Source organism: Theropithecus gelada, chromosome 8, assembly GCF_003255815.1.
Source record: "Theropithecus gelada isolate Dixy chromosome 8, Tgel_1.0, whole genome shotgun sequence".
NCBI classification, from domain to species: Eukaryota; Metazoa; Chordata; class Mammalia; order Primates; family Cercopithecidae; genus Theropithecus; species Theropithecus gelada.
The window spans coordinates 16,593,357-16,665,445 of record NC_037676.1 but is presented as its reverse complement, the minus strand read 5'-3'; the positions used below and the strand labels follow the sequence as shown (position 1 = coordinate 16,665,445).

The following is a 72,089-nucleotide window of genomic DNA, read 5'->3' as shown; positions in this document are numbered from 1 at the left end:
GAGGGCCCTAGTGGGAGGTAACTGAATCATGGGGACAGGTCTTTTCCGTGCTATTCTCGTAATAGTGAATAAGTCTCATGAGATCTGATGGTTTTATAAAGAAGAGTTCCCCTGCACATACTCTCTTGCTTGCCACCATGTAGGATGTGACTTGCTCCTCTTTGCCTTCTGCCATTATTGTGAGACCTCCCCAGCCATGTGGAACTGTGAGTCAAATAAACCTGTTTCCTTTATTTGGAAATAGTAAAGGTATTTCTTTATTAGCAGCATGAAAATGGACTAATACAGGTACAAAGTGTTGTCCATACAAGATAAATAAGTCCTAGAGATCTACTGTACAGCATAGTGCGTATAGAAACAATACTATATTGTATGCTTAAAATTTTGCTAAAATGGTAGATCTCATATGAAGTCTTATCACAAAAATAATAATACTAATTAAGAGGTCAGAAGGAAACTTTTTGAGGTGACGGGCTTATGGCATAGATTATAGTGATTGTGCCATGGATATATGTTAATCTCTGAACTCACCAAGTTGTATACATTAATTATGTAAAGATTTTCACATGTCCAAAATAATTTTTTAATGATTATTTTTTAAATGACATGAGGAAGCAATGAAAATACAAGCTGCATTCTGGGAGAAGATATTGGCAATACATTTAACTGATAAAGAATTAGTGTTTACAATACATAAAGAGCAACTGTGCATGAGTTACAAAGAAAAAAGTAGCTTAATTTTAAAAAATAGGCCAAAACCAACAGGTATTTTAACAAGAGAAAACATGAAAGGCCATAAAGATATGAGTAAATATTCAGCCTTTTCAACAGCTGTGGACTGGTAATATTTAACAACTGGTCCTCCAGTGTGAGGAAGTCCTGACTTGTAGTATTTGGGTATTTCTGTGTGGTAAATATCATAGACTATTCAAGTTACCAGTGTTAAGAGCCAACTTCAACACCCAATGCTTTAACAACTAGGGAACTGCAAAATAAAGCTTCAATGAGATAGCATTTGCAGTCACCAAACTGGTAAAAATTTAAAAGTCAGTTAAAACCAGAGTTGGCAAGAATAGGAAACAATGGGAACTCTCATCCATTGTTTGTCATAGTAAGTGGGATTCATCACTTTGGTTGATTATCTGCATATTCCACAACTCATAGATTCCACTTTTTTGAACCTTTGCATTTAAGTTATGGACTCAATGTTGGTGTCCAAGAATAGATTTTATCTTTCCTACACAATTCTGATAAAAGAAAATAAAGGGTTGTGGTTGGCTTAGCTGTGCTTCTGATTCTTTACTAGAGAAAAAACAAAAATCCAGAAACGTTAGAGCCTGGAGAATAGAGAAAAAAACCTATCTCAGACATGAGATAAAAACCTAATCCCCAGGTATTTCACCCTTAGGTCTTTGACCTAACCCTTCTTCCAGAACCCACGCTTTTTCCAATGCCCATCACATTAGAGACTTTTTACATATAGGTCGGAGAATGAGAGCACCATTTCTATGTATATAAAGAGAGCAAGAGAGAGAAAAAAAGAAATTAAAGAAGTGTGGTTGAGGAAAGAAAAGTCGTGTTAGAATGTGAATGCATTTTTCCACAAAGTACTGTTATTTAGAGAGGCTAGTTCCTCAGCTCTAAAAATAGTCAATAAATCAATCATCAACATATTTATTATGCACCTAAGCTATGTCAGGCATTGTGCTAGATATTGCAAATATGCTGATAAATGACATAGACATGATTTCTGTCTTGATAGAGTTTACAGATTCTTAAGGAAGTTAGACAATTCATAAATGACCAATCAAATAATTGTAAGTGTACAAAGTACTGACAAGGAAAATTACAGGATATTTGAGAATTGATTGATAGGGTGAACAAAGTTGGTTTGGAGAAATGTAGGTCAGGGAAGGCTTCACTAAGGAGGGCAGGAATTAAGCTCAACTCTGAGGGATGAGTAGGAGTTACAAGTACGAAGACTCACATAGGAGAAAATATTCTGTGCATTGGAATCCCGTGAGCAGGAACACTGAGATAGGAGACAGCAGGGTGTCTTGGAGGAACTGCTTTTTGGCTGGAAGGGAATGAATGAAGAAGAGTGATAAAAAAGCCAGAGAGGAAGTCGGACCCAATCTGGCTTCTGAGCAGAGCCTTTGGAGCCGTGTTGAGAATTCTGACTATGGTCATCAGAGTAAGGGGATATCACTAAAAGGCATTAAGCAGGGAAGTGATATTGTCAGATTTGCATTTCTAGAAGATCATTCTGGTTGCAGTTTAGAGGATGTTTTGAAGAGTGAGGGAGTCCATGTAGGAATTCACTGCAGTGGTAGGGAAAGAAACGATGGTAGCCTAGACCAGGATGTCGGCAGGGAGGGTGGAAAGAAGATGACAGATTTGAGAATTGTTTAAAACAATTAACTGTCTTAATGATTAGAATTAAATGTAGGTGATAAAGGAAAGATGGAAGTCAAGGCAACTTCTAAATTTCAGGCTTGAGCATGAAAGTAGATGATAATGCTGTCTACTGAGTTGGAGGATGAACAGATTTGAAAGGAGGGAAAACTGATGAACTCAGTTTCTGACTCATCTCAGGTCACTTATCAAATGTCACATAAAGAAATCAGACACAGAATCTAGACACAGAAGCTTTGGGAGGGAATGAAATCACCCTGGGAGACAAGGTAGACTAATACAAGTTAGATAGGACAGAGACCAAGGATTTCCAGCACTAGTGTGATTTAGTAGAGGAGGAGGCGGTGAAAGACTATGGAAATGAAGTCAAGGAAAGGTGCAGAAAACCAGTAGATGGAGTATAATGGAAGCCATAAAAGGTAAACTTTTTATGGAAGAGGAAGTGGTCAATTTTATCCAATGTACCGAAGGATCTAATAAAATGAAAATTATCTTTTGCTTTACAGAGCTCACCAGGTACCTCAGTAACAGCATTTTTGGCAGAGTTGTTGGCGCAATATCCAGATGGAGAAGTATTGGTGGGTGAGTTAGAGGTGAGGAAATAAATATAATAAAGTCAGTCCAACACTTTTAAACTTAAAGCAACAGTAAATAAATGCAAAATATTTTTGTATTATGTAGACAGGGTAAGTTTTTATTTTGCCAAGCAGAAATGTTTTTAGTTCTACCTACTACTGTCATTATTTTATTAAAAAGCATTGAATTTCAGAAAACTGGGAAGGATATAAAAGAATAATGAACAGTCTTCAGGAGAAAATAGTAACCTTAATCTGACTCATATCTATAACTTGCTATATGAGTAAATATGGACAACATTAGCTCATTTCCTTTTTATTTTGCTACGGACACCTAAAAATATCTCCTGATGGTCTTATAGTCCATGAATCAGTATTTGGGAATTTCCAGTGTAGTTTTCTTTTGAGGACTTTGGCTACGAATGAGGGAGAGTGAGGTTAGTAACAGATCCAGAGAAGACTTTTTCTTAACATAGAAGATACTTGAGTATGTGTAAATGGTAATATCAAGAAGCCAGTAGAAAGGAAGAGGCTGAAGATGCAAGAAAGATAAGTCATAATTTATGGCATGGTATTCCATAAAAGGAAGAAGAGATTGACCTTAAACAGAAGGGGCAACCTCTACATTGTAGCAGGAGAGAAGTAGAAAAGGATAGAGACAGATGTAGACCGTATGTAGACTTGATGGCAGAAAATTGAGGCAATTCCATTCTGAAATCTATATTTTCTCCATGAAGAAGAAGACATTGTAATCTAAGAGCAATAGAAGAAATAATAGACAAAGTTTTGAGAAGGTTTCAAAGAGTTAAGAGAGATAACATGCGTGAGAATCACAGATTTGCTGCATAGTATTGAGGGCTCAGTAGATTGTCTGCCATAAATTTATAATGACACCTAATCTGCTGAATAGAAGTCAATAGTCCAGGTGTAGGTATATAGAAGGTATAGATAGTTGTATTCATCCAGGGTTGGGGTTTTACAGAATAGGCAATGAAAGGACAAAAAGGGAGAAAGTTTAATATACTGGCAAGTAAGTGGTTAAAATGGTGACCCATGGAACCTAAGCTGCAGAGAAGAGGAAGAAAGCAGATAGGTTGATGAAAACAGAAAAACCTATTGGAGGAGAATATTTCACTGACCCCTTTGCAGGACTGGCGACAGGGGTGCCTCATTTACTCTGCCTGCCATTCTCAAGTTCTCACGGGAGGGAGCGCACAAGCAAACAAGGCAGGAACTGGGGTGAACAAGCACTGGAACCGACCAGCCACTTTGGCACCAGCGAGATCAAACTCCACTCACTCAGACCACTGTGTTCCACCCGACAGGAGCGAACACACAGGTGAGTAGGTACAGGAGCTACAGTGAGCGCTTTTGGGCACCCCAGGAGCAAACTCCATGCAGACCCCAGGTGGCAATGAACCGGCAGGGGTGCCTGCAACTCCCAAAGCCCCAGAGGGTATGTTACGGTGCTCTTTCAGCTCTGCCACCCGTGGACAGCTTGAGTGTTAAAAGCTCAGTGGGCCCTCTGCCCTTTTGCATGAGGTGGCTGCCCTCCTCTGGTGAGGGCAAAGGGCCAGTGTAACAGCCTTTTATATCAGCGCTGATGGTTCCTGAGCTCTTGTCTGGCATCCAGGAGAAATGAGGTCGTACAAACAAATCGAAGGATGGTAAATGCAGTGAATTTGATTGCCGATGAAAGTGGCTCTCAGCAGGAAGGGGAGCTGAAAAGAGGATGGTACTCTTTCCCCGGAGTCCACCCATCTCTGGCTGGATTCTTCTCCAAAGTTATGTCATCAAGCTGTCCCTCTGAAGTCCAGCTGCTTCTCTCTGACGTCCAGCTGTTTCTCCTCCCTGCTGGCTGAGTCTGGGGTCTTTATAGGCATAGGATGGGGTGGGGCAGGCCATCGTAGTTTAGGAAAAGACAACATTCAAGCAGGAAAACAGGGATGTAAGTTCTCACTTTAGGCAGTGGTTTCAAGTTTTTCAGCTTGAGGGTGATGCTTCACCAGGGATCTGCCTGTCTGCCTAGAATTTCTCTGCCTCCTGCCTCTATCATTGTATCACTATCAAAGAACAGATATAATTGGGTGAAACATCTAGAAAGCTAAGAAGCCTATACTCTAGGCCGGGCGCGGTGGCTCAAGCCTGTAATCCCAGCACTTTGGGAGGCCGAGACGGGCGGATCACGAGGTCAGGAGATCGAGACCATCCTGGCTAACATGGTGAAACCCCGTCTCTACTAAAAAATACAAAAAACTAGCCGGGCGCGGTGGTGGGCGCCTGTAGTCCCAGCTACTCGGGAGGCTGAGGCAGGAGAATGGCGTGAACCCGGGAGGCGGAGCTTGCAGTGAGCAGAGATCCGGCCACTGCACTCCAGCCTGGGCGGCAGAGCGAGACTCCGTCTCAAAAAAAAAAAAAAAAAAAAAAAGAAGCCTATACTCTAGATATAGCTGTTTGTGTGTAAGATAGGTATCTTCCATTCTAGTCCTTCCTTTTTATAGACTACTTTATATCTGAATTTTATGGCTTACGTAAAGTTTTATGATCTGACCTGGAAATTTAGTAGAAGTGGTGAGGTACACACCTCAAAATCAGAAAACAGGCACAGTAGCATAAGCTGAGTCTCAGATTTCTCATCCATAAGATGGGGATAATAACAGAACTTACTTTATATTTGTATGAAAAATGCATATTGACTTTCCAACACCCAACTTAAAGACATCTGGAAAATAATTCATTTGCAGTCTAGTCATTTATTACATTATTTTAGACACTAGTTGGGTTAGGATGTCAATGCAGTTATTTTAGGTAGCTCATTTATTCAGTGAATATTCACTGACTGCTACTACATGCCAAACATTGCTCTAGCTGCTGACAATATGGCAGTAAACAAAACAAAAATCTCTGTCCTCATGGAGCTTGCATTCTAGTCAGAGAGAGACAGATGCTAAACAAATAAAAAATATGTACTACATCAGGGGGTGATAGTGTTTGGAGTCAGGTAAAGTAGAGTAAGGAGGATAGGGAGTATGTTCTGAGTCCCACCTTATACCCGTCATCTACAATGCTATAGGAAGGCCTCACTAATAAGGGGCCACTCGAGCATTTGGGTGTGCCACATGAGCATCTGGGAAAGTACATTCCAAACAAAGGCAGCAGTAGGTGCGTCAAGGAGAGTATATTTGGCACATTTGAAGTCCAGAAAGAAGGCCAACGTGATTGGAGTACTGTGAGAAAACGAGAAAGTGGTAGAATATAAGATAGGCTGGTTGGATCAAAGCAGCCTTGTGGGCCATGGTAAGATAATTGACTTTAGGCTGGGCATGATGGCTCACACCTGTAATCCCAGTACTTTGTGAGGCCAAGGTGGGTGGATCACCTGAGGTTAGGAGTTCGAGACCAGCCTGGCCAACATGGTAAAACCCTATTCTCAACTAAAAACATAAAAATTAACCAGGCGTGATGTGCACCTGTAGTCCCAGCCACTCAGGAGGCTGAGGCAGGAGAATCGCTTGAATCCAGGAGGTGGAGGTTGCAGTGAGCTGAGATAGCACCACTGCACTCCAGCCTAGGAGACAGAGCACGACTCTATCTCGAAAAAAAAAAAAAAGATCTGCGTGGGGTGGGATGGAGTCGTTGAGGGGACCTTGGGGTCAGGAGTGACATGCTCTGATTTTTGTGGAGATTAGATGGGGGATGGGAGAAAGCGGGGATACCGGTTACAAGGTGGCTGCAATAATCCAGATAAGAGTAACCTGGAAGAAAAGCAGAAGTAGAAAGTGGTGAGAAGTGGTCGGATTCTGGGTATCATATATTTTGAAGGTAAAGCTAATAGGATTTGCTGGTGCATTGAGTATGTGGTAAGAAAGGGAAAAATGAAAGTGACTGTAAGATTTTTTGGCCTAAACAAACTAGAAAGATGAACGTGCCATTTACTGAGATAGGGAAGATTTGGGAAAGAGACAGTGTATAAGAAAATAGGTTCTTTTTTATTTTTATTTATTTATTTATTTAGAGACCGAGTTTCATTCTTGTTGCCTTAGCTGGAGTGCAATGGCGCAGTCTCGGCTCACTGCAGCCTCCACGTACCGGGTTCAAGCGATTCTCTTCCCTCAACCTCCCGAGTAGCTGGGATTACAGGCACATGCCAATCTTCCAGCTAATTTTTGTATTTTTAGTAGAGACAGGGTTTTGCCACATTGGCCAGGCTGGTCTCGAACTCCTAACCTCAGGTGATCCACCTGCCTCAGCCTCCCAACATGGTAGGGTTACAGGCATGAGTCACTGTGCCTGGCCCATAAGTTCTTTTTTAGACAGGACACATTTAAGATGCCTATTAGATATCCAAAGTAGATGAGGCTGAGAAGCAGCTACACATAAGAATCTGAATTCAGAGGACAGGTCTGAGCTAGTGATATAAATTTGGAAATCACTGTCTTCGTCCATTTGTGCTGCTGTAACAGAGTACCTGACATTGGGCAATTTATAAAGAACAGATAATTATTTTCTCAGTTTTGGAGGTTAAGTCCAAGATCAAGACCACAGCCTCTGGTGCAGCCTTCTTACTGTGTTCTCATCTGGTAGAAGGAAGAAGAGCAAAAGATGCCAAATGCTTGGTGAAGCCTTTTTATTTTTTATTTTTATTTTTGAGGTGAAATACATTTTTATTTGTTAATTAACCATTTATATTTTCTTTTTTGTAAATTTTACTTTAAGTTCCAGGATACACATGCAGAATGAGCAGGTTTGTTACATAGGTAAACATATGCCACAGTGGGGTTGCTGCACCTGTCAGCCCATCACCTAGGTATTAAGCCCCACATGCATTATCTATTTTTCCTGATGCTCTCCGTCCCCTCACCCTACCCTGACAGGCCCCAGTGTGTGATGTTCCCCTCCCTATGTCCATGTGTTCTCATTGTTCAGCTCCCATTTATGAGTAAGAACATGCAGTGTTTGGTTTTCTTTTCCTGTGTTAGTTTGCTGAGGATGATGGCTGAGAAGCCTTTTTAATAAAGGCCTTAATTCCATTCATAAGGGAGAAACCTTCATGACTTAATCACCTCTTCAAGAAGCCACCTCTTATTATCAGCACACTGGCAACACCTGAATTTTGGAGGGGACGTATTTAAACCATAGTTGTCATCAGTATTCAGATGCGACTAAAGTCATGAGAGTGAATGAGGTCACATTAAGTGGTGAGCACAGACAAAGAAAAAACGATGTCTGATGACCAGGCCCTAGGGTGTTCCTGCATATAGAGGTCAGTTGATGAGGAGAAACCAACAGACTATTCAAAATGTGGCCAATGAGTAAGGGAAGAATCAAAAGAGTGGTACCCCAGAAGCAAAATGATGTAAATATTCCAGTGTCTGAGATATAACCATGGAACTGGGTATTTGAGGTAAAATGGCATCCAAGAACATTTTCAGAAGTCAAGAAACAAGAATACTGGAAAGGTTGTCTTTGTGGATGTTGAAATCACCAAGAATGTTGCCAAGAGTCACATTTAAAAGAGCGACAGTGAGTCAGGAGTCAAAACCTTCAAGGAGTGAGGAGAAGCAGGGGACCCCAGAGGTCTACAGGTAATTACAGCGTGATGGCAAGTCAAGTAATTGTGAATGTTCTGGAATGCTGAAGTTTCCAAGTCAAGTAATTGTGAATGTTCTGGAATTTGAAGTTTCCAAGTTGAGTAATTGTTAATGTTCTGGAATGTTGAAGTTTCCAAGTCGAGTAATTGTGAATGCTCTACAATGTTGAAGTTTCCAAGTCAAGTAACTGTGAATGTTCTGGAATGTTGAAGTTTCCAAGTCAAGTAACTGTGAATATTTTGGGTGATGGTAACAATTAGATTGGCTATATGAAAGTGTTAATATTCAAATACATTTTACCTACAAAAATGGTAATTTTATATCTTCAACCACATATAACAGAACATGTATAAAATATGTTTCAGTTGAAGTTGCCTTTATAAGTCTATATATATAAGGGGACTTCAAAAAGTCCATGGAAAATGCATGCTACAAAAAAAACTATGCATGATTTCAAAATTTGTTTGCACCAAAATAAACTCATACTATCTTGCTGTAATATGTCTCAAAGGATCTAGCTGGAGGTACTAAGAAGAAGAAGTCGTCAGTTAGAAAACAGTCTCTATCTGAGCAACACAAATTCTGTAAAATTGAAGCAAGAATATCAAATTTACAGTAAAGCTTTGGTGGAAGAACAGTGAAATCACAAATGCTTTACAAAAAGTTTATGGTGACAATGCCCCCAAAGAAAGCAGCAGTTTACAAACAAATAACTCAATTTAAAAAGGGATGAGACAGTCTTGAAGAGGAAACCCCCAGTGCCGGATCATTACATCCATTTGTGAGACAAAAATTCATCACCTTCATGCCCTAATTGAAGAGGACTAACAATTAACAGCACAAATAACAGCCAACAGCATAGACATCTCACTGGTTCAGCTTACACAATTACAAATGAAAAATTAAAGTTGAGCAAACCTTCCACTCAGTGGATGCCAAAACCATTACACCCAGATCAGCTGCAGTCAACAGCAGACCTTTTAAATGAACTTATTTTTTAGGAGTTTCACTCTTGTTGTCCTGGCTGGAGTGCAATGGCATGATCTTGGCTCACTGCAACCTCCGCCTCCCAGGTTCAAGCAATCCCACCTAGTAGCTGGGATTATAGGCATGTGCCACCACACCTGGCTAATTTTATATTTTTAGTAGAGACGGGGTTTCTCCATGTTGGTCAGGCTGGTCTCGAACTCCCGACCTCAGGTGATTCGCCTGCCTTGGCCTCCCAAAGTGCTGGGATTACAGGCGTGAGCCACTGCGCCCGGCCTTAAATGAACATTTTAAACAAGTGAGATCAAGATGCTGAAGCATTTATTTGAAGAACTATAACAGGATGGCTTTACCAGAAGGATCCTGAATACAAGGCACGATCAAAGCAGTGGCTTCCAAGAATTGCAAATGGTGCAGTCAAAGCAAAAGCAGACCAGGCCAGGCGCGGTGGCTTACACCTGTAATCCCAGCACTTTGGGAGGCCGAGACAGGTGGATCACTTCAGGCCAGGAGTTTGAGACCAGCCTGGCCAACATGGTGAAGCCTCGTCTCTCCTAAAAATACAAAAATTAAGCCAGGTGCAGTGACTCACACCTGTAATCTCAGCACTTTGGGAGGCCGAGGCAGGTGGATCATTTGACGTCAGGAGTTTGAGACCCTGCTCGTCAACACGGTGAGAGCCTGTCTCTACTAAAAATACAAAAATTAGCCAGGTGTGGCGGCACGCACCTGTAATCCCAGCTGCTCCGCAGGCTGAGGCATGAGAATTGCTTGAGCGTGGGAGGCAGAGGTTGCGGTGAGCCGAGATGGCGCCACTGCACTCCCGCCTGGGTGACAGAGCGATACTCCATCTCCAAAAAATAACAGTAAAATAAAAATATAAATATAAAAATACAAAATTAGGAGTGCTGGTGCATGTCTTTAATCCCAGCTACTTGGGAGGCTGAGGCAGGTGAATGGTGTGAACCTGGGAGGTGCAGAGTGCAGGTGCAGTGAGCCAAGATTGCGCCACTGCACTCCAGCCTGGGTGACAGAACAAGACTCTCTCTCCAAAAACAAACAAAGCAGTCAAGAGCAAAGATCATGGCAACAGTTCTTTGTGATGCTCAAGGCATTTCGCTTGTTGATTTTCTAAAGGGCCAAAAAATGACAACATCTCCTTATTATTAGAGTATTTTGAGAAAGCAAAGCTTTAGCAGAAAAATGCCCAGGAGATTCACCAGAGAGTCCTTCTTCACCATGACAATGCTCCTGCCCATTCCTCTCATCAAACGAGGGCAATTTTGCAAGAGCTTCCACGGGAAATCATTCTGACTTCTTTTTGTTTCCTAATCTTAAAAAATCTGTAAAGGGCACCCATTTTTCTTCAGTTAATAAAGACTGTATTGACATGGTTAAATTCCCGGGACCCTCATTTTTTTTAAGGATGGACTAAATGGCTGGTATCGATGACAATAGTGTCTTGACCTTGATGGTGCTTATGTTAAGAAATAAAGTTTATACTTTTTATCCTTTAATTTCATTTTCCATGAACTTTTTGAAGTCCCCTTGTATATATATATTAGTGTGATATTCTTTTTCACTTGCAAACTCCCTGAGATCTGGAACTTGTATTTCCCTGCATATGTATCTTCCATAACATCTAGTAATCTGCTCTTCATTTAATGGTCGTTTAGTACTTTCTGTACACACGTTATTACTATAATTGTTATTGTTGGCTTCTCTTGTCATTTCAGGGTGACTGTCATACTCCTCACCTTTCTGAGCCGGGAAACAGTTGAGAAATATACGCAGGCATTAGAAATATACACAGATTAGATTCTGCTTTCTTGTTCTTTAAGCTGAAACAGAGAAAACAATTTTGACCTCAGGCCAAAATGGAATTCCAACACCTTCTACTTTGGAATGAACTTGTGTACTCAGTCATTAGACAAATGCAAATGACTTTTCAGGGGCACAGTCAATTTCTAACAGGAGGGGAGTGAGCTGAGGGCAGGGTGAGGATGGAGGCGTAGGGACCGGATGTGCACCCTGCTGGCAGGAAGTGCTTATAGGCGCCATTCCTTGACTGCCTTCTCTCTAGGTCTCCCAGAGCTCTCATTTTAGAGTGCTTTCTTCCAAATCTTCACAGCCATTATGTTATAACGTCATGATTTTAAAGTGTGTTGGTGATGTGTCACTTTGGGAAGATGTGGTCAAAGGCAGCAACTACTTTCACGTCCACTCTTGTCATCCAAGGCTTCACTCATTGGATGACGTTCACTCTTGTCATCCAAGGCTTCACTCATTGGATGACGTCCACTCTTGTCATCCAAGGCTTGCTGCAGTGGGATTACCACTGTGGGCAGGCAGATCTACTACTGTGGGTAGGCAGATCTGAATGAGAGCGCCAGAAGAGAGGCCAGGCCATGCATGTTCGGTGATCTTTTCAACTAATTACCAATTAGATACATCTCTCCTTCCCTAGGGAGACATGAATGGAGGAGATGGCAGAGAAAGGTGGACGTTTTTTTCTGAAAACATCTGATGCTAGATCCAGGTTTTGTGACACCTGAATCTTATGCAATTTGAGTGGTCCTCCTTAAGGAAAAGAATACAAAATTACAAGTATAAAATTTGGTAAAAGGCTGGGAAGGGGCATGAGCCAGTGAAGGTACTAAAACTTAAGCTTCATAGATTTACTGCATATCCGCTTCTCAACAAGGGAGAAATGTCTATTTTTATGTATCAGTTAGGATGCTCTCAGATACAGTAATTTAACTTGCAAGCAAACCAACTTGTCCAAGCTTCAATAACAGAGTAGTGGCTGATGTAAATGAAGAGTCCAGTTGCTGGACAGGATCTGGGGTTGGTTGATCTAGCATCTTGACAATGTCATCAATGACCCAGTTTCTTTGCATCTTTCCACTGTGCACTCCATAGTATCAATTTCATCTTAGGCGGCTCCCTTCAGGTTTATAGCACGCATGCCAGCAGCAATGGGGATTCCTAGCTTCCTCTTTCATATTAGAAGAGAGAAGGCAAGGCCGAGCACGGTGGCTCACACCTGTAACCCCAGTACTTTGGGAGGCCTAGGCAAGTGGATCACCTGAGGTCAGGAATTTGGGACCAGCCTGGCCAACATGGTGAAGCCCCATCTCTACTAAAAATACAAAAAATTAGCCAGGCGGGGTGGCGGGTGCCTGTAATCCCAGCTACTCAGGATGCTGAGGCGGGAGAATTGCTTGAACCTGGGAGGCAGAGTTTGCAGTGAGCCAAGACTGTGCCACTGCACTCCAGCCTGGGCAACAAGAACAAAACTCCATCTCAAAAAAACAAAAAAAGAAAAAAAAAAAAAAAAGAGAGAGAGATGACAATTGCCTCAATTATAGAGCAAACGTCCTGAGCTTCAAACCATGGCCTGTTTGATTTAAGTGCCTGAGTGACTAAGGCCTAAGCCAAGCACGTGGCAAGAGGTATAAGGAGACTTTAAATGTCGTAAGCCAATTGAGGCTCGCCCCGAGAGGTAAGGGTAAGAATGTGTCTCATCTAAGTCACATACGGGCCACATAATGAACAGTGGAATTGAGGCTGGTGAAACATTCCCAATGTACAATATGCAACCAGATGGTAGAGCCTGGAAGAATGAGTGAAATGTATTGAAGTTTCAAGCTACTTGTTGGATTTACACGTTCTCCTCCATCTTTATTTTTCTCTACCACTAGACTGAAAGTCCAGGAGGGCAGGAATCATTTGATCACTGTTACCCAGCACCTACATTAAGAGATCAATATGTGTGACAGACTAAATGAATTTAGCATGAACTTATTACTATAATTATTTTTGTAAAATGGAACTATGAAAAATGAAACTATGTGGAAATATGAAGTCCAAATGGCAAAAACATTGAGAGATGATCACATTTGAGTTAAACTGAAAATAATTTTGGGGTCAGAACCCCAGGTCTCATCAAGAAAAGTGGAAATAGAACAAAGTATTTTTTTAAGTGGCTCTTCAAATTCCAACATGTTTCGGGTGTCAGGTTCAATGAGACATGAAAAATGTTTCAATAGAAACAGAAAGGTAAGTGCAAAGTAAAGAATAATGAATATGGGGGGGAAGGGAGGGAGAGCATTAGGACAAATGCCTAATGTATGTAGGGCTTAAAACCTAGATGATAAGTTGACAGGTGCAGCAGACCACATGGCACATGTATACCTGTGTAACATGCATGTTCTGCACATGTATCGCAGTATTTAAATTTTTTAAAAAAAGAATAATATAACTATTTTATTTTGATATCATATGGAGGAACAATTACATTAAATGTGAGCACTAAATTTATAGTTCTGTAGAGGAATAAAATACAGTATCAATATACCTCAAGCTGAAGGTGATGATTTAACATTTTTTATCATCTAAAAATAAAACAAGCTGGGCACAGTGGCTCATGCCTGTAATCCCAGCACTTTGGGAGGCCAAGGTGGGAGGATCACTTGAGCCCAGGAGTTCGAGACCAGCCTGGGCACCACAGGGAGACCCTGTCTGCAAATGAAAAAAATCAGCTGGGCATGGTGGCTTGTGCCTGTAGTCTCAACTACTCAGGAGGCTAAGGCAGGAGGATAGCTTGAGCCCAGGAGGTTGAAGCTCAAGCTATTCTCCTGTACCACTGTACTCCAGCCCCGGTGACAAAGTGAGAGAGACCCTGTCTCAAGAAAATAAAAGAGAACTAAAAATAAAACATCTTTTTTGGTGTGATAAAGCTGCTACAGAAAAAGAAACAATAATTTTGTATGGTTTCTGATTTTCCATTTTTAAACATCTTTTATTATCTAGATCCCTTCCTGAAGAGTTGAACAAAAACCTGTTTGAAACTCAGAATACATTTTAAATATATTAAGCCTTGAAAAAAATTAAGTAACCCATTGTTGGTGTGGGGAAAAGAAAGATCAGACTGTTACTGTGTCTATATAGAAAGAAGTAGACATAAGAGACTCCATTTTGTTCTGTATTTGAGATGCTGTTAATCTGTGAGCCTACCCCCAACCCTGTCCTTGCAAGAGACACCTGCTGTGGTGACTCAAGGTTTAATGGATTTGGGCTGTGCAGGGTGTGCTTTGTTAAACAAGTGCCTGAAGGCAGCTTGCTGGTTAAAAGTCATCACCATTCTCTTAATCTCAAGTACCCAGGGACACATACACTGCGGAAGGTTACAGGGACCTCTGCCTAGGAAAGCTAGGTATTATCCAAGGTTTCTCCCCATGTGATAGTCTGAAATATGGCCTTGTGGGAAGGGAAAGACCTGATTGTCTCCCAGCCTGACACCTGTGAAGGGTCTGTGCTGAGGAGGACTGGTGTAAGAGGAAAGAAGGCCTCTTGGCAGTTGAGATAGAGAAAAGCATCTGTCTCCTGCCCGTCCCTGGGCAATGGAACATCTCAGTGTAAAACTCAATTGTGTGTTCTGTTTACTGAGATGGGAGAAAACCGCCTTAGGGCTGAAGTTGGGACATGCTGGCGGCAATGCTGCTCTTTATGCACTAAAAAGGTTTATGGAGATGTTTGCATATGCGTATCAAGGCACGGCACTTTTCCTTAAACTTATTCATGTCACAGAGATCTTTATTCATATGTCTTACTGCTGACCTTCTCCCTGGGATGATCCTATTATCCTGCCACTTCCCTTTTCCAAGATGGTAAAGATAATGATCAATACATACTGAGGGAACTCAGAGACCGGTGCTGGCGCGGGTCCCCTGGGCCCACTTTTTCTTTCTCCATACTTTGTCTCTGTGTCTCATTTCTTTTCTCAAGATTCTCGTTCCACCTAATGAGGAACGCCCACAGGTGTGGGGGGGGCAGGCCACCCATTCGTATTGGTGAATACTTCTGTTAAAATGTTTATTTCTTGGCCCTCTCGTGCAGCCTAAGGCAGCGGCAGCATGTTGGGCCAGAGCACGTCGGTGGCGCTCTCCGGCTTTGTGCTCAGCGCACTCCCCTTCCAGCACCTCAGTATGGACTCAGAGACGGTATTCTTGGGGAAGTAAAAGTTGAAGCCAAAAATAGCATTACTGGGGCCGGGCACGGTGGCTCACTCTTGTAATCGCAGCACTTTGGGAGGCCGAGGTGGGCGTATCACAAGGTCAGGAGTGCGAGACCAGCCTGGCCAACACAGTGAAACCTCGTCTCTACTAAGAATACAAAAATTAGCTGGGCGTGGTGGCAGGCACCTGTAATCTCTACTAAGAATACAAAAATTAGCCGGGTGTGGTGGCGGGCACCTGTAATCCCAGCTACTCAGGAGGCTGAGGCAGGAAAATTGCTTGAATCCGAAAAAAAAAAAAAAAAAAATAGCATTACTGATTCCCAAATGGATGATGTTGAAGTTGTTTATGCAATTGACATTGAGAAATATATTCCATGCTATCAGCTTTTCAGCTTTGATAATTCTTCAGGTGAAGTAAATGAGCAAGCACTGAAGAAAATATTATCAAATGTCACAAAGAATGTGGTGGGTTGGTACAAATTCCATAGTCATTCAGATCAGATCATGACATTTAGAGAGAGACTGCTTCACAAAAACTTGCAGGAGCATTTTTCAAACCAAGACCTTGTTTTTCTGCTATGAACACCAAGTATCATAACAGAAAGCTGCTCTACTCATCGACTGGAACATGCCTTATATAAACCTCAAAAAGGACTTTTTCACAGGGTACCTTCAGTGGTTGCCAATCTGGGCATGTCTGAACAACTAGGTTATAAAACTGTATCAGGTTCTCGTATGTCCGCTGGTTTTAGCCAAGCAGTACAAACACACAGCTCTAAATTTTTTGAAGATGGATCCTTACGGGAGGTACATAAGATAAATGAAATGTATGCTTCATTACAAGAGGAATTAAGAGTATATGCAAAAAAGTGGAAGACAGTGAACAAGCAGTAGATAAACTAGTAAAGGATGTAAACAGATTAAAAAGAGAAATTGAAAAAAGGAGATGAGCCCAGAGTCAGGCAGCATGAGAGAAGAGAATCCAAAAACACTCAGGAGAACATTTTTCTTTGTCAAGCATTACGGACCTTTTTACCAGAATCTAAATTTCTTCATTCATGTGTTATGTCTTTAAAAAATAGATATGTTTCTAAAGGTAGCTGTAACAACAACCACTATCTCGATGTAGTAGACAATCTGAACTTAATGGTAGAACACACTGACATTCCTGAAGCTAGTCCAGCTAGTACACCACAAATGATTAAGTATAAAGCCTTAGACTTAGCTGGCAATTCAAGAGATCATGGCGGGCGGATCACGAGGTCAGGAGATCAAGACCATCCTGGCTAACACGGTGAAACCCCGTCTTTACTAAAAATAAAAAAATTAGCCAGGCGCGGTGGCGGGCGCCTGTACTCCCAGCTACTCGGGAGGCTGAGGCAGGAGAATGGTGTGAACCCAGAAGATGGAGCTGACAGTGAGCCGAGATCGCGCCACTGCACTCCAGCCTGGACTACAGAGCAAGACTCCGTGTCAAAAAAAGAGATCATGGCTGTTAGACACAGAAGACAAACCATCTAAAACAGATACTGATAGTAGTAACCAAAAAAAAAAAAAAAAAAAAAACATCCAAAATGAGCAGCCCAGAAACAGCTGAAGAGACTGAAAAAGATGAAGGTTTTGGTGAACATTCACCGTCTCCCACGTTTTGATCCTTTTAACCTTAAAAGGAGATTTTTTAATTTGGCTGATGGGTAAAGCCAAACATTTTTATTGTTTTTACTAGGTTGAGCTACTTGCTTACCTAGTAAAGGTAAGTTCATTTGTTTTTACTATGTTCACCTGTTTGCAGTAATCCACAGATAAGTCTTAGTGCATTTATTTTACAAAGTACTTTTTCGAACATCAGATGCTTTTATTTCCAAACCTTTTTTCACCTTTCAATAAGTTGTTGAGGGGAAGGCTTACACAGACACATTCTTTAGAATTGGAAAAGTGAGGCCAGGCACAGTGGCTCACAGCTATAATCCCAGCACTTCGGGAAGACAAGGCAGGAGGACTGATTGAGGTCAGGATTTAGAAACCAGCCTGGGCAACACAGAACCATCTCATTAAAAAAGAAAAGTATCAGAAAAGCAAGAATAGCCTCATTTTCACAATGTGGGAAGAAATTTATATGAAAATTTATCTGAGTCATTAAAATTCTCCTTAAGTGATAATTTTTTAGAAGTACACTATGGCTAGAGTTGCCAGATATAATGCTGTATATCACGCAATAAATTTGCAAAACATGATCTAAAATTTAAATTTGTCCTACATTTGTACTTGCTAAATCTGGCAGCCTTAATTATTATGCAACTATAACCCAATGCAAACAGTAATGTCTCCCCTACTTTAGAGTCCTTTGCCTGAAATTTAGCAAATCCATAATTTTGAGTACAGCATAAGCCTGGTAATCCAGTGTGTTTGGGACAGGTCAGTGGAACTCAGAACTGATACATATATACATACATGTTTATCACCTTCAGTGTCTATTAGATATAAGTCATCTTTTTATGTAAAAGACACTACTGGTTTCAGGATAGACTTGTCTAGGAATATTTTGTCCTCTTGTTGACAGCACCACTATACATCCCAATGTAACATTTCTACAAAGGGAGGATCTCTTAACCAGGCATACTTACATTTGCTAGTTAGAAAATCACTCTGAGCAGTTTTAACTCCCTTCAATTGAATGGTGTATTACATTATATGAGCTATCTGGGGACCAGATATAATGACAGTCATACAGAACCACTTTTATTCAACATATGTAAAATGTGATAACATTTTAAATAAGCGATTTGCTTAATGAACCTTGATTGATATGAAGGGGAAGTGTCATTCTTTACGTCACTCCTGAAACACTTTTCTATCCAAAGGTTGGTTTGAGTCAGTATTGGCATCATACAAGCACTTACTATAAAAAAAGTTTATTAGTGGCAATGTGATAGAATTTATTCCCGATATCTGATGTTATAAACTTTAGGGTCCCTAAAATATGCAGGATCCTTGTATGTAACTGGCATAAACCCCGTGAAGAGATAATTAAAGTTCTTGACAAAGCATAATAAGCACAATTTCAGCTAGCTCAATTCAGTTGTTGAGGTACTCTTACCCATTATTTGAGCTCTCTTAATTACTTTTGTGATTTCTTTGTTTCTTCCCACAAAGACCTGTAAAATAAAAAGCTTCCTTATTCATAAAAAATGTCAATAAAGTTAAAAAAATTTCTCTAACTGAAACATTATTTCCATATCTCTTGACCTTTTAGTACACATTTTTGTATATTCAGTTTTACTAAATCAAGTCAAACCTGTTCCAAGTAATGTGGTGTTATATGCGATAGGCTTCATTTAGGGTGGGGTGGCTAGGTTGCAATGCTTTTAAATCAAGGCTCCACCTCAGGAACCTAGGAATGTTAGGTGGGAGATTAGGAAGTCCACGGCTTGCCAAGAACTTCAGCTATTCCATAAACAATCTGATTACATATCCTGACTCTTGCACGCTAAACAGGTTATCCAAGTCTTAAACTTGATGCTTCTTTGCAGTATTGAGCCACCCTTTCCATGGACACAATCATGCATTTGTACATTTAAATACCATTTTCTATGAACAGATGAGTATGCCAAAAACCACTGCAAAGTCTCCTACACACACCTTGCCTTGACTTTCTGTACATTTCTAGTATTAAAGAATGGTGTAGGCAAAAAAAAAACATACATGTGTAAGGAAAAAAAGACATGCCGGGCGCGGTGGCTCACGCCTGTAATCTCCACATTTTGGGAGGCCGAGGCGGGCGTATCACGAGGTCAGAGGATTGGGACCGTCCTGGCTAACACAGTGAAACCCATCTCTACTAAAAATACAAAAAAATTAGCCAGGCATGGTGGTGGGCGCCTGTAGTCCCAGCTACTCGGGAGGCAGGAGAATGGCGTGAACCTGGGGGGCAGAGCTTGCAGTGAGCCGAGATCACACCACTGCACTCCAGCCTGGGCGACAAAGTGAGACTCCGTCTCAAAAAAAAAGACATGCATAAAATGGTTTAATTTTAGGGAAGTAGATTTACATTTTATCTGAAAAGAATATCAGTATATAATAGGCCTTTGAAAGTTAGATGCATAGTTCTACAAAAGTGTTGCCTAAGAATAGTATGTCAATCGACAAATTTTTTCCATAAAGAAACTGACTTTGCTAGACTAATCACCAATTAACATCCTCTTGCACGGAAAAAATATGCTTGGTGACATGTTTAAATCACGCTTAAGAGTACTGAAGAGGAATGATCTTCAAATCAAATAGCTATTTGATTTAGTAATAACAACTAAAAGATGGGAATCCTTTTCTTCTTGGCACACTTATTTTAAGCTCCAAGGTAATTCAATAGATTCAACATTTAACACGTGTATTCAACATTACACAATTTTTTTCTGGAGTGAAATGGCTCTGAATGCCTTACAGAATTTGCCCTGCTCTCCTTAACTCTCTTACTTGATCTATTAATACTTTTCTTCTTTTCCCCTTACTCCTTCTGTGCCAGACCCACACACGTCTGCTGTAACTGAACATGCCAGGCACATTCTCCCTTTTAAGCCTTTTAACAGCTGCTGTCTCTGCCTAGAATACTCTTTCTTGGGCACACACAAAACTAGCTTCCTGGCCTCCCTCAAACTTCTGCTCAAACTTCACCTCCTTAATCATGTCTATCTGTCCCTCTTATTTAAAACTGTGACTCTACCACTTCTGATCTCCACATTTGATGCTCCTGGCCCCCCCTTTTTCTCCACAGCATTTATCACTAACATCCCATGTAATTTTCTTACCTATTATGTTTATTGCCCATTTCTCACCTAGAATATAAGCCTCAGGGTGGAAGAACTTGGTCTTTTTGTTGTTCACTGCTTATCCTCAGAGTCAGGAGACATGCTTGGCACATTGTAAGTCCGCAGTAAATATTTTTTGAATTAATAACGAATATTTCTACCATCTGCTAGCTTACTGTTCATGCAGGAACTCAAGTGTGTTTTAAGCATGTGGTATGTTTCAAAAGTTAAACTTCCTCCTTAAGGAGAACACTGTCATCTACTCCCCCTTTAAAAAAAAATAGGAAAAAAAGTAAAACAAAACATCCAACAAAAATATTGTTGAGTTTTCTAAAGAAAAAATACAAATGGATAATGGAGATTTCGGTAGCGTGCTGAGCTTCATCAAAGCACTAAAACAATGCTGCTTGAGACTTCAGAGGCTCAACCAGGAAGTGCAACCCAGAGGGCAGGATTTCCTGCAGGACTTTGAAATCCAACCCGGTCACCTACCCTCGCGACTGCGTCCACGGACGGCACGAAAGCCAAGCGAGTCTCCCTGCCGAGCTACTCGCTTCGGCCTCCTCCCAGACTGAGCTTTGCCCCGCCCACCTGAGTCCTTCGCCAGTTAGGAGGAAACGCAGCCGCTTAATGAACGGCAGAGTTTGGCTGGGAGATAAGGCTCGCGGGTCCCACCTGGCCTCCTCCCCAAGTCTAAGCGCGCTTTTCACCGAGGCCTCAATTCTGGGATTTGGCAGCTCTGCTGTGAAAGCCCAAGTGGGTAACCAACAGCCTGGAGGACCCGAGTGGATTCGTTTCTCTCTTCCTCCTCGGCCACTCAACTGCTTCTTGTCCCTGACCCCGCGGTGGGGATGAATAACTCATTTCGGGCCCGCTTTCCTCAGAGGGCAAAGATGGGTCAGGGTGGGATGTTATATTGGTGTTGAGACTCTTTGGATCCGTTTGGTGGGTATCGAGGACACTTGAATACCCGAGACAGGTTGCACCCGCCTGCCGCAGGCGTCCCGGCGAAGCTGCGCGGGTGATGCTCCCGGCCCCACCCACCTCCGGCTCGGTCCGACCAGTGCCCGCGGTGGGGGAGGGCGATGGATCAGGCCACGCGCCAGGGGCGGGCGCGACTCTTCTTCTGCTGCTCCCTTCCCAGCCTGGAAGGCGCCCTCTCTCTCTATGCCACCCTTTTCACGGCACTGAAAAGCCCCGTCCTCTCCGTCCAGTCCCGCCTCCTCCGAGTGCTCCCCCACTGCCTGGGATGGTGCGGTCCCAGGTCGCGGGTCACGCGGCGGAGGGGGGCGTGGCCTACCCCCGGCCCAGGCGGCTCTTCTGTTTGCCTCTGCTGGCGTCCGAGGAGTGGCGTTGGTCCCCGGAGCGATGCTGGGCCGGAGTCGCCTCGCCTTAGTGCTCCTGGCTGCCGCCGTCAGCTGTGCTGTCGCGCAACACGCGCCGCCGGTGAGTGAGCTTGAGCCGAGGCGCGGAGAGGAGCGTGCAGGTGCGGGCGCGGATGGAGGCGCAGGTGTGGCGGGGCGGGCGGGGGACGACGAACAGCTGGTGCTGGGCAGCGTCTTTTCGGGGGTCTGTGGTTTCGTGTACAGGGATATTGGTGCAAAGCGGGCTGGTGAACCCCGTCCTCGGTTGATTCGGTGCTACCTGGATGGAACTAGAACACCTTTAAAGGAAATCCTGATCTCTGCAGGATACCTGGAAGTGATTCGCATATTCGCAAATTTGAGTGAGTGTACTTGAATAACCAGTTCCAGGCCCTTGCATTTTGAACTGTTTAAATAAAATGTTCTGGTAGACCTGTGTGGGTTAATCAAGGACAGACTGCCTGATGGCCAGGTGCTTTCTTCCGAAGAAGTTCAGGAGCTCAGCTCAGGATACTGCAGGGCCCTGGGAAACGCTGAGTGGTCCCAAGCCTAGGCGGTGCTAGCAGCCCAGGGCATGCCCCAGAGGGCCCCCTGTGGCCTTTTGCACCCAAGTCATGGGATCGCCTGTCCCGTGGCTCTTTCCCAAGAGCAAGTCACAGGGCCACGGATTTCCTAACTGCAAGAGACAGTGAGGGGCTAGCGTGACCCTTTTATTTTACAGAAGAGGAAGTAGACCGAGAGTGAGAAAATCTTTAGCCAGAGGTTACACTGTTGTTTACTGAACATGCCTAACGCCCGAGTACTCTTGACGCTAGTACTCTTTCATAATTCATTTCTTTATAAAGCAGGCAGACTGCGTTTGTCTTTGCCAACAGACCGGATAAGTAGGAACCTGGCGCATCTGGCCTGAGGCTGAATATGAGATGGTCTTGAATAGCTTAGGTCGGTTATTGAAAGTGGAGGCAAGATGTACTTTCTTTTATACCTGTAAGGAGAAATTCTTTAAAATCATGTTGGCATATGACTTAGCCATTAAAACTGATATAATGTTTAGCAGATAAAAGTAGAATCCAGAATAGTATATACAGTTTTTCTTGTAATAGAAAAATGCACAGAACATATATGCGGACTCGATTGAAAGGCCATAAAATAAAATTGCTCTACCGTGGGTAGGGAATTAATTTGCTTGAGGGTAGTTGGTATTACCGGAATTTTGAAAGGGTTTGATGCTTTGCTACTGTCAGGGCCCTTCATTCAAAGTCCACCAGGAACACACTATGAGTTGAACAAATTGGGTTTAGTGTTCTTTGAGGCAAATAAGAACACACACCATGAGCGACGGTGGGTTATAGAAAAAAACCCATTACAGAATTTGAACTTTGGTTGCATGATTTCGGGTAAGACTAAGGAACCGGGCTTTGCTGTAGATAGAATGCTCTTAAACGAGTTGATGGGTGCAGCACACCAACATGGCGCATGTATACATATGTAACAAACCTGCACGTTGTGCACATGTACCCTAGAACTTAAAGTATAATTTAAAAAAAAAAAAAAGAAAGGGGCAATTCTATGACTAAGGAAGCAACAGCCATTCTACTTAGCAAGAGAAGGGGATGCTTGGTGTTTTGCGTTGCAGGTGACCTTGTTTTTGTCTGTGCTTGGACAAAATCCTCAAGTGGCATTGCTTTGTCTTTCTTTGTCACGTCTCCAAATAATCTTATCCGAGGTAGCTATCTGTGAGATTGTTTATGTCCAGGAGGAAAACAGAGCTTACCGGGCTGTGAGTGTCAGATGGGCTTGTAATAATATTGAGATATAGCTGTGGGACTCAGAGCAGTTTCAGGTGTTGGAGGCTGTTTTTTCTTCTTTCTCAATAGCTTTATTTATTCTAGCAAAAGTATTTTGATAGCTATTTTCAGAAGAAGAATCAACAACCTCTCAATGGATGTAATAGTTCTTACCTAGAACAGCGATTAGCAAAGTCTAGTCTGGCCACTGGTGTCAGTTTGGGAAGCTGTTTTCAATGAAATCAGAAAAGTAAGAATGCAAAACTAAAATTATTAATTTAGAATGTTAATCTTTGTTCTGATTGTATGGACTTCCAGTTTTCATTGTTACTAACACGTTCTTAAAAATCAGCTAACGGCAGAGGTAGATGTTGTGGGCATGGAATTTGTTTTGTTTTAACATCTCCATTTGAGAGAATAAAAATTTGGACCCTCCTGTGCCAAGGCCTCATTAATTTTTTTTACTGGCCTGGAAAATCCTGGAATCCATGGGCCAAAGGACCTTTAGAACCTTAGAGAAGTTCCGTGACTTCATTCTCTGAGAAGAAGAAGCAGTTTTTTGGTTGGAGTCGTTATGTGATAAACTATCGCCTCGTGGTAGCAAAAGATATTTCAAAACTACTTTTGATAAATATGAATAATGAGAACTGGCTTTAAATTGGAAACAAGTCATTTGATTTGGAACATCTGTAGGGACTTTTTGTTTGTTTTTGAGACTTTTCACAATATTCATATGTTAAGGTCCTCCTGAGTTTTTCTTCATTATTGAATTTTTTAGGAGCCTATTAAGAGATGATGGTGAAGACAGTGGCACAAGAACTGTCTGGAGAGACAGCACCAGATGACATCATCCAGGGTTCTGTAGACTCTTACTAAGGATTCAGAAATTTATCCTAAAAAATGGGAGAATCTGGAACCGGCCAATGGGAGGCCATTAAATGGTTTTAGCCAAGATAACATTTTCACTTTAAAAAGATGAGTCTGGATTGGAGGGCAGCAAGGGTAGATGTGAGGAGACTGGTCCAGAAAAGAAACAGGGTGCATTGAAGGATGGTGGCACCAGGGGTGAGGGAGAGAAGTAGATGTTCTAGAAAAAAATCAGGAGGGCAAATGAGCAGAAGGAAGGATTGGGTGACGATGAGGGAGTGAGGTGTCAGCGTGACCTGCACATTACTGAAGTGCTTCACTGGGCGAATGGTGGCATCAGTGCCAGGGAACATGGGGAGGGGAAAGCTTGGGGGCTAAAGAATGGGGATCGTTTTCATTTGGGGTATGTGTTAAATCTCAGGTGGCAGAGAAACATTCAGCAGGCCACTCGTACTGGCCCTCAGAAGAGAGACACTGAGAGTCATTGGCATAATGATATTATTTGAAGCCCTTGGAGCAGATGAACTCACCTAGAAAGAGGACTAGAGAAAGAGAAGAAAAGAGAACTAGGCAAAGGCTAAGTAACTTGCACGTGTATGTGTCAGGAAGAGGAGAAATTGCCAAAGTTAAAACAGGGCAGGCTGGGCACGGTGGCTCACGCCTGTAATCCCAGCACTTTGGGAGGCCAAGGCGGGTGGATCACCTGAGGTCAGGAGTTTGAGACTAGCCTGCCCAACATGGGGAAACCCCATCTCTACTAAAAATACAAAAATTAGCTGGGCATAGTGGCTCAGGCCTGTAGTCCCAGCTACTCAGGAGGCTGAGGCGGGAGAATTGCTTGAACCTGGAAGGCAGAGGTTGCAGTGAGCCAAGCCTGGGCAATGAGGGAAACTTCCTCACACACACACACACACACACACACACACACACACACACAAAGCAAAACAAAACAGAAGAGTAAGTGGGACAGGAAGTTCAGGGAAGAGACTAGGATGGATTAACTATGTTGAATATTATTGAGATGTCAACAGTATTATGATACTAGGCAACTGGAGGTCATTGGTCACCTCGGCCAGAGCAGTGTTGGGGGCAGAAAATAGCTTGCAGTAGGCTGAGGGTGATCGGCAGGAAAGGAACTAGAGGGGAGAGATGGCTGCTCTCAGTAATAAGTCTGACCCACTTCTTTTATTTTTATTTTTATTTTTTATTTTTTATTTATTTATTTATTTATTTATTTATTTTTTGAGACGGAGTCTTGCTCTGTCACCCAGGCTGGAGTGCAGTGGCCGGATCTCAGCTCACTGCAAGCTCTGCCTCCTGGGTTCACGCCATTCTCCTGCCTCAGCCTCCGGAGTAGCTAGGACTACAGGCGTCCGCCACCACGCCCCGCTAGTGTTTTGTATTTTTTTTAGTAGAGACGGGGTTTCACCGTGTTAGCCAGGATGGTCTCGATCTCCTGACCTCGTGATCCGCCCGTCTCGGCCTCCCAAAGTGCTGGGATTACAGGCTTGAGCCACCGCGCCCTGCCCTGACCCACTTCTTAAGATGTGTGAAGATGAAACATAATGGCTTAGTAATTAATTGCCAATGTAAACTTATTTTTATGCATCAACTTCTCATATGAGTTAACAGCATATGTCAACATTGTTGACATTGGCTATTGAATCAGCTTTAGCAATGATTTTCACACAGTTGCCAGAAATGTCATAGACCGCGTCTGGCCGAGGAATTTATTATGCTTCATCTGTTTTTCCCTACTTCTCCCAAAGAAGGAACACACAGGTGTAATCCATTCACTTTATTCAACAAATGCTGCTTGCCTACTATGTGTGCCTGACTCCTACATGCTGGGAATGTGTCCGCCAATGAGATAGATGAGGTCCTTCCTCTCATGGAGGGTTTATTCACATTCCTTTGGCTTAAATATCAGTAGCGTAATAGGATGCCATTGCATCAAAGCCCAGAAGACAAGTGAAAACATTGACAAGCTCATGTGACTTGTTATACACATAAGAAACCTGCCTCTTCGCATTCAGTGTTTCTGCTGAGTTGTACATAAGAGGACATTATAGGAAAAACTTATCTGGAAAATAGTTGTTGATGAATTCAAGAATTGAATGAAAAATTGTCTTGCAAGAGTCGTTTGGCTTCTGATGGGTATGAAAACTGACAAGGTATATAATTTTAGATTATCTTTCATTGTCTCTTTCTGAGTATTTGAATAAGACAAGCACACAAGGGCTTTCTGGACTTTTAAAGTTCATTGTTAGACGCATACATTTCATTGAGGGTCTCCTAATTCTGTAGGGCTCAAATATTTTAAGGAGCTGTACAAGTTATGTCATTTTTTAAGGGTCTGGAGCATTCATTGAGACCTTAATGAAATACTATTGTCTTTATATTTTTGTGTTTTTTAGAACGTTACGTTCAGTAGCTCTGTAATTAGTTTCTCTTAATGAATGGGGAGGACAAAGAGGCTTAAGTTTCTATCAAATAACCAGAAAAATCAGAGAATTTGCTGACCCAAGCAGTCTTTTAAAAACACTTTCCGGAGGGTTTCTTTTTTTTTTTTTTGAGACAGAGTCTCGCTGTGTCACCCAGGCTGGAGTGTGGTGGTGCTATCTTGTCTCACTGCAACCTCCACCTTCTGGGTTCAAGGGATTCTCCTACCTCAGCCTCCCGAGTACCTAGGATTACAGGCACATGCCACCACACCCCGCTAATTTTTCCATTTTTAGTAGTGACAAGGTTTCGCCATGTTGGCCAGGCTGGCCTTGAACTCCTGACCTCAGGTGATCCACCCACCTCAGCCTCCCAAAGTGCTGGAATTACAGGCATGAGCCACCGCGTGGCCAGAGAGCTTCACATGCATGGAAACATTAGATTTTTACCACTTCTCTCCACTCTGAGGAGACAACTAGGGGGCAGGGAGAAAGGTAGGGAAGGGGAGGGAGAGAGAGGGAAAGAGAAAGAGAGGGACTGGGGGGAGAGGGTTAGAGAGAATTAATTCTAAGTTGGATTTTGTTTCCTGTGATAGGGTGTAACATAGTATACCATCCCGACCACATAATCTCTGTTCATGTCATCTGTTTCTAATATTTATGTATCATCTATTTAAATTTCTACTTACCTTAATAGCGTTGTCTGTTATCAAAAGTGTGTATAAAGTTGGGGATAGTAAGAAACTTTAAGTAACATTAAATAAGTTCATTATAATTCTGTTTTAGGGCTACTCATGGGTTTTGAAGCTGTGTCTCCCTATAGAATTCTTTTTTGAGGGTGAAGAAGTAGCTCTTTTTTCCACCCTACCCCTAAAACTAACGTTTTTGCATAAATGACTTAGGCGTTCATGCTATGTGAGTCCCTGAAATACTGTAGTCTCATAGCTGCTGATGTTCTTATTTTCTCTCACATTTATCCCGTTTTCTTGCCATCAGATTCTATGCCGATTTCATGTTTGTTTATTGCAACCAAGAGTCGTTATCAACCTCAGACTCCCACATATATTGTTGCTAGCTTGCCCTTTAGCTGTTACTTCTGGGGCAGGTCACATTCTCTTCTAATCCTTGACAGAACATTTTCAACTTCGCTCACAGTTGTCTAGTAAGGAATGTGCCTGTAATTTGATGTTTATTTTGGCTTTGGAACCCAGGGTGTGCAAAATTTAATTATTAGGGAGGGATAGGAGTCATTACGTTTCACTTAATTTGCCGAGTTGATTCTAGTGGTCATCAGAAGCCCTGAACTAAGTGCAGATTATTCTGTTAGGAATTAAATTGAGGCATTGGTTTTATTATCTCTGTGGGAAGCTGTTCGATAGAGCAGGGGAAGCCATTGACTCTGATTCTGTCACCAGCTGTGTAACTTTCTGCATGTCACTAATGGAGCAGGGTCTTATGTCCACATGTGATCATAAAATTAAGCACTTGGGTTAAGTACGCATCACAGTATTCCCAACTCATAGGAAAACAATGGTCAGATAAACAAGAAAATATAGAGCGGAGTATCTCATCACAGCAGAATTTATTTACAAATTTTACAAAGTAAAATTAAGCTGCAACCCAACTAAGTCTCAAAGTAGCTCATTTATTAGCAAATAAGGAAAGCCATTTACCAATGGTGGGTTAAGTAAATTGTATTCGATTGTAGCAGCAGAAGTATTGTGTCCAGGGAAAGTGAAATTATTTTACATGTCATTAAATGAGAACCCTTGTCCTGGACTTCGGGAGCAACATCAATATCAATTAAAGAACAAAGCATGTGATTTTGAATGATTTTTCTTGACTCTCAATGTACCGATAACTGATCAGTTGTTGATATTTATTAGATAATCAGTGCCAAGTTTGAAGTGACTGAAGAGTTAGCCTCTGAATCATCTGTGTAAAACAACTATAGGCGAGGATGTTTTCAAAGAAGTTGAGAAAATAGCGATTCAGTATAACTTGAAATGGAATCTGCCAAGATATATACAAATTGACAGTGGTAATGTTTGTGAGTAGAAAATGCTGAGTTGAGCAAATTCACAAAACTTGTGAACATGCAAGGTGTTTAAAGCTTATGGTTATTTATTACAGGATTCCTTTTCAGGTACTTTATGGAAAGTATTGGAATCTCACATGTGTTATTGAACCAGCAGTGTAAACCATGAGCTTCATTTGCTCTTGTGGATCTAACCATCATCATTTCTGTGAATTTTTGTCAGAAATAGAGGCCGGATATCCTGATGTCTCTAGTGACAGAGCCATTAGATGGCTTGGTAGCTATGAAGTTTTGCAGTCTTTGAGTTCACAGTTGAGACTGAAGTTTTTCTAAACAAGAACTGCCCCCAGCCACTATTATTGAACATGAACGGCTTTGGAAATTAGCTTTTGCTACAGACTTGATATTGTTTCTTAATGAATTCAACCCAAAATTATAAGACAAAGCCACACATATATGAGAAACTTATACTGTGGGAAGGCAAATTTGACAGCTAATGTTTGAATCACAGGTAATGTCAACCTACTGTATATATTCCCTTTGTTACCAAAGTTAAAACAAGATGCTAGACCCCCATTCTTACACGGCTTTGCAGCAGATACATTTTCTGAGCTCAAGCTACAGTTCCAAGAGTTTTCTTACCTACTCTATTTTATCTTATTTTGGGTTTGTACTTTTTTAAAACAATTATTTTACTTTCACAGTACTAGTTCTCCGGAGGAAAGGAGATAAATACACTTGATACGTTGAATGAGTAACAAAAGAACCATAAAACTGTGTGGACTTTTTTGGATAAGTTTAGGAGAAGATTCTATTTTGCCACGAAGCTTGGACAACTCTCCCTAAAACAGTCTCGTTGATTCATTGTCTCAGGCAGTGATCTCAGTGTTGGGGGCTGTCCTCACCTCAAGGAGCACAGAGTCTGGTATTGATGAGGAACACGAACAAATGATTATAATGCAGTGTCATAAATGTGGTGATGTGCATGTGTACAAATGCTGTGAGAGTATAAATGAGGATATGACTATTTTTATATGGAAGATAGATGAAGTTTTCACAAGAAAGAAAATACTTGAACTGAATCTTGGAAGTTAGAACCAGCAGTAAGGAAAAGGCATTCTAGCAAGAGGGAATAGCACAGGCACAGGCTTGGAAGGGTAAGAGATCATAGGAAGTGCTTGCATAAATACTAAGGGGAGTGTCAGGAGATGAGGCTGGGATGGTAAGTTACGGAAAGATGATGAAGGGCCCTGTGCTGTGTGCCCTGCAAATCTGGTTTGGGAGGCAAATCCCAGGACAGATTGCAATACACATGGCTGGTAAGTTCAGATAACACATCCTATCAGGTCATTTACTTTTAGTGCTAAGTCAGCCTCTCTAACATAAACATTTTCCATCTGCTTTGTTACATTTGTTTGTTACTCAATATATCTGCAATATTAGAGCCAAATTATAACACTAGCACTTTCACAAATTGAATTGAAACTGAAAATCCACTTAATGGTGTAGGATTTTACAAGTTTTCTTGGAAGGAAAAGACTTCTTTTAAGAGGCATTGAAGCCGGGCGCAGTGGCTCACGCCTGTAATCCCAGCACTTTGGGAGGCTGAGGTGGGCGGATCACGAGGTCAGGAGATCGAGACCATCCTGGCGAACACGGTGAAACCCCATCTCTACTGAAAATACAAAAAAATTAGCTGGGCGTGGTGGCGGGCGCCTGTAGTCCCAGTTTCTAGAGAGGCTGAGGCAGGAGAATGGTGTGAACCCGGGAGGTGACGGAGCTTGCAGTGAGCGGAGATAGCGCCACTGCACTCCAGCCTGGGCAACAGAGCGAGACTCCGTCTCAAAAAAAAAAAAAAAAAAAAAAAAAAAAAAAAAAAAAAAAAAAGACGCATTGAAATGGTGTAAAAGAGTAAAATCAGACTTGATTTTGTCTTCACAGATTAACTACTTTTGAAATTGCTTATTCCATTAGCAAGCATTTGTTATTTTCTGAAACTTAATTTTCTTTGCTTTTTAGTGGACAGAAGACTGCAGAAAATCAACCTATCCTCCTTCAGGACCAACGTGAGTAAACATCAGATGATGAAAACTCCCTTTGACCTTTGTGAAGTTTTTCTTCTATGTAATAATTGCTCATAAACTAATGGTAGTGAATAAAATCTTAAGTCATGTTTTCCATTCTGAGACAGAGGTTTGTTTCTCAGGTTTGTGTATTATGCATTTGGCTGAGATCTTGGACAAATATGAAAATATCTTCCGATTCAAATGCCCATTGCTAGCCTATCACAATCAGCGGAAAGAAAAACATTTTCAGCCAGGCGTGGTGGCTCAGGCCTGTAATCACAGCACTTTGGGAGGCTGAGGCGGGTGGATCACGAGGTCAGGAGATCGAGACCATCCTGGCTAATGGTGAAACCCCGTGTCTACTAAAAATAAAAAAATTATCCGGGCGTGGTGACGGGTGCCTGTAGTCCCAGCTACTCGGGAGGCTGAGGCAGGAGAATGGCGTGAACCCGGGAGGCGGAGCTTGCAGTGAGCGGAGATCACACCACTGCACTCCTGCCTGGGTGACAGAGCGAGACTCCATCTCCAAAAAAAGAAAAAAAGGATTTTCATTCTCCACTAAATTCTTCTGTCTACCACGAAGTATTTTTCTCATCTTTGACAAATATAAGGGCTGTATTTGAAATAACCTGTGATCCTCTGTGGTGCCTGGATTATAAACCACCAAATTATTTTGGAACAAAAAAGCGTAGGATCCCATATGTGATACGTTCTCAAAATAAAGCTTGGCATAACAGAGCTATCGAGGACAGAACAGGATTGGAACACCTAAGAGGAGGACCAGTGTCCTGATTCACTGTGTTTAACATTAATATTTTTACTCTAGATTTTGGTCTTTCCAAATCCTCAGTGTTTAAATGGGCCTGTGAGAAAGCCATAATAACAGCTTGCAGACCCAGAGGGTACAGAACAGAGAAAAGAAGGAACAGGTATAGAGGATGGTGATGTTACTCTCCTACACTGCCCTCTCGCTGAAAGTAGCCTGCTGGTTGTAGGGGAAAACAGTTACAACTCTGTCAGGTGATATCAAGATGATGTTCTCAGTTTCTGCAACATTCCAAATTACATATGTTGTACTGCTGTTGTCTAAAGGATGTATTCTAAATAGCCTCTGTCCCGGATAGCGTGAAACTATAATAAACTAAATTATTTTGACTTACTCGCCTTTATGTAGAAAGAGGCCAGTATTTGGCAGGAAGTAATTTAGAGGTAACCCGTTTGGATGGTGTTCGGGGCCCGTGTTCATTCCAGCTCTTTCTTCAATGGCCTGCTCTCTGAAAGTCTTCCTTTCTGTCATCACTGGCATCCTTCTGGCCTTCAGTGACATGTTTGCCTTACCAATTGATTGTGTGTCTCAGCTGGTCTCACTGGCCCGATTCATTGGACATTTAATGAGGTGCCTTCCATGTTTAAGGCCGTTTCTACTCTCTTTTAGGTGCACTTTACATGTGTCTGTAAATTGAATGACCTGTAATTGGAAACCATCAACCTTTGTTGATTGGACATTTTACTGATTCCTTATTGCCATGTGCGTGTGAGTGTGTGTCTACATAATGCACATACGTACCTAAACATATACATACATATATACCCCTGAACACATACACATGTATACGTAGACATAATGTGTGTTTCTTTCCTTGCCTTCATTTTTCTGCTAAGTTACTTTTTACCACACCAGCCGTCTTTCCTACACAAAAAGCCTCAGCTTTGCTCTCATCCTTCTCCTCTCTGAACTCTTATCAATGGATCTTGAGATCTAGGAGATAAGTGTGGTATTTATATACCTCTGAATGGCAAACAGTCGTCCTGTCCTGTGAGATCATCCTTTTCAATTAAGCACATAGATTTGAGCAGCATCCATGGGCAAATATGAGGAAAGAAAAAGATAACCTGTTTGGCCAGCATGGCTAGTCAAACCAATGCTGGAGATAAAGGAACTGATAGCCAGATCACCCCTGAATCCATCTGAGTCGCATTCAGCATTTCTTTCCCACTGCTCACCGGGTGGCTAGCACCTGCTTTCTTATTTGTAAATGTGTGTGTTGTGTCACTTGGACTAGTTTCATGCGACCTGGGTAGCCATGTGGGTTCAGGCGATGTTACTGATGTTATGAATCGCATGGACATTGCAAACACTAAGTCTCGAAAATGCAAACACTATTTCTTGTTTGCAGTGAAGTAGGAAAATACACTGTGATAACTACCGTTGATTGAATGCCAGTGCTGCTAAGTGTTTTTTGTTTTGTTTTGGGTCTTTTTTGCATTTTTCATGTAGTGTCTTCGCTGCTATTATAAGGTGGATGCTCTTTTATTCTTATGGAGAAATTGAGGCGCACAAGTTAAATACTGAAACGTTTTAGAAAACTGTTTAACTAGAGGTAAAATGTGCGATTGTGACTAAGCTTTAGCTATTAAAATAATTTTGTTTATTAGATTAACCAGTTCTCTCAAATTCTAATTAGCGCAGGTTTGATGGTAGAGAGGTCTGTGTAGTCTTATCCCCACTTCATTGTAATCCCTTCATTGTCTGTCCGTTGTGTTGCGTTCATCCCTCTTCATCGCCTCTGGGAGATCCATGAGCCTACCCAAGACTCGGCTGAAAAAGGATCAGGATTTTATGGCAGATACAGAGGCATGATTTGGGATTGGTTGTGTGTTATGAGGTGAGGAGCAGCTGATTGGAGTTCATAGGGACGACGTGCATTGCTCCAACAGGCCGCTGAGTTATCTGTGCTACTAAACATAGAAATCTAAGTGCACACTTGAAGGGAGAGGGAAGGCTAGTAACACCTGCCTGTAATATGGATGGGGAACAATAATTACTTACTGAATTGTGGGACAAAATTTTACATGCAAAATTATGGTCCATCAGAAATGGAATTAATTTGTCGTGATGAAAAGCTTTTTTTCTGGAATATAAGTATTGTAGTATTTCATGTAGATATCAGCTCCTAGACAATGGGGAACTTGAAAATGCTTTGAGAAGAAGAAAATTCATTCACTGTGATTTTGTTTAAATGTACATTTCCAAAATTGAGTATGCTTTTCTTTTGTCTAAATCACAACCTGGGTGTCTGCTAGTTAACAGTTTCGTAAAACCTCATACATGTACCAGGGCCCCCAGTTACACAGCATTATTTAGAGAACGAAGTAATTATTTATGACAGTGGAAATATAAATAGAACCACAGTTCATGACTTAGGTAATAGCCCATCTCCAGCTACGGACATAAATCTAGATAACATTTCTATTTAGGTGACTGGTGTCATTGTGGCACATACCAGAGTCACCCTACCCGTCTCAGGAGCAGATCAGTGGAACAGATGATGGTTATTTTTAGGCATAGGTTTATACTGATAAACCACGACATGGCACACCCTTAAAAGCTATTTCAGTTTAGTAACAAGGGCCGGAAAATAATATTCCTATAGCAACAAAAATAGTTATAGAATTCATCCACCAGAGATACGGCCCAGCTCCCTTGATAAGTGAGTGGATGTTGCTATATCCTCAGAAATTGCTACTCGTAAGTTAAAGAGTAGGAAGCTGGAGAAAGGATATGACAGAATACGGCTCGGGCTTGGACTTTGTACAGAAAAATGAGAAGAGAAGAGGTATATAATAGGGAAGATGAGGATGGCTGACAGAATCATGAAGGTTCTTGAAGCTGGTCATGGGAAGATAATACATGTTGCTACTCTGGGGCTTAGAAGGTGATGATCTTCCTGAAGCCAACACTGGAGACAATGGTTTGGCAATGGTGTTACACTCACTGAGAGAATTCTGAAACTGGAAATCAATTGGAGAATTGTCCAGAGCCTAGACTAAATCTTTGCAGATATTTAGGAGAAAAAAAATGGGAGGTATTTCCCATCAGTGATAATTAGGTTAGAGCTCTTAAGCCATAGTTGATTTTTTCATAGAAAACCAATTCACATGAACCTTCCCTACTAGATCATTCTACTCCAAGATTTCTGTGACCACTTATGATTGTGTGCTCAACATAGAAGCACTAGGTAGAGAATGAACTGTCTTTCCAAATTTTGGTTTGGGTAATCAAATTGGACACTGTCGTTAAGACTATGCCTCTCATATATCCTTATAGATGTTATCTAACCCTCTCAAAAAACCCTTTCATCATTTCAAGATGATATACCTCTCATTACAGGTACAGAGGTCCAGCTCCATGGTACACCATAAATCTTGATTTACCACCCTACAAAAGATGGCATGAATTGATGGTTGACAAGGCACCAATGGTATGCTATGATGCTTAAATCTTTTATTTATTTTTTATTTTACTTATTTATTTATTTATTTATTTATTTGAGACAGAGTCTCACTCTGTCACCCAGGCTGGAGTGCAGTGGCACGATCTCAGCTCACCGCAACCTCCGCCTCTTGGGTTCAAGCAAGTCCCCCACCTCAGCTTCCCGAATAGCTGGAATTTACAGGCACCTGCCACCATGCCGGCTAATTTTTGTATTTTTAGTAGAGACAAGATTTTGCCATGTTGCCCAAGCTGATCTCCAGCTCCTGACCTCAAGTGATCCTCCCGCCTTGGCCTGCCAAAGTGCTGGGATTATAGGCATGAGCCACCATGCCTGGCCATATTTTTTATTTTATTTATTTATTTTCCCCCCAAGGACTTGAAGATTGAGTGTTAAATCTTTTATTTCTAACTTTATTAAATATTATTGTATTTTTAAAAGAACACTTCATGAAATTACCCACAGAATATGCTTTTGATACCTTTCTGCTATATACAATAAATGACAGTAGAGGAAAAGAAGTCATTCCTCTGTAGCCTTTGTTCTGTTTTGTAAACTTTATCTTGGTTTCTTTCCCTTTATGTCATCTCCCTTCATGTAAATCATTAAGAATTATATTCACTTTAAAGATAAAATTAGACTTACCGTATTAATATATTAATTGAGGCCAGGCATGGTGGCTCATGCCTGTAATCAATCCCAGTACTTTGGGAGGCTGAGGAAGGTGGATCACCTGAGGTCAGAAGTTCAAGACCAGCCTGGCCAACATGGTGAAACCCCATCTCTATTAAAAATACAAAAATTAGGCTGGGCGTGGTGGCTCCCGCCTATAATCCCTGCACTTTGGGAGGCTGAGGTGGGTGGATCACAGGGTCAGGAGTTTGAGACCAGCCTAGCCAAGATGGTGAAACCCCGTCTCTACTAAAAATACAGAAATTAGCCAGGTATGGTGGTGTATGCCTGTAGTCCCAGCTACTTGGGAGGCTGAGGCAAGAGAATCGCTTGAACCCGGGAGGCGGAGGTTGCGGTGAGCCAAGATCGTGCCATTGCACTCCAGCCTGGGCGGCAACAGTGAAACTCCGTCTTAAAAAAAAAAAAAAAAAAAAAAATTAGCTGGGCATGGTGATGCACGCTTGTAATCCCAGCTACTTGGGAGGGTGAGGCAGGAGAATCCCTTGAACCCAGGAGGCAGAGATTGCAGTGAGCCGAGATGGTGCTACTGCACTCCAGCCTGGTGACAGAGCGAGACCCTGTTTTAAAAATACATATATTTGGCCGGGCGCGGTGGCTCAAGCCTGTAATCCCAGCACTTTGGGAGGCCGAGGCGGGTGGATCACGAGGTCAGGAGATCGAGACCATCCTGGCTAACATGGTGAAACCCCGTCTCTACTAAAAATACAAAAAACTAGCCGGGCGTGGTGGCGGGCGCCTGTAGTCCCAGCTACTCGGAGGCTGAGGCAGGAGAATGGCGTGAACCTGAGAGGCGGAGCTTGCAGTGAGCCGAGATCGCGCCACTGCACTCCAGCCTGGGTGACACAGCGCGAGACTCTGTCTCAAAAAAAAAAAAAATACATATATTTATATATATATATATTTAATTATATTTATATATTTAATTATATTTATATATATTTAATTATATATATTTATAAATATATATTTTATATTTATATTTTATATATATATAAAAATTGTCAAATAGCACTCTCTTTTAGCTACATATGGGTAAGCCAAAAGGTAATCTTGACAGCATTTCATTATATCTTTTAGTAAGCATTTTATTTATTTTTCAGCTAAAAGTTATAGTGAATTCTCTGAAGAATATGGTAAATACATTCGTCCCAAGTGGAAAAGTTATGCAGATAGTGGATGAAAAATTGGTAAGAAATATTATTTCTCACAATAAATGTTAAGCACATACACATTACACACAAAAATCAGAAAATGCTCTGGCATTCATTTAAGGGCATAATTCAACAGCCTCTTCGCAGGAACTGGGACAGATGTGCGTGAATCTAGCTCACTGTGAGAACTTCAGAGGGACTTAAATTTGGGGGATTGGTCATATTAGGGTAACAGCATAGCAAAGTATGGTTTCGTAAAAGGATGGGACTACATTACGATACTGGGCAGATAAACATCCTTCATCTGGGAATATGGTGTTTCCTTCCCTTTATGAGTGAGTTCACTATTGAAGACTTGGTTTTTTTTCTTAGGTATCTCAGGGACATTCAGATATTTTTTTTCCTAGATATGACCAAATTATGACCAAATGATGTACTCAGACTGGCCCCCTATTCTGTAGAGTTCCTCAGTAGCTCTGACCCCAAAACTCATTTGGGTTGAGTGTTTCTGCGCAATCACCAAACCATTTCATTTTCATTCTGGTCATCCAGGAAGACTCCCATTTCTCACTCCATTTCTCAGCCCCATTTTTGTTTACGCAGAACCGATGAAACACCTAGGGCCTGGCCCCTAGAACTGTTAAAGGGATCCTCATTGCACTTGATGGCAGATTTTGGGCACTAATGACATTTGGGGTTGGGCGGCTTTTTTTTTTTTTTTTTGAGACCTCACTTATCTCTGTAGCCCAAGCTGGAGTGCAGTGACGTGATCATAGCTCATAGCTGCCTTGATCTCCCAGACTCAAGGGATACTCCTGCCTCAACCTCCTGAGTAGCTGGGACCACAGTCACGTGCCACAACACCCAGCTAATTTTCTGAATTTTTAGTAGAGACGGAGGCTTGCTATGTCACCCAGGCTGGTCTCCCAACTCCTGGGCTCAAGCGATCCTCCCGCCTCAACCTCCCAAAGTGTTCTCCCAAAGTGTTGGGATCATAAGTGTGAACTGCCATGCCCGGCCTGGGTTGGATATTTCTTTGTCATGGGGCTGTCCTACACATTTCAGGATGCCCGGCCTGAAGTGGATATCTCTTTGTGGCAGGGCTGTGCTCTACATTTCAGGATGCCCAGTCTGGAGTGGGTATCTCTTTGTTATGGGGCTGTCCTGTGCATTGCAGGATGGCCCTTACCCAGGTATGCTGGTAACACCCCCTCAGTTGTGACAACCAAAAATGTCCTTAGATATTTCCGAATCTCCCATGGTTGAGAATCATTGCCCTAGTGGCTGAGTGCTCTGGGCACATCCTCCCTATGACACTAGTACCTGCCAAGCACCAAACCCATTATCCCTCATGTTCATGCTCTCAGAGCTTTTGTTTCAGGCTATCCTTTATGTTCATACTTACCAGACTTCCTCAAAACAAAAAACGCTGGCAGGAGCAAAAGAGGATGAGGTCCCCACGTACCCCATATGCCTTAATCTCCCCTCTACTCTGAATGTTATCAGGGAGGGCAGCATTGCAGAGTGTTTTTGTGCCACGCCTTGGAATCGGACAATACTGGGTTTTAAGGCTGGATCAGTCACATTGTAGCTGTGTGTCCTAGGGAAAGTTCCTTAACCTATGAAACCTCAGTTTTCTCATCAGGGAGAATAATACTAATATGTATTTCATATGGTGGTTGTAAGGATTAAATGACATACTGTGTATAAAGCATAGTGCTTGGATGTAATAAGTGTTTAATAAATACCCATTGTCACATTTGTTTGTTAAATGGCTGGAACATTCCACTTGGGCAATGCTTTGAGTTCCTAGGGGAAAAAAAAATAATATGCTTAGGTGACACTGCATATAATTACCAAGTTGGTTTAAAAAATGAGATTTGTGAATTTTAAACACATTATCTCAGCAAAAGGCTGTGACCTTAAGTTGTGATCTAGATGTTAGTAGTTGCCATTGAGAATAAATATATGGTGTCCACCACTGAATTTGCTTAAAGTCTATGGTTTGCTAAGAGAATGCGGTTACTTCATGTTAGCCAAAGATCAGCCATTAACCATGACACAAGGCTGTGGATAGACTAGTTCAGGTTTATCTCCGTGCATGTGGGAAGGAAATGGTAAGAAGGGTATGTGCCAATGGCTACAGGGTGAATTCATGCAGAGACACAAGGAGTGCTTGTTTTGATGTTTTTGTGGTGTGGGTCAGGTTAGGTCATCCAGGTGATCCACGTGGAATTACTTTCGTTCCTGCCTTCGCTGGAGAACGATGGAAAAATAAGACAGGAAAAACAATCTGAGAATCTGGTCTATAGTATATTATATAGAATCTTTTTATAACTACATGATGTAAAAATGCTTTAAAAAATAACTCCTATCACTTATTGTGATAGCAGTATCTAGAACAAATTATATGTCAAAGAACTAGATTTCAAACTATGTTTTTTAGGTTAAATGCTTTTATTAATATATTTGTTTTCCAGCCTGGCCTACTTGGCAACTTTCCTGGCCCTTTTGAAGAGGAAATGAGGGGTATCGCCGCTGTTACTGATATACCTTTAGGTAAAGTTCACTTAGAAGCTTTAAAAAAAAAAAGTAATTAAACTCTTTTACAAATTTCCATTGAGGTGTGATATACATACAGCAACGTGCACAGGTCTCACGTATACAGCTCAGTGAAGCTTCAGAAATGCATACATGCACGTAGCCATGACTCAGATCAAGATACGGAAGAGCCCAGCACTCCACAGTGCTCCATCATGCCCCTTTGCAGAAAATACTGCCTCCTCCAGTAACCACTATTCTGACGCCACCGTAGATTAGTTTTGCCTCTTCGTGAACTTTATATAAGTCGAACTGAATGATATGAACTGTTGTGTGTGATTCTTGTGCTTTCGTTATGGGTAGTGTGCTACTCCATGAACAGGGTATTTGAATTGTTTTCAGATTTGCAATATTAAGAATAGATGAATTATAAATATTCTAGTACATTTTTGGGGGTCTATGTGCTCATTTTTCTGGATATATACCTAGGAAGTGAACCGCTGGGTGATAGAGTAATTGTATGTTTAGCCTTGTAGATTCTGCCAAACAATTTTCCACAGTGATTCCAGCAGTTGACAGTCAGCAGAGTGTGATTCAGTTTTCTCCACTTGATAATTCTCCTCTTAAGAGTGTCAGTCTTGTCTTTTTCCTTTTTTTCTTTGATAGTGTCAGTCTTTACTTGAGCCTTTTTGTTGAGTGTCACAGTATCCCATTTTAGTTTTAATTTGCATTTCCTCGATGACTAATGAGATTGAACACTTTCTTGACTTTTTTTTTTTTTTTTTTGGTTTCTTTGTTTCTTTTGGAGAAGGGCTTGTTAAGGTCTTTTGCCCTTTTAAAAATTAGATTGAAGGAATTCTTTACATACTTTGAATATAAGCCCTTTGTCAGATGTATGGATTCTGAATATCTGCTCCCAGTCTGTGGCTTTCATTTTTATTCTCTTACTGGTGTCTTTTGATGAACAGACATTTTTAATTTTAGTGAAGTCTAATACCTCAGTCTTCTCTTTTATGAGCAGTGCCTTTTGTATCCATTTAAGAAATCTTGGCCTAGGCCAAAGTCGTATATATGCTTATGTATTTTCTTCTAGATGTTTAATGTTTACTTTTGACATTTAGGCCTATGATCTATTTTGAATTATTTTTGTATATGCTATACGACTTAAAGGTCAAGGTTCAGGATTTTCTCATATGGTATATCCAGTTAGTTAAACACTATTAATTCGGAAGGCTATCCTTTCCTCAGCAAATTGCAGTGGTGTCTTTGATATAAATGTACAATACATATATATACACACGCACACACGTGTATATGTATATACAAACAGGTGATTATATATATGTTGTTTTGTTTGGAGAATTACTGTTAAGTTTCATTTACCTGTTTGTCTTTCCTTGTATCAATGCTATTCTACCTCAGTTACTAAAGCTTTATAGTAAGTCTTAAAATTAGGTAGTATAATTCTTCCAACTTTGTTTATCTCAACATTTATTTAGGTTATTGATTTCTCTGAGCAGTATCTTTTGTTTTCAGGGAGAAGGCCTTGCATGTCATTCATTAAAATTATTCTTAGATATGGATGGTTTGGGAAGCTATTATTAAAATTTCAATTTAAGCTTCATGGCATGTAACGAAAAAGATTTTCCCCACGACCCCAAAAGTTTTATCTTTAAGATACCAAAGCAGTAGTGTCGTTATTTTAAATAGCCAATAGTACCTTCATTTTATAAGAGAGATGACTGAGAATTTGTGAAAATCAGTGGCCAGTTTTGTGTGCTGCTGCTTTAAAAAAATGATTTAAAAGATAGTCAACATACTGGAAATAGCTGCTAACTGCCTTTATGAAAAACACGTCTAATTCCTTTATTATGTAAAGAACTCTAGCAAATCAATACCAAATATAAATACCTTATGGATTAAGAAGAATAACATGATGTATAAGTGATGTAAATTTATATAATTATAAATTATTATAAATTTATAATAAAGTAAGTAGAATTTCACCAAATTAGAAATTTAATGCAAATAAAATAAACATTGGATTTGGGTGGAAAAAACATGTTGAGCTTAACATGTTAATGTTAAATAGGACAGAAATGAAATGTGTTACCTATCTTTGAATTAAATGCTAAATAGCAGTATTACACATTTTGGGAAAGTATTCAAAAAATAAAATGCCCTAGAATGGAGTGTCTTGGCAGCTCTGTACTAATTTTATTAATAGTTATTGATTAATAGTTCTTGAATCTCCTTTTTCACCTTAGAAATTTTAGTCACAGTTTAAAAATCTGGGCAAAATACATTTCAAGAAAACAGCCAAAAGCCAGTTGTATTAAATGATTGTATTTACGCTCCCGAAAGAAAAATCAAAATGAAGCATTTTGATAAACATTTTTGACATGATGTTGGAGAACAGGTGCAACTTGCCCAGATGTTCAGCTGGTCCAAAGGCTGCCTCCTTGGTGACTTGTTTCATCTTGAGTCTAGAGAGTCTAGGCTGGGGAAGAAAACCACCGTCCAGCCGGCCGTTCCGGCACAGACCCACTGGCCAAAACACACACTCACACAATGAAAATACTTAAACTTTTTCTTAAAACAAATTTTTCTCCCATCGTCATGGTTCTGTATATTAACACAAAATTTTCCTTTCTTTTCTCATAGGAGAGATTATTTCATACAATATTTTTTACGAGTTTTTTACCCTTTGTACTTCGATAGTAGCAGAAGACAAAAAAGGTAATTGTGCACTCAGGGAGGGTGGGCAGTATGAAGCACTACATAAAGAAGAATCTTCTAAATAAATGGAATTAGAACTTCTAAACTTTGGGCTTGCTACATAAATTCTGTGTGTGTTGCATAGAGCTTTTTATTTCTTGGTAAATTTTTTTTTTTTTTTTTTTTTTTTTTTTGAGACGGAATCTCACTCTGTCGCCCAGGCTGGAGTGCAGTGGCCGGATCTCAGCTCACTGCAAGCTCCGCCTCCCGGGTTCATGCCATTCTCCGGCCTCAGCCTCCCGAGTAGCTGGGACTACAGGCGCCCGCCATCTCGCCCGGCTAGTTTTTTGTATTTTTAGTAGAGACGGGGTTTCACCATGTTAGCCAGGATGGTCTCGATCTCCTGACCTCGTGATCCGCCCGTCTCGGCCTCCCAAAGTGCTGGGATTACAGGCTTGAGCCACCACACCCGGCCTATTTCTTGGTAAATTTTTATGAGTGTACTGAAAATTCTCCTTATTTTAAGATTACTGTACTGCCTATTAAAGTTGAATTCAAACATGCCAAAAACCTGGAAGAAGTGTTTCAGGGCTAGAAACATTCTTCTTTTCCTCATAGTCTACTTATACCCGTCCACATGATTTAATAGAAGTGCTCACAGGAGGTACTTACTTATCTTCATGTATGTCATGACATCTGTCCTTTTCTTGAGGCCCAGAACACACATTGTCTCATCCTTTCCCAGCCAGGTGACCCAGTGTGTACCAGTCTCACTTTCTCGTATTTTTCCTAACTGGTCCCCAGAGTACAAAGCACAGGACAACTTCGCTAACTCGCCGTGATCCTCGACCTGTACTCTGGGTATAAATCTGCCTGTACCTTACCCTTGAGGTGTCCTGCTCTAGGGGATGATGCCTAAAGGGGAACATTGGATGAATCCCAGTAATTGAGGCTCAGATTTCTGTGTCCTGGTAGAACCATGTGATAGTGAAACAAAATATGACCATTGATTCCTTTTCCCATATTCTGATCTTACCTGAAACCTGTGCTCTCAGATTTTGTGGGGTTGTCTGGCAGATTGACAGTGACAACAGTCCCATCTAGTGAAGGCTTAGGATATTAGGATGTTTCTTTCTTCTTGTTTGAAGAAACAGTTGTAAATATAAATTAGTCAAAATTAGAGGCCAGACACGGTGGCTTACACCTGTGATCCTAGCACTTTGGGAGGCCAAGGCGGGTGGATTATCTGAGGTCGGGAGTTTGAGACCAGCGTGGCCAACATGGTGAAACCCCATCTCTACTAAAAAAAAAAAATACAAAAAAAAACTAGCCGGGTGTGGTGGCATGTGTCTGTAATCCCAACTACGTGGAAGGCTGAGGCACAAGAATTGCTTGAACCTGGGAGGCAAAGGTTGCAGTGAGCTGAGATCGCACCACTGGACTCCAGTCTGGGCAACAGAACGAGACTCTGTCTCAAAAATAAATTAATTAATCAAAGTTAATTGTCCAGCTTTGATTTAGAATCTTAACTGCTATTACACGTCTCTTTTGTCTACCTTTAAATAGGTCATCTAATACATGGGAGAAACATGGATTTTGGAGTATTTCTTGGGTAAGTAAAGAACACAGGGTCAGGCATGGTGGCTCACACCTGTAATCCCAGCGCTTTGGGAGACTAAGGCCAGTGGATCACGAGATCAGGAGTTTAAGACCAGCCTGGCCAAGATGGTGAAATCCCATCTCTACTAAAAATACAAAAATTAGCCAGGTGTGGTGGCCGGCATGTGTAATCCCAGCTACTTGGGAGGCTGAGGCAGAGAATTGCTTGAACCTGCGAGGCAGAGGTTGCAGTGAGCCAAGATCCTGCCACTGAGCTCCAGCTTGGGTTATAGAGCCAGACTCCATCTAAAAAAAAAAAAAAAAAAGCTGGGCTTGTGGCTCACGCCTGTAATCCCAGCACTTTGGGAGGCCGAGATGGGCGGATCATGAGGTCGGGAGATCGAGACCACCCTGGCTAACACGGTGAAACCCTGTCTCTACTAAAAATACAAAAATTAGCTGGGCGTGGTGGCGGGCACCTGTAGTCCCGGCTACTCGGGAGGCTGAGGCAGGAGAATGGCGTGAACCCGGGAGGCGGAGCTTGTAGTGAGCGGAGATCAGGCCACTGCACTCCAGCCTGGGAGACAGAGCGAGACTCCGTCTCAAAATAAATAAATAAATAATAATGGGCAATGGCATATAACCATTCATANAAAAAAAAAAAAAAAAAAAAAAAAAAAAAAGACCACAGGAACTGTTTAATTCTATAAGAAGAGTAGGTTGTATTACATTGACGAAAAATAAGTCTCAAGTTACACCCAAAATGTGATCATAAGTGAAGATAAATGGATTACTGAGTGTTGAGACAAGAGGGGCACACTCTTCTATTGTATGTGTCCATCTTGACCTTTCTGAAAAAATAAGAGTGTTGTAATTAGCATTCTGTGTTTGAATCTGAGGCTCACTATTTATAAGCTGTGTGATATTGGGAGAGTTACCTGACTTCTCTGAACCTCAGTTTTATCGTTTGGAAAACAGAATAAAGGTACCATATTGTAAAGGTCTTGTTAGGATTGATCATGGTGACTCAGTAGATAAAGCTCCCAGTGTAATGCCTGGCCCTCATCATCATGTTCGTCATTATTATCACTGTGTTTCTTAAATGCCACTGAAACTTGTCTTTTGTAGGTGGAACATAAATAATGATACCTGGGTCATAACTGAGGAACTAAAACCTTTAACGGTGAATTTGGACTTCCAAAGAAACAACAAAACTGTCTTCAAGGCTTCAAGCTTTGCTGGCTATGTGGGCATGTTAACAGGATTCAAACCAGTAAGGACTCTGTTGTTAAATAATTACACAGGTAGCTTTTTGTCCTATTAGTGTTATGTAAAAGGTGAAATCTAAGAATATGAGGACCTAAAGGGAATTTGAAGCCCCATTTCACCCCCTTGTACTTCTTGTCACTTCATAGGTATGAGATCCCGTGGTAGAGACGAGTAGAAAGGAAAAGGAGGTTTCTGAGCCTGTTCTAGGATAGAGCATGTGGCCGGGTGTCAAGGGCTGGGAATCACAATCTGGGATCTGGTCCTGGGTCTGCCACTGACTTAGGCAAGTCAGGCGTTCATTCTCTGCCCTTCAGTTTCCTGTCCAAAAAACGTAGCCAGTGATACCCCACCTACTTATGTCACATACTAGAATCAGAAATGCTTTGAACATTTTAAAAAGCCTTGCATGGTTTTGATTTATATTTGCCTTCCCCATTACCCAAGCTAGGCCTTTATATCCTACTCTGAAGTACAGTGGCGACAGGGCCTTAAAGCGCATGGTTGATGTTTCTGACTTCATTGCTTTGTCTTTTTCTCAGGGACTGTTCAGTCTTACACTGAATGAACGTTTCAGTGTAAATGGTGGTTATCTGGGTAAGTAGAGCATTCTCAAGTGAAATGGGAATCTCAGAGCTTTTTTTATGAAGATGACTGGACTGTGCCTTCTGGTTACATAGTCCAAGTTCTTCCGGTTCCTAACTGGTTACCAAGTCTAACCTCTTCTAGTTCCCGACTGGTTACATTGTCCACCCTCTTCCGGTTCTTGACTGGTTACAAAGTCCAGCCACTTCCGGTTCCTGACTGGTTACATAGTCCAGCCTCTTCCGGTTCCTGACTGGTTACATAGTCCATCCTCTTCCGGTTCCTGATAGTTACATAGTCCAGCCTCTTCCGTTTCCTGACGGTTACATAGTCCAGCCTCTTCTGGTTCCTGACTGGTTACATAGTACAGCTTCTTTCGGTTGCTGACTGGTTATACTGTCCAGCCTCTTCCGGTTCCTGACTGGTTATGTAGTCTAACCTCTTTGAGTTCCTGACAGTGTGTTCGATCTCTTCCAGGTATTCTAGAATGGATTTTGGGAAAGAAAGATGCCATGTGGATAGGGTTTCTCACTAGAACAGTTCTGGAAAATAGCACAAGGTAAAGTGTTTCGTTGCTTTACTATCAAATAGTTATTTTAAATTACTCATATTTAAAAATAAAAATATTTGTTAAGCTCCAGCTTAACAATTCTTTGAGGAGCTATTGCAGAATTTCTTAGGTGAACCTCTGAGACTCGTGGAATTGTTCATGTTTTCTTTGTGCATATTGTGTGTTTTGTAGCGAAGAAATGAATTACTTAAAATTAGCACTAGGGATACTGACATTCTGAAAGGCACCTATGAATATTTTTGGTGTACAGAAAAAAAAATCACCCACACACGAAAGAACAATCGTACAGTAAAGTCTTCATTTAAATGGTAGTACAGACCAGGCACAGTGGCTTATGCCTGTAATCCTAACACTTTGGGAGGCTGAGACTGGCAGATCACTTGACCCCAGGGGTTTGAGACCAGTCTGAGCAACATGGCGAAATCCTGTCTCTACAAAAAATACAGAAATTAGCCAGGCATGGTGGCACATGCCTGTAGTCCCAGCTACTCAGGAGGCTGAGGTGGGAGGATCACCTGAGCCCAAGGAGGTCGAGACTGCAGTGAACTGGCATCAGTCCACTGCACTTCACCCTGGGTGACAGAGTAAGACTCTATCTCAAAAAAACAAAATAAATAAATACAAAATGTAGTACATATTAGCCTGTAAGTTATATCCTGCTTTGGTATAGAAATCTTACAATAGCAAAACTACCTTTCCTTCATTCAGCCTGCACTGCGTCCAGATAAATGGGCATCAATCCTCCTTTTAATACTTCCCAGGGAATAAGATTTAATGTTAGTAGTGTTCTTTGATAACCCACTTCAATTTTCCATAGTCCTAATTTTCAAGAAGGTTTACTTTCAAGAAGGTTTACTTTCTATTCTCTAAGTCCTATATACTGTAATATTATTTCCCTTTGTTCTGTTGTTCAGTGAAAGGCATGGACAGTAAGGATGGAAGATGATCTCTCGAGGCCACTTTGTTTCTCCTTCAGATTAGAGGGACTTACTAAGATTCCCACTTCCCATCTCAGTGTTCACCATACAGGGTCAGGGATTGCTTTTCCCAGAGTCATTGCTCACCATCCTTTTTTACAGATCACTTTGTGGCTGGGTGTGGTGGCTCATGCCTGTAATCCCAGCACTTTGGGAGGCAAAGGCAAGAGTATCGCTTGCACCCAGGAGTTCGAGACTAGCCTTGGCAACATAGTAAGACCCCATCTCTAAAAATAAAAATAAATAAAGAATACGTTCCTTAGATACTTGTTTTCCTTTAGTTTCTACAGAGCTAAACATTTCCATTCTAAGTCATCTAAAAATGTTTCCCACCATCATCCTCAGCAAACTAACACAGGAACTGAAAACCAAACACCGCATGTTCTCATAAGTGGCAGCTGAACAAAGAGAACATGTGAACACAGGGAGGGGAACATCATACACAGGGCCTTTCGGGGGGTGGGGTAAAAGGGGAAGGAGAGCATTAGGACAAACACCTAATGCATGTAGGGCTTGAAACCTAGATGATGGGTTGATGGGTGCAGCAAACCACCATGGCACATGTATACCTATGTAACAAGCCTGCACATTCTGCACATGTATCCCAGAACTTAAAATTTAAAAAATAAATGAAGTTATTTACTGAAATAAAAAAAAGTTTCATTTTTCTTTTTAAATGTTTCTATATAGTTATGAGGAAGCCAAGAATATATTGACCAACACCAAGATACTGGCCCCAGCCTACTTTATCCTGGGAGGCAACCAGTCTGGGGAGGGTTGTGTGATTACACGAGACAGAAAGGAATCATTGGATGTATATGAGTAAGTAGATTTGTTAAAGCAAAAGAAGTAGAAACAAAAGCATATACTGACATACTTCAAGTTTTAAGGCTGTAGCCTAAGAGGGAATCTCTCTTTTTGTATCTAGACTCGATGCTAAGCAGGGTAGATGGTATGTGGTACAAACAAATTATGACCGTTGGAAAAATCCCTTCTTCCTTGATGATCGCAGAACGCCTGCAAAGATGTGTCTGAACCGCACCACCCAAGAGGTACCTTTGCAGGGTCATCTTTAGAAAGAAACTGTTGCCACGAAACGTTCTCTTGGTTCTGCCATTTTTCTTTGGCCTTCAAGTAATTTATAAACCTCCTATTATTCATAGTATCTCTGGTCACTCTCCACTGATTTTTTGTTTTTTTTTTTTTTAACTTAAAGAGCAAAATCATGCTGTACTTTCCCTTTCTGGTTCTAATGCGGGATACCACTCTGAAGTTAAATAACAAAGAGGCATTTTTTTATTTTAAATTTAAGAATTTAAAAAGGGGAATGAGAGGAGGAAAGTAATCCCTTAAAACTGTTACCTGTGTTTCTAACAGTGACTCCCACTGAAAGTCTACTGCGGGGATGGAGGGGAGGTTGATTAAAGAATGTCTGGACCGGGCGCGGTGGCTCACGCCTGTAATCCCATCACTTTGGGAGGCCGAGGCGGGTGGATCATGAGGTCAGGAGATTAAGACCATCCTGGCTAACACAGTGAAACCCGGTGTCTAACAAAAATACAAAAAAATTAGCCGGGCATGTCGGCGGGCGCCTGTAGTCCCAGCTACTTGGGAGGCTGAGGCAGGAGAATGGCGTGAACCCGGGAGGCAGAGCTTGCAGTGAGCCGAGATCGCACCACTGCACTCCAGCCTGGGCGACAGAGTGAGACTCCGTCTCAAAAAAAAAAAAAAAGAATGTCTTGGTTTCTAGTGACCCATGTGTATAGATAAGGCTGTTGACTTCGTATTTAACTTACTGAACAAAACCTTTTGTGTGTGTTTTAGAATATCTCATTTGAAAACATGTATGATGTCCTGTCAACAAAACCTGTCCTCAACAAGGTATTTTAAATATTATATGTTTATTTGCCTTAAGGGAAAGAATTTGGCCCCGTGTTTTATCTTTCTCTGTTATCTTTGATCAGTTTGAACACAGAAATTATGTTCACCTTAGGGCTGATTTTTTACAAAATGTTTTTGTGTGGCTAAAACTCTATTTTGGAATACAACAAAGAAAATGATCACTGAGGCTTGATAGGTCAAATCTTGTTTATAGCTTTATTTACATGGCAACTGAATTAAGTCTAGCATTTTACTCTTAAGCGGTATCTATTAAAAAATCTCACACTATGTAACTAACACCTAAACGTCGACAAAGCAAAGTCTGAAATCCATTTTCAGATGGAGCTCTGTGTCTTGGTGGGTTAGGGTTTCCCTTAAACTTTACTACATCTGTTTATCTTTTCCCTACACTGTAGATTTTTAAAAATGCAAAAAGTTTCCTAATCATCCCACCACTTGCTAACAGTCATTCCCTGAAGGTTCTGAATATGCCCCCTTAATTATGCCATGTGTTCCTTCTTTTTTTGGCTGTTTTCCACTGCTCTCCCTAACGTAAACATGCCACCTTGCCAGGACAAATCCCTCCTAGCCTTTAGCATCCAGGTCATCCTGGCTCTCGCAAGAAGCCTGCCTTCAGTTCATGGGTCCTGCCATACTTGGTGTTTTGCCTACACCATCTTTGAGCAAGTCACCATCTCGTGACCGTAGTTTGTGTGAACCATGAGTTTAGGTGTGTGCCTTCTGATCTGGGTGCCTGCAGTTTCCCCCACTGTATTGGAAATGCTTTAAGGATAGGGATAGCCAAAGCTCCACGGTTTATACTCCATAGGACACCCGGAGGCCTCCCAGGACTGCCAGCTGTGCGTTGAGGAGGGTTAAGGCAGTCTTCAAGCACTGGGGGTGAAGCAATGTGCTGTCAGGAATAAGCTCCTGTAAGGAGCTGGAGATCATTTCCGGAGCCTTTTTATATTCATTACGTGAAACAGTGATCCTGTTGAAGTTGGTTGCTTTAATTATTTGATGAGACTGTATAATGATTAGCTAATTTTACATTATACTATATTAATATAAATATATACATTATATAACATGCTTTGCATATATTAACGTTATATTATTTAATATTAAATAACTTCCTAAAGCAAATTCAGCAAGTATAGAAATGCTAATATATATCAGAACATCTCTGAATTGAAAACGTCCTTAAAGTAAAAATAACTTTTCTTTCAGCTGACCGTGTTCACAACCTTGATAGATGTTACCAAAGATCAGTTTGAAACTTACATCCGGGACTGCCCTGACCCTTGTATAGGTTGGTGAGCACACGTCTGGTCTACAGAACGCGGCCTCTGAAACATGAAGACACCACCTCCATGTGACTAAATACTGCAGCTCTCTGATCCTCCAAAGACTAAGACTCGGGGCAGGTTCTCTTTGAGTCACAAGCTTGTCTTCCTGCAGCTGTTGACAATTGACAGACTTTTTTTTTTTTTTGCCCTATCAGTTGATTTTTTTATCTTATTTACAGTAAGATTTTTATCTTATTTACAGATAACTTCTTTAGGGGAAGTAAAACAATCATCTAGACTTCATTGAGTTGTGTTTCACTTTGACATTTGGGGATCTGGTGGGCATTCGAACCATGGCGAGCTCCACCTCCGTGGAATAAATGGAGATTCAGCGTGGGTACTGAATCCAGCACATCTGTGTGAGTAATGGAACAGTAAACACTCCACATTCTTCAGTTTTTCACTTTCACCTACATATTTGTATGTTTTTCTGTATAACAGCCTTTTCCTTCCAGTTCTAACTACTGTTAAAATTAATATACATTACCTTTGCTGTTAGTGACAGCAGTATCATTTTATTACATATGGTTAGAGGGATGAGACAGACATTCACCTGTATGTTACTTTTAATGGGCAAAAAATGCGCCTTTGACTCTAAATAGCACTTTCAGGGGTTCAAGAAGTAATCAGTATGCAAGGCAGTCTTTTATACAATAATTGAAGTGTTCCCTTTTTCATAATTCCTCTACCTCCCAGTAACCCTAAGGAAGTTGCTAACTTAAAAAACCGCATCCCAGTTTCTGTGAATTTAGTAAATAAACAAAGACATGTGGAAAATAGGAAGTGAACCCATTATTTTAAATTCTCGTAAGTAGCATTCATGTAATAAACAGGTTTTTAGTTTGTTCTTCATATTGACATGTCATTTGAAAGAAATGTTAGTAGTTACTAAAATGATGTTACTCTGTTTTTCAGAAATCAAACTACTTATGAAAAGTACTAACAGAACTTGTTAACCTTTCTAATCTTCACAATTAACTGTGAAATATATGCCGTTTGTGCAAGACCATGTGTCCACTTCATTTTGTATAATCACAGTTGTGTTCCCGACACTCAATAAACAGTCATTGGAAAGAGTGCCAGTCAGCAGTCATGCACGCTGATTGGGTGTGTACATCTGTGTTGGTTTGAAGGTGGGGGGTTATTATCGAGAAATACAAGCTGAACATCGTATCTGAATTAAATAACAAGGGTTATGTAAGTGGGTTATTAAATATGACTAAACGGTCACAATCTTACTCTTACATGACTAATACCACCTCTTAACCAGATACTATCAACCCAATTTGCAGGCCTTTAAAGGCAGTTTTTCCCCCAGATAGGAGGTGCTTCCACAAAACTTTAGTGATTCCAAGATTACTTTAGTGAAGCGAGAGGAATTATAAGAGGATTTACATTAAAATAGGATTCGATTAATGAAAAAAAAAGTTTACTCAGATTTTCTACCTCTTATAAAAATGAAGTCAGGTAAACTTGTTGTGTTTTTTTATTAATGTAGTAATCTTTGATATGCCTGATAATAAAGAGGTGAGATGCTCATTGTTTCAGACCAATTTCTCAGGAGTAAATCACAGTTTACAAGAAATAACAGATGTTAAGATTTTAAGAAGTAATTGTTTAGTGGTAAAGCAGTTTTAAAATAGGATATACAGGATAAGCCTATTTATATAACACTTTATACATGTACTTATGCATAACTAGATACACATCTAGAATATCAAAAGATGACTGGGAGGATATTATCCAAAATGCCAACTGTAGTTCCCATTGGGTAATGGTAAGTGCTATTTTAATTTGGAGAGGATAAAACTTAGTAGCCATTGGACATTAATGAGACCATTTTTAGAAATACTATAAAAAAAAAAAAGGTCCAGGTTGAATCCAAAGCATGGGCTATATCTCATATCCCTGCCTAGGTTTTGGGAGTTTGATTTTGAATGGAAGGCTAAATCCTACCTGTATTCCTTCACACATGGAGCTCCTCAGTCACTCATCTTAATTAAAGCTCCTACTTACCCCTTTATGTACCAGGCCTTGTGCTTGATAACATGCTTGACCTAGATTACCTCCTCAGCAAACCCCGGTATCACTTGTAATCACACTTGCCAACCATGGAACAAAGGGTAACTTGATGAAAGTTGCATTAATAGAAGGGCTTAGAGCCAGACTTTCAGCCAGGTGTGTCCAACCCCTGTGCTCTTATCATGACACCCGAGTTCTTTTTTTTTTTGAGACGGAGTCTCGCTCTGTCGCCCAGGCTGGAGTGCAGTGGCCGGATCTCAGCTCACAGCAAGCTCCGCCTCCCGGGTTCACGCCATTCTCCTGCCTCAGCCTCCCGAGTAGCTGGGACTACAGGCGCCTGCCACCTTGCCTGGCTAATTTTTTGTATTTTTTAATAGAGACGGAGTTTCACCGTGTTAGCCAGGATGGTCTCGATCTCCTGACCTCGTGATCCGCCCGTCTTGGCCTCCCAAAGTGCTGGGATTACAGGCTTGAGCCACCGCGCCCAGCCCCGAATTCTTTTTTTTCTTTTTTTTTTTTTTGAGACAGAGTCTCTCTCTGTTGCCCAGGCTGGAGTGCAGTGGCGTAATCTTGGCTCACTGCAAGCTCCACCTCCCCGGTTCACGCCATTCTCCTGCCTCAGCCTCCCGTCACCATGCCCAGCTATTTTTTTTTTTTTTGTATTTTTAGTAGAGACAAGGTTTCACCGTGTTCACCAGGATGGTCTCAACCTCCTGACCTCGTCATCCGCCTGCCTCGGCCTCCCAAAGTGCTGGGATTACAGGCGTGAGCCATCACACCTGGCCCCCGGCCCGAATTCTTAACTTTGCAAGTAGGATTGAGAAACAGCTCTGTCCTGTGAGACCCACACTTCTTCTGCCGTGGACCAGGCCACCGTGCTGAGCCTGGACACCACTGTGTCACTGCCTTCTACTTGTTCTATGTCGATTATTAATGTTCCCATAGGGATCAGAAACCCTTTGGTGTTAGGAGCTGACGGGTCACTTGTTTCTGACTACCCTGAGGCTGAATCATGCTCAGCTTGTGGGGAATGCGTTAAGAGCACCTCAGTCTTTCTGTGGCTGTGACCCAGGAGTACATGAAAAATATGAAATGTTCTGAAATTTTTAAAAAGTCACTGTAAAAGCTCACACAGTCATTGAAGTTAGTCTCACAAAGTGAAGGATAGTTTTTGTTTATTGGTGACAATTTACAAAATAGTTGCCAGCTTAGCATCACATATGACAGATGTGGCCAGCAGGCTCCAGACCACACCGAGCTGCATGCTGGCCCCATCTACAAGCCTGGGGAAGTGTGGCTGGGCTCCTCAGCCTTCACAACTTGTGGAGGTTGGTCAACTCACATGAAAATCAGTCCTCTCTCTTTCCCTGGCACTCCCTCCCTCTTATGTTGATAAAGTGGGTTTCCAAGCCAGGTGGCACAGGGGATACTAGACTGGTGTGTGTTGGGCAATTCTCTGGCGGTTCTTGACATCTTCAAGGATGCTTGTCTAGGCAGAGGACAGATTAGTTTCCTGACTACGGTAATAAAGGTCATCGTCTACCTGTAAGGCAAAGGTTGGATGAGTTGGTTGGACAAGAAGCCCGTCTTGTAACTCGAGGGGTTTCCTGAGCTTAGGGTTCCTCAGCTAGGATACAGATGATACATCATAAATTGGGTTGTCACACATCATCTCCTTGGGGGACTTGGGGGGTGGCACATGGAATTCCCAGAGTAATACAGTCCTTTGCCTTTGACCCAGGAGTCTGCCAGCATCCAGGAAGCTGTGGAAGGCTAGGTCATTAGCTTGCAAGCAGGGTAAAATCTCAGGCGTTTCACAGTGTCTCAGCCTTCGGGGCAGCTGGGAAGGGTCTAGGCATGCCAGCCCCTGGGCTGCCTCCAACAGCCCCGGCTTCCTCTGGGGCTCTTTGAAGGACAGGCTTGGACAGTGATATGGTTTGGCCCTGTGTCTCACCCAAATCTCATCTCGATTTTTCAGGGGAGGGACCAGGTGGAGTTGATTGGAGCATGGGGGTGGTTCCCCCATGCTGTTCTCGTGATAGTGAGTGAGTGAGCTCTCGCGAGAGCTGATGGTTTTAAACTGTGGCACTTCCTCGTTCTCTGACTTGCTTCTCTCCTGCTGCTTTGTGAAGGTGTCTCCTTTACCCCTTGCCTTCTGCCATGATTGTCAGTTTCCTGAGGCCTCCCCAGCCATGCGGAACTGTGAGTCAATTAAACCTCTTTCCTTTATAACTTAGCAGTGTGAAAACGGACTACTACAGACAGAGTGGGATAGACTGCACCCCTCTGTGGTCTCACAGGCTGGGAAAGGAGGTGTGGGGCATGCACGGTATGGAGAAAGTTAGTAAAAATCACTGGCCCTGTGGACCAGAAGAGACCTGGGCCAACTAGGTTTTGCCTCTTGTCAAATATAAAATCCACATAAAGATACCTAACCATTCAGCCCTCATTGGGGGCCCTCCCGATTACTTTTCACCAAGACCCAAACCTGGCTTGGTCGTCCCAGTCCTCAGTGGTAGCAGTAACACCTGGAACTTGTTGCTCCCATTGCAAGGTTGAGCAATAGCACCTGTCCTGCCCATCTCACAGACAAGCAGCCTGTGGCACAGCTGGAGTTTGTTCCAGGTGCGCGGAGCCCAGCACACAGCCCCGCTGCAGAGGCTGGAGGGAGGTGCAGAGGCAGTGTGGGCTCTTGGTGGATTCAGCTCCAGGCAGTAGCCCAAACATTTACTTCACATGTGTCTGATTCCTGTGTCCATTTGTAGCTGACAGGCCAGTCTGGAGGCATCTCAGCTGGCTGCCTGTGACTGTTGTAACATTTCAAATGCTTTCTGCAAAATAGGACATTGTTATTTTAAAATACTTGATTGGTATTTTTCTTTTCTCCTTTTTTTTTTTTTTTTTTTTGAGACGGAGTCTCGCTCTGTAGCCCAGGCTAGAGTGCAGTGGCCGGATCTCAGCTCACTGCAAGCTCCGCCTCCCGGGTTCACGCCATTCTCCGGCCTCAGCCTCCCGAGTAGCTGGGACTACAGGCGCCCGCCACCTCGCCCGGCTAGTTTTTTGTATTTCTTAGTAGAGACGGGGTTTCACCGTGTTAGCCAGGATGGTCTCGATCTCCTGACCTCGTGATCCACCCATCTCGGCCTCCCAAAGTGCTGGGATTACAGGCTTGAGCCACCGCGCCCGGCCCTTTTCTCCTTTTTTTTTCCCGAGACAGTCATGCTCTCTTGCCCAGGCTGGAGCACAGTGGCGCCATCTTGGCTCACTGCAGCCGCCACCTCCCAGGTTCAAGCAATTCTCCTGCTTCATCCTCCAGAGTAGCTGGGATTACAGGCAGCCACCACCACGGCCAGCTAAATTTTGTACTTTTAGTAGAGACGGAGTTTCACTGTGTTGGCCAGGCTGATCTTGAACTCCTGACCTCAAGTGAGGTGTCCGCCTGAGCCTCCCAAAGTGCTGAGGTTACAGGCATGAGCCACAGCGCCTGGCCGATATGGAAATTTTGATTGAATTCAAAACTCTTCCCAAGGTAATTTAGTAGTACATGTATCAATGAAAGTAAAAAAAAAAAAAAAAAAAAAAATTAGTTTTCAAATGTAATTCCAGTTTCTGTGAATCCTTGAATGCTTATACAACACTGTTTTAAATTTAGCAATTAGGCATACAAATTGATCCTTAATGATTTTTCTAAAATTTGAGGAAATCATAAAGTCTTGGCCAAGAATTGTGTATAGCAATTTCAAACGGAAAACAGGTTATAAAAACATGTTAAGAAAATGGCTGGGCCGGGCGCGGTGGCTCAAGCCTGTAATCCCAGCACTTTGGGAGGCCGAGACGGGCGGATCACGAGGTCAGGAGATCGAGACTATCCTGGCTAACATGGTGAAACCCCGTCTCTATTAAGAAATACAAAAAACTAGCCGGGCGAGGTGGCGGGCGCCTGTAGTCCCAGCTACACGGGAGGCTGAGGCCGGAGAATGGCGTGAACCTGGGAGGCGGAGCTTGCAGTGAGCTGAGATCCGGCCACTGCACTCCAGCCCGGGTAACAGAGCAAGACTCCGTCTCAAAAAAAAAAAAAAAAGAAAATGGCTGGGCTCTGTTGCTCACGCCTGTAATCCTAGCACTTTGGGAGGCAGAGGTGGGTGAATTGCCTGAGCTCAAGAGTTCAAGACAAGCTTGGGTAACATGGGGAAACCCTGTCTCTCCATAAAATACAAAAAATCAGCTGGGCAAGGTGCCAGGCATCTGTAATCCCAGCTACTCAGGAGGCTGAGGCACGAGAATTGCTTGAACCCAGGAGGCGGAGGTTGCAGTGAGCCAAGATCATGCCACTCCAGTCCACCCTGGGCAACAAAGTGAAACTGTCTCAAAAATAAATAAATAAAATAAAATATATATATATATATATATATAGTTTTGCATTTTTGACGTGTAATATCTCCCCTGATACCTTCTGTTCATGACTTAGACATTTCATAATTAATAAAAAGAAAATGTAATGAATTTTTCACCAAGTCCCTTACCCTGTCGTTTACAAACACTATCCTTTTCAGTGTGTACTGCAACACGCAAACAGGCCAAAAGATAACCAATCTCTTATTGTTTCCATTGCTTCATCACCACCTGGGTGACCAGCGACGCATGACTTAACTCCTTGCATCCCCATGTCTGCCTTTGTAAAATGAGGGTTTAAATCCAGTTTTCTCGAAGGATTCCACTAGCTTGATAAATCTCGATTCAAATTGCATCTCAGTTTGGCAGGGAATCCAGTAGCAGCCAACACCCAGATGTGGTTGGACTTGTCAGAACCGTTGTAGTCTTTGTTAGTCAGACACATGCATGGGTGAAATCCAATCAAAACTTTCATATCAAGTATTTCAAAATGATGCTCTACTTGGCAGAAAGCACACGGTTTTGGCAGTCATGGGCAAGTAGCCAAGATGCCTCCAAACTGGCCTGTGAGCTGCAAATGACATTTTATACATGTATAACATATACAAAATATGATGTATATTTTATATACATATATACAATTTATATATACACATACATATAATTTGTACACACGCAGATTTACAGTAAATATGTTTAAATGTGAAACCATAGTACCTAGTTCAATGCTAACCCTCGTTGAATGTCAGAAAAACACAGTAAGGCTGGGCATGGTGGCTCACACCTGTAATCCCAGGACTTTGGGAGGCCAAGGCAGGAACACTACATGAGGCCAGAAGTTTGAGACCAGCCTGGACAACATTGTGAGACTTCATGTCTACTAAAAATCAAAAAATAATTAACTGGGCATTGCAGCGTGCACCTGTGTCCCAGCTACTCAGGAGGCTGAGGCGGGAGGAGCACTTGAGCCTGGGAGATGGAGGTTGCAGTGAGCTATGATTGTGCCACTGCACTCCAGCCTGGGTGACACAGCAAGACTCTGTCTCAATTAAAAAATATATATATATATATTACATTATGCTCTATGATAGTTTAGTGGCCTACAGAAATTCAGCTCTTCCCATGTTGTGGATACGAAATAATGAGGAGGGGTTGATAGCATTATTTCACAATATTATGATAAGAGGAGTTTTAAGAAGTCAACTGCAAGGCCATGCATGTCCAATGCTGTGTGTGGGTGAGTGAAATCTCCTTATGCCAAGGAGCTGTAGCCAAGGGGAGATTACTTGATGCATACACCAGTTCTTGCTTTTCACCTGCTCGGTACAATGGGCCATACATGTTACCAAATGGAATAAGTAAGACTTTTCATCTTAGTTACTGAGAAAAAGTATTCCTTGGTAAAGCAAACACCCAGTGATTGGCTCTGTTATTAGAGAATTAAGTTTACTGTCTTAGTATAGAAAATCAAGTTTCAGTAGTTGAGTTTCATTACATTTTTGTTTCTGATTGTTACAGTTGCTGGGTGGGAACAATGTGTAAAGTTTTCACTTGTTTGCCTTCAAGGGTACTGACTTCATTTTATATATATATATACACACACACACTCATGTATGTGTGTGTATATGTCTCTCAGACACATATGCAGTAGTTTTTAAGTGACTACATTCATTGCAAATGAGCAATGGTGTATATAAGGGACTCGAGACTTGTTCTGGTGTTGTCTCTGCCACTCAGTTTTCCTATATTTAAAATGCAAAGAAACTAAGGCACTATGAAAGATCTTTGATACTTGCAAAATTTTTAGGGCTGTCAAAGACCAAGGGACCATGAAAAGTTGACAGCCCTTTGTTGTTTGGCTGGGTTTTTTAACCAAAAGAATATAGAAATCTATAACAATCATATTAATATGTATTGAACAATACTACTGTTTTATAGACCAGATAAATTAATATTTTTGAAATCATTCTCCATGTGGAGAATCTGCCATGGCCAAAACAATCTAATAATAAAAATATTTCCCTATCATCTCGTTAAGTTCTCAATATGCTAAAAGCTAATATGATGGATTTTTAAAAATCTTAAGTGGTTGTTTAGGAAAAGATATTATAGTTCTCATTTTTTTTAATCATATAATTGATAGACTATTCTTCTGAACCCAAGATTTCAAAGGCTGAGTACAGGTGCTTAGTTAACTTGCATTTCTTTTTTCAACTTAGTTACGTAAGAACAGTGACAAATCTAGCATTAAAAATAATGAAGAGTGACCAAGCATAGTGGCTCACGCCTGTAATCCTAACTTTGGGAGGCCAAGGCAGGTGGATCGCCTGAGCTCAGGAGTTCAGGACCAGCCCAGGCAATACAATGAAACCCCATCTCTACTAAAATACAAATCTTAGCTTGGTGCGCTGGAGGGTGCCTGTAGTCCCTGTTACTGGGGAGGCTAAGGCAAGAGAATGGCTTCAACCTGGGAGGCAGAGGTTACAGTGAGCCGAGATTGTGCCACACAACTCCAGCCTGGGTGACACAGCGAGACTCTGTCTCAAAAAAATAAAATACACAAGAGCTAATAAAAAAAATTCAAGTGGTTTATTAGAATCAGGACCAAAGCAATTGTTATTTTGCTGTATCGTTCTGTATAAAATACTTTAAAATGAAATTTAAAAATAACCATTTGTAGATGTGCCAACATAGTGATAATACAAGTGTAAGATTTAAAAAAAAATTTTTATTTTATTTTTCCATAAATTATTGGGGTACAGGTAGTATTTGGTTACATGAGTACGTTTTTAGTGGTGAATTGTGAGATTCTGGTGCACCCATCACCTGAGCAGTATACACTGCACCGTATTTGTTGTCTTTTCTCTCTCACCACCTCCCACTTTTCCCCACAAGTTCCCACATTCCTGAGTTACTTCACTTAGAATAATAGTCTCCAATCTCATCCAGGTCACTGCAAATGCTGTTAATTCATTCATTTTTATGGCTGAGTAGTATTCCATCATATATATATATACACACACACACATGTATATACACACACACACACACACATAGCACAGTTTATCCACTTGTTGATTGATGGGCATTTGGATTGGTTCCACGATTTTGCAATTGTGAATTATGTGGCTATAAACATGCGTGTGCCAAGTATCTATTTCGAATATGACTTCTTTTCCCCTGAGTAGATACCCAGTAGTGGGATTGCTGGATCAAATGGTAGTTCTACTTTTAGCTCTTTAAGGAATCTCCACACTGTTTTCCATAGTGGCTGTACTAGTTTACATTCCCAGCAGTAGTGCAGAAGTGTTTGCTGATCACCACATCCATGCCAATATCTACTATTTCTGATTCTTTGATTATGGCCATTCTTGCAGGAGTGAGGTGGTATTGCCCTGTGGTTTTGATTTGCATTTCCCTGATCATTAGTGATGCTGAGCATTTTTTCATATGTTTGGCCATGTGTATATCTTCTTTTGAGAATTGTCTATTCATGTTCTTAGCCCACTTTTTGATGGGATTGGTTTTTTTTCTTACTAATTTGTTTGAGTTAGTTGTAGATTCTGGTTATTAGTCCATTGTCAGATATATAGATTGTGAAGATTTTCTCCCACTATGTGGGTTGTCTGTTTACTCTGCTGACTGTTGCTTTTGCCATGCAAAAGCTCTTTAGTTTAATTAGGTCCCAGCTATTTATCTTTGTTTTAATTGCAATTGCTTTTGGGTTTTTGACCATGAAATCCTTGCCTAAGCCACTGTCAAGAAGGGTTTTCCCATTGTTATCTTCTAGAATTTTTATGGTTTTAGGTTTAAGTCCTTAATCCAACTTGAGTTGATTTTTGTGTAAGGTGAGATGAGGATCCAGTTTCATTCTCGGACATGTGGCTAGCCAATTATCCCAGCACCATTTGTTGAAAAGGGTGTCCTTTCCCCGCTATGTTTTTGTTTGCTTTGTTGAGGATCAGTTGGTTGTAAGTATTTCGGTTTATTTCTGGGTTCTCTATTCTATTCCATTGGTCTATGTGCCTATGACAAATTTATTTAGAAGAAATATTTTCTTATCTTTTCATGCTTTGCTTTAGATATTGCTACAAACTTTAATAGTAATTTCAAATTTTGACTAGTAAAGTTATGTGAACCATGTACAGCAAAATAAAGGATTTCATTTGTTAGACTTGTTTGCAGAGATGGCACCTTAAGCTTCCATTAGATCTGTTTTTATCAGGTTATGTTATCGCTGAGCTACTTGACACCCTCTCTGTCTCATCGAGTACAATCATTTAAAAACCACTGAGCTAGGTTGTCTTAAAATTTTCTTTAAAATATGCAAATAATATATTTATCTTTTTTGATAAAACATTTAACAAACTAGAAGTCTCCCCCTTACTTAACTCTTCCAAATTCTACTCCCCTCCCCAGAGGAAACCTCTTACCCATATTCTCTGTTTGGCTTTGCGTTCCTGTTTTTTTTTTTGAGATGGAATCTCACTCTGTCACCTAGGCTGGAGTGCAATTGCACGATCTCGGTTCATTGCAACCTCTGCCTCCCGAGTTCAAGCGATTCTCTTGCCTCAGCCTCCCAAGTAAATGAGATTCCAGGCATCTGCCACCACACCTAACTAATTTTTGTATTTTAGTAGAGATGGGGTTTCACCATGTTGGCCAGGCTGGTCTTGAATTCCTGTCCTCAGGTGATCCACCCACCTCAGACTCTCAAAGTGCTAAGATTACAGGTGTGAGCCACTGCACCTGGGCTGTTTGTTTGTTTTGAGAAAGGGTCTCACTCTGTCACCCAGGCTGGAATGCAGTGGCACAATCATGGCTCACTGCAGCCTCAACATCCTGGGTGCAAGCAGTCCTCTCACCTCAGCCTTCCGAGTTGCTGGGGCTACAGGAATGCACCACCATGCCCTGCTTCTTTTTATTTTTTGTAGAGACGAGGTCTCATTATTTTGCCCAGGCTGGTCTCGAACTCCTAGGCTCAAGCAATCCTCCCAGCTCAGCGTCCCAAAGTGTTGGGATTACAGGCATGTGCCACTACAGATGGCTTTTGTTTTCCCGTCACAGTGTGGACCTCTTTCCATGTGACTGTTTATAGATTTTTATCATCTTTTTTAACTGCTTTGAAGGATTCCAAGATATAGTGATGGACATTTAGTTTGTTTTCAGAGCTCTGCAGTTATAAGTAATGCTGCAGTGAACATCCTATGTATACATATCTAACAGTTTATAGAACAGATACCAGATACACAATAAAGAATAGATGTGGTTAGGTGCGAATTTATTTTGTAAGCTACTACTGAAGCACTTTCCAAAATGTCTAAATCACTGCACACTCCCAGCAGTGGGGAGAAAGCCTTTTTCCCCAGACACTCAGAAACAGTAATTACCATAGCTAATTAATCTATGACGTCAGTGAACACACTTGGAAGAGTGACAGAATTACTGTATTCCCATTACCACGTTCATTTGCACAGATTCCTAGGGCACCCTGCAAAGACATTCCTGGGGAGATGGGGCCGACAGGACTACAACCCTAATCTGGCAAAGGGTCCATTGTGACTACTGATGCACAAGTGCCTGTGTCAGGGCAAGTGAAAGAAGGGACATCAGAACAGAGAACCCTCTAACCTGGGAAATCTGATCTGAAACGGTAGCAAAAAAGAATGTGATTGTGACTCCCATGTTAAACACAAAAGACTCTTGGCAGTTGCCCTATGTTCCAAGCCACTGTTTTTGACCAAGATCCAATCAATAGCCTGTAACCCTTACACTTCATGTTGAATTCAACCAGCTCAACACTGAGTGAAAACCATGGAAGGCACTGTACTGGGCTGGCTAACACACAGCCCCTTCCCTGAAGGATCACACAGCCCAAGATGGGAGTTAGGAGAGTAAATCACTCATTGGGATTGGCCATGATGGGAGTTTGCACAGGGTAAACACAGAAATGAGAAACTACAGCCCAAAAGGGAGGGCTGGAGAAGAACAGAGCCTTAAAGAATGTGCAGGAGTTCGATGGAAAAAGAAGGAAATAAGTTGTTTGACTGACAGAGAAAAAGAGTGTGTATGAAGTATGGAAGCATGAAACAGTACAACCAGTTTGGAGAACTACAAGTTTTCAAGTGCTTGCAGCAACACAAGGATAGAGAGGTCAACAGATGGGTCCAGGGATCTATATTTGCAATTTCATAAATCATGTTGGAAAAATAAATTTACTTAACATTCACGCCACCCTCATGGTTGCTGAGTCACTGAATTCCAGAAGCCTCTGGGGACAACAACTCATTCTAGCAGAGGAAAAGGAAAAAGATGCTACTCTGTCCTCGAAGTTACTGGTTAGAGACAGAACCAGGCTGAAGCGACCCAGTGGTCTTATTCATAAGGGCAAGATGAGGTTCTGTGATGCTCTTCTTTGATGTGGTGCTCTTCTTTGAATGTTCTCCTAACTGTGTATCCAGGGGACTGCTTATAACATGATTGCAGTCTTATAAGTACAAATGGGCCAGCACCCTTCTCCATATCCTTTCTAACCACCTGCAACTCAGTGAAGAAACAAACTCTGCAACTCCCATTTATTCATTCAACAAAACATATAGGCAGACAAATGTCATCACAACTTACGCTTCCAGGCAGGATGAAGTAGCAGGAGTCAGATGCACCTTCTACCTGATACCACAGAAAAACCAGACAAAATATATGAAATGAAGATTTTTAAGACATTGGATATGAGATATCTGAAAGGTGAGAAACAAGGAGAGCCCTGCTTGCCCCAGCCTACCACCTGGAGAGTTTGCATGCCATGGAGCAGAAAGAGGGAGCAATGGCACAGCCTGGGGTATCTCGAAGTGTGATGGAACTGGGTGTGAGTAGCAAAGGCAGCTAAAGATTACAGGGCAAGGGCTGGGTGCGGAGAATAGCTAAAGAAATACAAAAATATCCACACCCAATAATGTAAAATATATAATATCTGGCATCCAGTCAAAAGTTACCAGGCATACAAACAAGCAGAAAAATATGGTTCCTAATGAGGGAAAAAAAATCAATTAATGAAAATCAGCCAGAAATAACACAGATGATAGAATTAGCAGACAAGGATGTTACAATAGTTACTATAATTGTACCCCAGTGCTCAAGAAGCTAGAGGAAAGATTAAGTTATAGAAACATGGCAGATATGGAAAATACTCAAACCTGATATGGGGCAAATATGAAAGCCACACAGCTAATATCATACTTAATGGTGAAATACATTTCTGCTAAGATTGAGAACAAGGGATTGCTGCCCACTCTTACCACTTCTATCAACATTGTACTGGTTGTTTCAGCCAGTGCAACCAGGCAAGAAAAAAGAAGTAAAAGGCATCCAGATTTAAAAGGAAGACATAAAATTGTTTTTATTTGAAGATAACATGATCATCTATGTAGGCAACCTTTGGAATCTACACAACATTTTCAAAATTACTAGGATCAATAAGTGAGTTTAACAAGGTTGCAGGATGCAGGATCTCTGTATAAAATCAATTATATTTCTATCTTCTAGCAATGAATAACCAGAAATTGAAATTCAAAACAATACCATCAGTGATGCAGGAAACTGAGAGTTTGCAATAGACAGAATAATGGCCCCCAAAAATGTCTATGTCCTAATCCCCAGAACCTGAGCATATGTTTCCCTACATGGCAAATGGAACTTTGCAGATGTGATTAAGGACCTGCAATGAGGAGGTTTATCCAAGTGGATCTAATCTAATTCCATGGAGAGCAGATACTTTTTTTCTGCTCTGTCAGAGGTGTGACTCCAAGAAGGGTTGGAGTGAGATGCAGTTCTGCTGACTTTGAAGATGGAAAAAGGAAGCCATGAGCCCAGGAATGTGTGTGGCTTCCAGAAGCTGGGATGTACAAGGAAATGGTTATCTCCTTGGGTCCCTAGAAAGGAAGGCAGACCTGCTGACACCTTGATGTTAGCCCATGTGATCCATGCTGTAATTCTAACCTATAGAGAACTGTAATATAATACATTTGTTGTTTTAAACCACTAAGCCTGTGGTAATTTTTAATGGTAGCAATAGCAATCCAAATAGGATAAATCTGCACATTGCATGTAAATCCTACATACTGAATACTATAACACATAGCTGACAGGAATTAGACAACTTAGAGATACCATGTTCATGGAAGACTTGATGTTAAGATAAAAATTCTCAAACTGATCTATAGATTCAAACAAATCCCAAACAAAATTCCAGAAGATCTTCTAGTAGAAATTGCTGATTCTAAGGTTCATATAGAAATGCAAAGTACCTAGAATAGTTGAAGAAACCTTGAAAATTGAGAAGTTGGAGGACTTACACTACCTGATTTATTATAATAAAGTTATAGTGAGGAAAACAGTGTGCTAATGGTATAAAGACAGACAAATATATCAGTAGAATTGAAAAGAGTCCAAAAGTAGATCCACACACATAATATAGTCAATTGATTTTCAACAAAGGTGCAAATGGAATTCAGTAGAGAAACGACAAGCGTTTTCAACAGTGATGCTGGGACAACTGAATATTCAAATGCAAAATAAATGAACATTAATGAAAACCTCACACATACACAAAAACTAATTCATAATTGATCAGGCTGGGCACTGTGGCCCACACTAGTAATCCTAGCACTTTGGGAAGCCGAGGCAGGAAGATTGCTTGAGCCCAGGAGTTCAAGACCAGCCTGGGCAACATGGCAAGACCCTGTCTCTACAAAAAATTAGCCAGGCATGGTAGTGCATGCCTATGGTCCCAACTACTTGGGAAGCTGAGGTGGGAGGATCACTTGAGTCCAGGGAGGTTGATAGGGTTTTGCTCTGTGTCCCCACCCAAATCTCATCTTGAATTGTACTCTCATAATCCCCACATGTTATGGGAGGGACCCAGTAGGAGATAATTGGAATCAAGGTTTTCCCCAAACAGTTGTTTCCCCCAAACGGTTCTCATGGTAGTGAATAAGTCTCATGAGATCTGATCATTTTATCAGGGGTTTCTGCTTTTGCATCTTCCTCATTTTCTCTTGCTGCCGCAATGGAAGAAGTACCTTTTGCCTTCTGCCATGATTCTGAGGCCTCCCCGGCCATGTGGAACTGTAAGTCCAATTAAACCTCTTTTTCTTCCCAGTCTCGGGTATGTCTTTATCAGCAGAGTAAAAATGGAGTAATACAGAGGTCAAGACTGCAGTGAGCCGTGATCATGCCACTGCACTCCAGCCTGGGTGACAGAGCAAGACCCTGCCACAAAAAATTAAAAACGTTTTTTTAATTGATCAGTGAACTATAAAGCCTTTAGAAGAACACAGGGGAACATCTTTGTGACCCTGGGTTAGGGAAAATTTTCTTAGATATAATGCTAAAAGCATGATGCTTAAGAGGAAAAAATTAATACATTGGACTTCATCAAAATCAAGAACTTAAGCTCTTCAATAGGCACCAAAAAGAAAATGAAAAAACAAGCCTCAGAGAGAAAATGTCTGCAAAACACTTTATTAGATAAAGAACTTGTATCTATAGTACATATAAAACTCACAACTCAAAAATAAACCCGACAACCTGTTTTGAAAATGGACAAAATATTTGGACACTTCACCAAAAAGATATATGGGTACCAAACAATAAGAAAACAACTGGAGGGGCGTGGTGGCTCACAATTGTAATTCCATCACTTTGGGAGTCCGAGGTGGGTGGATCATGAGGTCGAGACCATCCTGAGTAACATGGTAAAATCCCATTTCTACTAAAAATAAAAAATTAGCTGGGTATGGTGGCATGCCCCTGTAGTCCCAGCTACTCGGGAGGCTGAGGCAGGAGAATCGCTTGAACCCTGGAGGCGGAAGTTGCAGTGAGCCCAGATTGTGCCGCTGCACTCCAGCCTGGGCGACTGAGTGAGACTCTGTCTCAATAAAAAAAAAAAGAAAAAAAAAAGAAAACCTATTTTTTTTAATGTGCAAAATATTTGAATACTTCAAAGACAATATATAGTTGGTAAATAAGCACATGAAAAGCTGTTCAATATCACTATTATTAGGGAAACACAGGTCAAAACCATAATGGGATACCACTACACATGTACTAGAAAGTCTAAAAATTGCAAAGACTGATAATACAAAGTACTGGCAGGGATGTGGAGCACTGGGATTTTCCAAGTGTAAAGGTGGAATAATGTAAAATGGTACTTTGGAAACAGATTAGGCAGTTTCTTTTAAAGTTAAATACACACACTTAGCATATGATAAAGCCATTCCACTCCTAGGTATTTACTCACGGGAAATGAAAGCATGTCTACACAAAAACGTGTACAAAATTTTTCAGTAACAGGTTTACTTGTACTAGCCCCAAACCAGAAACAACCCAAATATGCATCAAGACATTAATGAATAAACAAATTAGTATATCCATACTATGGAATACTATTCAGCAATACAAGGCAATGAAGTATCAGTACTTGCTACAACATGAGTGAATGTCAAAATATAATGCTGAGTGAAGAAAGCCAGACCAAAAAACATGTATACTCTATGGTTACATTTAGATAGATTTCTAGCAAATGCAAACTAATCTGTGGTGACAGTAAGTCAGGGGTTGTCTGGAGACAGGGATAGGTAGGGGAAAGGTGAGAGGGAGGGATTACAAAAGGGCATCGGGAAACTTTTGGGAAGATAGGTACGTTTATTATCCTGATTGTAGTGACAGTGTTACGTGTGTCAAACAGCAAATTGTACATTTTAAAGTGTACTTGATTATATGTCAATTATCCCTCAATAAAGGTGTGAAAAATGTATTGAGAATACATTCAACAGTGCAGGTGGTTGGCTAGGTATTGGAGATACCATGTTGAACAAAAAAGACAAGGCAAGGTCTCTGTCTTCATGGATTTTAAGATATGAAGCAAAGAATCCTTCCCTCCATTTATTTCATCAGTTTCCTCTTCTGCCCACATACTACTTCTCTCCGGTGATTATTGTGTGACAGGAGCAAAGTGTTATCACCAACAGGATTTCTTAAATCGTCGTCTCAGGCAAGGGCGGCTAGAGTTGATCTAAGAGTTTGAAACTAGAGTGTGCAGCTATTTGGAATAGGATGTAATTCTCTTATTTCTGTTTACAGAGAAAGTTGTAATGATTTTTGTGCTTAGAAAAAGCCCATTCATTTTCCTCAGAAGAGCCAGCACTGGGTTCATAACAGAGGCTCAGTTCAAAGACACCTAAGAAGACATCAAGAAGAGTATAAATGTGTTATTTGGCTACAGGTGAAGAGGCTGGATATTCTATTTATAGTTGTGGCTTCCAATTTTCCCTGTGAACCTTGGGGTTGGGTGTGAGGGGATGTGAGTGGTAACTAATGGCAGGTCTGGGGCAAGAGTAATGAATACCTCTTACAAGAGTAATACAAGAGTAATGAATACAAGAATACAAGAGTAATGAATACCTCAAGAGTAAGGATTAACTCACATGCTAAGGCAAATTCTTTAAACATACTGGGGTGCAGAATGGTTTGTGTCAGCATGGATCGCACACAATCCATCAAAAAGTGGCTGATTACAGGGTCAGTGAGGCATTTATAGGCTTTTTGTTTTTCTTGTTTTGAGACAGCGTCTCCTTCTGTCACCCAGGCTGTAGTGCAGTGGCGTGATCTCGGCTCACTACAACCTCCGCCTCCCAAGTTCAAGCGATTCTCCTGCCTCAGCCTCCCGAGTAGCTGGGATTACAGGAGCCCACCACCACGCCCAGCTAATTTTTGTATTTTTAGTAGAGATGGGGTTTCACCATGCTGGCCAGGCTGGTCCTAACTCCTGGACTTCAGGTGATCCGCCCGCCTCAGCCTCACAAAGTGCTGGGTTTACAGGTGTGCACCACCATGCCCGGCCCACAGGCTTTAAATCCGGGCAACAGCTACTCTTGACTGGTTGGTAGCATCACCACGAGCACTATGAGCAGGCAGGCAACCCACTGACTGGGTTGGAAGAGTTGGGGAACTGTACCAATATTTATTCCTTTTCTTAAAATTTTTGTGTAGTATTTGACACATACAAAAGCATATAAGTAAGGTATAGCTAAAGCATGAAGCACAATAATGAAATAACAGTATCAAACCCACTATCAACTCACTCACACTGAAATTACCATATTTCTTCTCATGCCTTTCTCATTATTCTCAGACAGAATCACTCTCTTAAATTTCCATCTTTAGCCCTTCCATGCTTAAAAAAAAAAATCAGTGCAAATGTGTATTTTCCTTACCCATGTTATTAGTTTTTTTTGAGCAGTATGAAGACAGAATCATACATATATAATCTTCTGTGACTGCTCCTTTATTCAACATTGTTTTTAAGATCTGTCCATATTCTTACTATAGCAAAATCTATCAATCTTTTCTTTTATGGATTGTTTTTGTGTCTAAAAAATCTTTCCTTACCTCAAAGTAAAAAATCTTCTGTATTTTCTTAATCAGGTTTTCTCTTGCACATTTGTCTTTAATTCACATGGAGCTGGGTTTTATGTATGATGAGAGACAAGGGAGATAATTTTATTCTTTTCTACATGGATAATCACTGAACAGCATGTAGTGATTAGTTCCTTCTTTCACTACTGCTTTATAACATTCTCTGTCAAGTATAAGACCTTATATATGCTTGAATTCCTTCTATTATTCAGTTTGTCCATCCCTGGACCTAGGTATACTATCTCTAAGCACTACAGGTTTATGATAATATTTTATATTTGGTAGGGCGACCACTGCCCCTTCGTTGAGTTCTTTTGCTTCCAAAGTATCTTGGCTATTTGGGGGCATTTGATATTCCCTATTACTTTTACAATTAGTTTATCAATTCATTGAAACCTATGTTGGAATTTTGATTTTTTTCCCAAGCTTTATTTTAGAATCAGAGGGTACATGTGCAGATTTGTTAAAAAGGTACACTGGTGCTGAGTTCTGGGGTATGAAGGAACCTATCACCCACATTGGGTGAGCCAAGAACCCAATAGGTTGATATTTAGCCCTTGATTGCTCCTGCTCTATCCCCTCTAATGGTCCCCAGTGTCTTTTGTTCCCATCTTTATGTCCATGTGCGCCCAGTGTTTGGCTCCCACTTATAACCTCATTATAAAGTATTTGATTTTTGTTTCTGCATTAGTTCACTTAGGGTAACAGCCTCCAGCTGCATACATGTTGCTGCAAAGGACATCATTTTTGTTCTTTTTATGGCTGCATAGTATTCCACAGTATATATATATATATATATACACACTATATTTTCTTTGCCCAATCTACTGTTAATGGGCATCTGGGTTGATTTCATGTCTTTGCTGTTGTGAGTGGTGCTGTATTGAACATACAGGCACATGGGTCTTTCTGGTAGAATAATTTATTTTCCTTTGGGTATGTATCCCGTAATGGGATTGCTGGGTTGAATGGCAGTTTACCTGTTACTTAGTTCTTTGAGAAATCTCCAAAATGTTTTCTACTGCAGCTGGACTAATTTACAAGGACTTTTGATTTTGATTGCATCAGTCTTCAGGTCAATTTGGGGAAAACTGAAATCTATACATTATTGAGTTGTATTCTCAAAAAATATTGTACATCTCTCCATTTATTGAGATCTTCCTTAATGACTCAAAAAACTTAATAATTTGTCCATCTTTTGTACATTTATATCTTCTATTTGTAAGTTTTAATTTTAAATAACTTTCAAAACATTGCTTATTAACTGCTGATGTGTAAAAATGATTTTTAAATTATCACCTTACATAACACAATTCTGCTAACCACACTTTTTCAAATGATTTGTCTGTAGATTTGGATTTTCTTTGTTGACAACAAATCATCTGTGAATAATGGCAGTTTTTTCTTTCCAAATTCTTACACATTTTATTTTCTTGCCTTACAATGTTGGGTAAAACCTATAATACAGTGGAATGTAAGTTACACTTAGGGACATTCGTTTCTTTTTCATGGTTTTAAAAGAGACTGTGTCTAATTTTTTAAACTAGAGTTAAGTTCTCAAATCAATGAGGCATATAGTGTCTAGCAACAGGATAGAGTTCCACATATATGCTCTTTCCTTCATCCTTTCTCTTCTAATTAAAGTGCCAGGGAAGAATGATGGTAAGGGTGGGGAAGTAGAATAGCCTGTGAGTTGATATACTATTGACCACTTTCATTGCATTTCTTCTCAATGGTGGCCTGATTATTTTTTTCTCTGTTATTACCCTTTTGAGCTTACCCTTATTTTACAATTAAACTTGACATTTTCCAGTGGAAGTAGAATGCAGAATTTTAAAAATTCCATTGAAAAGCCACAATCAGAGTTATTGCCAGCTATTATAATATTAAAGACCTTCAGTAATTATAATGTAAGTTCAGAAAGATTTCAAATTAACCTTTTCCTCTACCTGAACTTCTTTGTATAATTTTTCCTTGATAAGTCTGCTGCTTTGCTGATTTGATACTGCATTCCACATAAAAAGAATCTTCTTAACTTGACATAGAGACAACCTTCAAAGGGCTTGACCATTCACTGATGTCCTACTTAAACCTTGTTGGAAATACAGTGTCACTGGAAAGTTGACACAAATTTATATGTCCCCCCACCCCCACCCCAGACCCCCCCCCAAAAAATATATATATATATATAGAGAGAGAGATATGAAGAAACTAACCCTCTAAAAAATAGCAAATAGGACACAGTACTGTTAGAGGTGGAAAATGTAGGCAGACGATGGTGGCTTAACAGTTTTATAATATTGTAGGCTATTCCCTGAGCTCCCATTTGATCAGCATATTCTATACAGTCAAAAATGACAGACACTAATACTGTTCTTTCTCCTGTGCCCTACTCAACCGAACTCTGCAGTTACAGAGAAATACCGAGGGCAAGGTTCTATTTACCTTTGAGGCCAAAGTGTTGATAAGGTTGGCCCTGCCCTGTACTCCTCTCACATCTAGGATCCTTAATAACAATAAATATTTTGTGAACACTTGGGATATGTGGCTATTTGGAGAGGCACACAGAGTAGAAACCATTTGCTTTGAAGAGCTGACATCAAGTTGTTTTTGTTTCCCTTAAGCTAGAGGTTCATTGAAC

General features: G+C 41.2%; 1 protein-coding gene and 1 pseudogene across 3 annotated transcripts; both read left to right on the top strand.

Annotated features, from left to right (window-relative positions):
• Nucleotides 1-15,486: 15,486 nt before the first annotated feature.
• LOC112630697 lies at nt 15,487-17,242 on the top strand (annotated as a pseudogene).
• Nucleotides 17,243-20,831: 3,589 nt separating this feature from the next.
• ASAH1 (N-acylsphingosine amidohydrolase 1) lies at nt 20,832-51,642 on the top strand. Of its 3 annotated transcripts, XM_025394668.1 has the most exons (15): nt 21,564-21,838; nt 30,909-30,955; nt 33,234-33,254; nt 35,127-35,217; nt 37,023-37,109; nt 39,554-39,632; nt 42,279-42,353; nt 43,899-43,944; nt 45,060-45,204; nt 45,740-45,794; nt 46,260-46,341; nt 48,021-48,152; nt 48,259-48,382; nt 49,155-49,211; nt 50,442-51,642. In XM_025394668.1, the coding sequence occupies exons 1-15, from the start codon at nt 21,761-21,763 to the stop codon at nt 50,529-50,531; spliced, it is 1,209 nt and encodes a 402-aa protein (XP_025250453.1). In that variant the 5' UTR covers nt 21,564-21,760; the 3' UTR covers nt 50,532-51,642. The 3 variants fall into 3 exon arrangements, with proteins under 3 accessions (XP_025250452.1, XP_025250454.1, XP_025250453.1); XM_025394667.1 differs by lacking the exons at nt 21,564-21,838; nt 33,234-33,254 and adding an exon at nt 20,832-21,148; XM_025394669.1 differs by lacking the exons at nt 21,564-21,838; nt 37,023-37,109 and adding an exon at nt 20,974-21,148.
• The last annotated feature ends 20,447 nt before the right edge of the window (nt 51,643-72,089 follow it).

What these genes read in the sequence shown, in the direction of transcription:
- ASAH1 (XM_025394667.1), top strand. Translation starts at nt 21,023, where the DNA reads ATGAACGGCAGAGTTTGGCTGGGAGATAAGGCTCGCGGGTCCCACCTG. An exon ending in TATCCTCCTTCAGGACCAAC is followed by an intron (nt 30,956 to 35,126) that starts GTGAGTAAACAT and finishes CTCTCATTACAG; the next exon opens with GTACAGAGGTCCAGCTCCAT. An exon ending in AGATAGTGGATGAAAAATTG is followed by an intron (nt 37,110 to 39,553) that starts GTAAGAAATATT and finishes TTTGTTTTCCAG; the next exon opens with CCTGGCCTACTTGGCAACTT.